The 72,089-nt window shown below is 43.6% G+C and overlaps 1 protein-coding gene across 2 annotated transcripts; it reads right to left on the bottom strand.

The window, feature by feature from the left end:
- Nucleotides 1–11,460: 11,460 nt before the first annotated feature.
- LOC142662042 (uncharacterized) lies at nt 11,461–47,936 on the bottom strand. 2 transcript variants are annotated; one of them, XM_075839998.1, is made up of 7 exons: nt 47,667–47,936; nt 33,660–33,823; nt 33,012–33,197; nt 32,809–32,932; nt 25,718–25,815; nt 25,443–25,551; nt 11,461–13,761 (listed from the first exon to the last, which is right to left on the bottom strand). In XM_075839998.1, the coding sequence occupies exons 2-7, from the start codon at nt 33,735–33,737 to the stop codon at nt 12,530–12,532; spliced, it is 1,827 nt and encodes a 608-aa protein (XP_075696113.1). In that variant the 5' UTR covers nt 33,738–33,823; nt 47,667–47,936; the 3' UTR covers nt 11,461–12,529. The 2 variants fall into 2 exon arrangements, with proteins under 2 accessions (XP_075696113.1, XP_075696027.1); XM_075839912.1 differs by having other exon boundaries at nt 11,461–13,764.
- Nucleotides 47,937–72,089: the final 24,153 nt, after the last annotated feature.

Genomic DNA, 72,089 nt, shown 5'->3' on the forward strand with positions numbered 1-72,089 from the left:
TTGGCAGCCAGATTGGGACAGGAGAGGGAAGAGATAGGGGACAATGAGGACTGTAGACTGTCTATGAGTTTCACAGTGTTAATGGCATGTAGATTTCTATATGTCTGATACGTAGGGATGACCTGAGGAGGCAGAGAATATTTGATAGTAAAGCAGAGAAGATTGTGGTCAGAAAGCGGGAGAGGAGAGTTAATAAAGTCAGAAACTGAGCAGAGCCGGAAGAAGACCAGGTCAAGTGAATGCCCGTCTTCATGTGTAGGAGAGTTAGTAAGTTGTGACAGACCGAGGGACGAGGTTAAAGATAGAAACTGGGAGGCAGATGAGGAGATTGGGTTATCAATGGGGATGTTGAAGTCACCCATGATGAGAGTGGGTGTTTCAGAGGATAGAAACTGTGGAAGCCAGGCAGCAAAATGATCCAGGAATTGGCGGGGTGAGCCCGGTGGGCGGTAGACAACTGCCACTCGGAGGGGAAAAGGGTGAAAGAGTCTGAGGGTGTGGACTTCAAAAGAGGGAAATGTGAGTGAGGGGACCGGGGGAATGACCTGGAAAGTGCAGTGTGGGGAAAGAAGTATACCTACTCCTCCACCCTGCCTGTTCTCAGTTCTGGGGGCATGAGAGAACTGGAGACCACCATAAGATAGAGCAGCAGGGGAAGCAGTGTCAGACAGGTGTAGCCATGTTTCTGTAAGAGCCAGAAGGTTGAGAGAGTTAGAAAGGAATAAGTCATGAATAAAGGTGAGTTTGTTGCACACGGACCCAGAGTTCCAGAGAGCACAGTTAAAAGAGACAGGAGAAGACATACAAGGAATGGCAAGAAGATTTGCAGGGTTTCTATGTGTGGCAGGTAAGTGGTTGAGCTTGGCAGAAGAAAAGGGAGGCCCAGGGTTGGGAGAGACGTCCCCTGCAGCTAATAGCAGGAGAATGGAGAGAGACAGCAGATGGTTCTGTGATTTATGAGTGTTTTTTATGTTGGGCAGTGGGATGAGATGGGTTAAGTTGACTGAGGAAAGTGAATAGTGAATGGGAGCTGTATATGGGCGAGGCAAGGAGAGAGGGACTGATGTAGACTGTTTTTGGGCAAGTCTTAAATGGGCGATAGGATTGAAAACCAAGTGCAGCTATAATGATGAGAGCGGTGGCAAACATGTTTGTTTACAGATAGTTAGAAATCTAATATTGAGAGCGTGGGCTAGTTTGTCTGGTTTGGTAATGCAGCTTACCTGTCACTGACCCTGTGCAACTGCCATGTATAACTGCCAGGACACTTTGACAGTATGACACTTAGACAGAGATGACTTCTGCCGTCGTGCCCCCTGCACGAGTGCCTTCCCCATATGCTACATCTAAATTTATAGGGGAGTAGATGCTCAGATCTAGGCCTAATTAAGCTCGTTCAGCTATTAATCAAATCAACTAGACACATGAGGTGAAAAGCTATGCAGAGATAAACAAACAAACTAGCAGGTCTGGATGATCATAAAACTTAACGACGATCAAACACTTTGACAAAACTTTGAGATAACATTAGACTATATAGCAAGACAGGAAAGCAGAGTACCATAAAATAAAAGTTTCAGCTTTTTGAAATGCAGCTACAGCAGGGATGAGGTTCATGCAGGAATGAAATGGATTATATACCATAAAATAAAAGTTTCAGCTTTTTGAAATGCAGCTACAGCAGGGATGAGGTTCATGCAGGAATGAAATGGATTATATACCATAAAATAAAAGTTTCAGCTTTTTGAAATGCAGCTACAGCAGGGATGAGGTTCATGTAGGAATGAAATGGATTATATACCATAAAATAAAAGTTTCAGCTTTTTGAAATGCAGGTACAGCAGGGATGAGGTTCATGCAGGAATGAAATGGATTATATACCATAAAATAAAAGTTTCAGCTTTTTGAAATGCAGCTACAGCAGGGATGAGGTTCATGCAGGAATGAAATGGATTATATACCATAAAATAAAAGTTTCAGCTTTTTGAAATGCAGGTACAGCAGGGATGAGGTTCATGCAGGAATGAAATGGATTATATACCTGTATGAAGAGAAGAGAGATGGATGTTAGATCTGTGCCATGTATAACTGCCAGGACACTTTGACAGTGTGACACTTAGACAGAGATGACTTCTGCCGTCGTGCCCCCCTGCAGATATGATGGTACATCATATGAGCGGCGCCTTTAAGCTTCCAAATTATTTCTATATATATATATATATATATATATTGTGCGGTCATAATGCATATAAATGGATAGCTATGGGCGCAGAAGGAACCTGTACATTAGCCGGACTCCAGTCCGCCACATGGGTATGGGAAGATAATTATTTTCCTTACAGTAACACACCCGAGTAAGGCTACATCGCTAGTACATGTTCCCTGGCAAGAAAAGTTTGGCCTATTACTCCCACTAGTAGGCACATAATATTGAAAAGCTTGCTGACTTATTTGACAATATTACAAAATATGTCTTTGATGCTTTACATATAACTAGAACATTTACCAGTCAGCTTATGTTAGTAACTAACCAGCATACTATAGTCCTGGACTATCTCATAACATCCCAAGGCGGTACGTTTCAGATAGTAGGTCCTGCCTGCTGCCATTATATAGTACCCTCTGGCCTGTTGCAAGTCAAGTATGATATCGTGCAGGCTAAGAAAGTAAAGGAAGAGTTAATAACTCTCAAGATAACTGGAATTCAGATTTGCTTAGTTCGCTAAACACAGCTAACTGATTTAAGGGAATAGGTGGTTCTGTTTTATGAAATATTAGATGTGGCTTTGTAGGTATTTATTATAGGAATACTTATTTATTTGATTCTCAAACTAATTTTTTATGCTGATGACGAAGTGTTGTAATGGTTATAAAAACCCAACGCAGATTAAAGTTCTATGTGTAGGAAAAAGAGAAACATTGGGAAATAAAATAACTTCTACATCCTTACTTCCAGTAACAGTTCACATGCCTCAATTCATCAAGGATGATGGATAAATATGCGCCTACTCTGATGGATGAAACCCTCAAGTCTTCATATGTGTTCATTGTGGTGTTGTTAGGAAATAATCAGATAATTAGGGATAGATTTGTGTGGCCGGGAACACCCCACTCTTAGGTAAATGACTTATAGATGATCTGTGGGAAAGGATCTCAAGGCAAGTTTGATGATCCCACTGTTTATATAACTACCCATTTAATCCGTGATATACCACAGTTTCGTCTGGAAGTATTTTTGGGTGTATGCTTATATGTACTTGGCATAATCTGATTGGTTAATGTGTGTTAAGTGAAACCATGAACCTATAAAAAAGGCTCCGTCCACAGCCATTTTAGATTTCTGTACATCAAACCATTGTATGTGCAATCTCTCTCGATTGGTCATTTTTGTAAATATGAATGAATCCTGGACAAATTCTGTTATGGAGAAAAGGAACTCAAGAGTGATGAGGATTAATCTTACAAGTCTTTTAGACATACGTATCACTCCCATTGAGCAAATTCCTGCTAATATTCCCAATAGATTTGTTAAATTAAAACTACGTGAGAATTATTGGATATACAAAATGGTGTGTTTACAACCTAGTGGACTTAATGACATCGCTATAATTGAATTAGATTAATTATTTTTTAAATAACTTGTTTAATTCTAACTATACATTTTTTATGAATAATTTCTCCTTTACTCACATAATTTTATATTGTTTTTATACTATAGTGACTTCCTTTGCCATTTTATTGTCAAATTACGATATACGTTTGCCTTTTTACTGCACAACATAATACATATTCTATTATTATATTATCAACAAATTGATACCAGATTGACTGTCTCACTGCTAAATGCCGTTTAACGCACCAGGACATCCTGTATTGCAGTGCTTTAAGGCACCGAGACGTACCGCTGCGTCTCGGCTAACAACTGTCACCCTGACAAAGGACAATGTGACAGAACTGTGCTATCAACTATTTAGGACAGTTAATCGACACAGTAAGACGGCAGGGGACCAATCACAGCAGTCTCCTGCCGGCAATCGCTGTGATTGGTCAGTCACAGCAGACTGACGAATCACAGCTCCTTGGGAACGTAACTGTATATGAAGAAGCTGGCTCAGAAGCTGTATTACAGCCGACACCCCACTGTAACCGCCAGGACCAGAGCTAGCCTCCAATCCGGCCAATTAACCCCCTAGATGGAGCGATGAAAAGGGATCGCTGCATCTATGTGGTTTCTAGTCTGTCGGCACCACTGATGTTTGCCATGGCCGCGGCCCGCCAGTGTCAGCTGTTTGTCACATCTGACATCCTATTCTAACGGCCAGAACTCTGATCTGGCCAATTAACAATCACTAGGTGGTTAGATCGCACCCGATAGTTGCTACTGACAATGATCGACACCCGCGGGGGTGCCGATGGATGCTATCGCAACCAGAGGCCTAACAATGGCCTCCGTATTGAAGCTTACTAGACCTCGCTGGAAGGCGAAGCCCAATATAAGGCTTGCTGTCAGTGAATAGCGGACACCTCTAATAAACTGCACTATGTAGGTAGTGCAGTATGTTAGAATAGCAAACAGGGCTTAATGCCTTCAAGTCCCCTAGTGGGACTTAAAAAAAAGTTAATAAAAATTATCTAAAAAAGTAAAAAAATAAAAGTTTAAAATTAAAAAAACCATAACTGCCTTTTTTCCCATAATAAGACTTTTATTATAGGGAAAACCGGAAAACATTTAAAAAAGTACACATATGTGGTATGACCGCGTCTGTAACGGCCCGTACTATAAAAATATCATGCTATTTTACCCACACGGTAAACACAGTAAAGAAAATTCAATAAAAAACAATTCCAGAATCGCTGTTTTTTGGTCACTACCCCTCCCAAAACAGAATAAAAAACGTGATCTAAAAATTGCATGTCCACCAAAATTCTACCAAAATGAAAAATCAGAATATGGCGACAAAAAAAACATTATTTGAAACAAAAGTGATTTTATTGGGCAGACACTGCAAAACATAAAAAAAACTATATACATATGGTATCGCCGTAATCGTATTGACCCGCAGAATAAAGTAAAATTGTCATTTATAGTGCACGGTGAACGCTGTAAAAAAAGAATAAAAAAACACTACTAGAATGTCTGGTTTTTGGCCTTCTTGCTTGCAAAGAAAAAAAAAAATCGCATGTACCCCAAAATGGTACCAATAAAAACTACAGATTGTCCCGCAACAAATAAGTCCTCACACAGATCCGGTGGAGAAAAAATAAAAACTTTCTGGCTCACAGAATATGGCGATGCAAAATGTGCAGTGTTCCAAAAGCGGATAAGAGTGGACACCATTTATCAGTGCGACACTGGCCACATATCTACAAATTATTATTTATTTAACGCATTATTATACCCCCTGTAGCGCCCATGGCCGCGGGCCATCGGGTTTACTCACCTCCCGACGCCCGCAGCCATGGATCTGTGAGCGCTGGCCTCCGTCTCCCTCCTAGGAGATGCCAGCGCTCACTTCCGCTCCGTCCGGCTGGGTCCCGTAGGGTGCGCGCGCACGCTCGCGCCCGCTCTTAAAGGGCCAGCGCGCGCACATGAAAACAATGTTCATTAACCCACATGATTTCCTGCCCTATAAGAATGCCCCAGCCCTTCTCATCCTTGCCTGAGCGTTGTTAGTCTTTCCCAGTCTGTCTCGCAAATGGTCCCTTAGTGTCTCCCATTCCTGCTGTTACCCGTGCCCTGTTACCGTCCCTGTATTCCGCATTGTTCCTGTGCCTACCCGTGTTCAAGTGCCATCTGCCACGTCAAGTGTCATCTGCCACGTCAAGTGTCATCCGCCACGTCAAGTGCCATCCGCCACGTCAAGTGTCATCCGCCACGTCAAGTGCCATCTGCCACGTCAAGTGCCATCTGCTCATCGGATACTGCCCGCCACGTCTGGTGCCACTTTCCGCACCTGCCTCCATCCGTGCTGAAGCCACAGCCACCGCCCGGACTATTTCAGGTAACTAAACATTACTGTCTGCCATCTTACTTTCACATAGACTGTGACCTGGTCAGCTGCCTCCCCGCTACGGCGGAGCGGCCTATTGGGTCCACAAACCGTGTCCGTGACACCCTCTTATTATGCCCTGATGTACTCCGCACAGCTTACATATACCCTGATGTACTCCCCACATCTTACATATACCCTGATGTAATCCTCACATCTTACATATACCCTGATGTACTCCACAGCATACATATACCCTGATGTACTCCACAGCTTACATATACCCTCATATACTCTGCACATCTTAGATATACCCTGATGTACTACACAGATTACATATGCCCCCACATTATAAACTGAAATACCAGCAAAACCCCAAACAGAACTACCACTAAGCAAAATCTACGCTCAAAAAGTCAAATGGCGTTCCCTCCCTTCTGAGCCCTACAGCGTGACCAAACAGCCGTTTACGTCCACATATATATCGTCGCCATACCCGGGAGAACCCGCTTAACAGTTTAAGAAATTTGTCTTCAGTGGCATGAACTTGGCACAACATATTGTGCACTAAAATGTCAAACCTGTGGAAAATTTCAATTTCCACATTGCACTATCCAGTGAGCATTCATTTCTAATAAAAAAAAACTGTGGGCTCAAAATGCTCACTACACCCCTTAAAAAATTCCTTGATGGGTGCAGTTTCCAAAATGGGGGTTTGTTTTACTATTTGACCCCAGAGCCATGCCATTGTGGGCCAATGCTGCGAAAGTCACCAAAATCGGTCTCAAATTCGCATTTGCGCTTTCATTCCTAAACCCTGTCATATGTCCAAGCAAATGATAAATGCCTTGAGAGGTGTAGTTTACAAAATGGGGTCACTTCTCAGGGTTTTCCACTCTACTCCGATACCTAAGGGAGCTCTGAAAATGCAACAAGGCGCCCGTACACCAGTCCAGCAAAATCTGTGCTCTAAAAGCCAAATGGCGCTCCATTTTCAGCTCTGCCATGTGCCCAAACAGCAGTTTAAGGTCACACATGGGGTATTGCCGTAATCGGGAGATATTAAGTAACTGTCATGATCTGTGGGTATGTGGACCCACTGGGCCATACCGCAATAGCAGCTCGCCAACAGGATACCAAGTCAATGTCTATAGTTCGAATAAGGGTACTTAAGACAGTAGCGATGGTGGGCTCAGATGGGACATTGGCAGCAGGCAGACACCAGGCACGGTGTAACACAGAAGGTGTAGTATACGGCACAACACGACTCCAACTCTCTATGGCACAGGAACAAGGTAGAATGGGATACAGGTATCAGGTACACTGGGAACTGGAAAACACTAAGGGACCATTTGCAAACACAACAACGCTCAGGCAATGAGGGCCCCTCTTATAGTCCAGGGTGAGTATGGGCTAATTACATATTTCATTCATGTGAGCGCGCTGGCCCTTTAAGGCCGGGCACGAGTGTGTGCTCACACCCTACGGGACACTGCAGAATGAAGCATAGGTGAGCGCTGGCATCTAAGGAGATGCGAGCCAGCGTTCACAGATCCATGGCTGCGGCCGTTGGGAGGTGAGTAATCCCAACGGCCCATGGCCATGGGTGTTACAGTATCCCCACTTCTTACGCCCCCTCTTCATGTAGCCCAGGAAGGGTAGAGCATTTCTCTCAAACACGCACTTCTCCAGCTTGGCATACAGGCGATTCTCCCTTAATCGCAGTAAACCTTGACAGACATGTCTCTGATGAGTCGTCGGGTCTGGAGAAAAAATTAAGATGTTATTGAGATACACCACAACACAGATATAGATGAGGTCACAGAAGATGTCATTAACAAACTCTTGGAACACCAGGGGGGGGAGAAATTACACAGACCAAAGGGCATCACCAGGTATTCATAGTGCCCGTCTCGGGTGTTAAATGCCGTCTTCCATTCATAACCCCAGCGCATCCGGTTTAGGTTGTAAGCCTCACGCAGTTCTAGCTTGGAAAAAATCTTGGCTCCTCGTATGCGGTCAAATAGTTCTTAAATCAGCGGCAACGGATATCTATATTTCACCGTGATCTGATTGAGGCACCGGTAGTTGATGCAAGGTCGAAGAGATCCGTATTTCTTTTTGATAAAGAAGAACCCGGCTCCGGCCTGGGAGGAGGACTTTCGTATGAAACCCTTCTCCAAATTTTCCTTAATATAAGTGGACATAGATGGAGTCTCTGGAAAGGAAAGAGGGTATACCCTTCCACGGGGAAGGGACACATCCGGAACGAGTTGAATAGGGAAATTATACGCCCGGTGTGGGGGCTGCGTCTCCGCCTCCCTCTTCCTGAAGAGACCTGCAAAATATGAATAGTGAGAAGGCAATCCTGGCAATGAGGCAGGGGGTGGCTGGGCCAGATGAATCTGCCCCAGGCAGTGGTTGAGGCACTTGGGGCCCCACTGGGAAAGTTATCCAGAATTCCAGTCCAGAACTGGGGCATGTAGTCGAAGCCAAGGCAGGCCCAGCAGCACAGGGTTGATGGCCTTGGGAAAGGAACAAAAACGAGGCTAGCTCTAAATGAAGGGCTCCCACTTGGAGCCTCAGAGGTTTGGTCTAAGATAAAAATTGGGTCGGGCAGAAGCAGTCCATTCATCGAGGTAACGATCAACGGCCTCTACAGGGGGGTTGTGGGCAACTGGAGAAGATCCACCAGGTCTCTCTGAATGAAGTTAGCTGCGGATCCAGAGTCCAGATAGGCAGAGACCCGGTGCATCTTTTCACCGAAAACTATGGTCACGGGGATGGACAATTTGGGAGCAAGTTCTTCTCTACCCTGAGTTGTCTCCCCAACCAACCCTAGGCTCTGGGGCTTTTGGGGGCACAGACGCACAAGATGGCCTCCAAGGCTGCAATAGAGACAGTCCTGAAGTGCGTCTGCGTTGTTTCTCCAGAATAGACAACTTGAGATGGTCCATCTTCATAGACTCCTCTGGTGGAACAGCTGATGAGGGCAACAGGAGTTGCTGAAATGTAGAAGAGGGAGTCCTCCTTCCTGACGAACCTCTTGGGACCGTTCTCGGATCCTCATGTCAATACGGGCGGCCAGAAGAATGAGGTCATCCAGGGTAGATGGCAGATCTAGGGCAGCAAGCTCATCCTTAATTGCAGGGGACATTCCCTGCCACAATGTAGCCACCAAGGCCTCGTTGTTCCAGGTTAGTTCGGCAGCCAGTGTGCAGAACTGAATGGCTTACTCGCCCACAGAGCTATCCTCCTGGCGAAGGGTCAGTGGCCAATGAAACTCTCCCGGGTTCCTCAAATATAGTACGGAAAGTCTGTACGAACCCCTGTAACTCATGGGTCTCTGACGTTCCCAAATATGGTTCGCGCACGCCAGGGTTTTGCCAGTGAGGGGAGAGATTGTAAAGGCGATCTTTGCATCATCAGAAGAGAAGGGCTCTCTATAGAATGTAAATCTGGCATTGGTTCAGAAACCCCCTGCAGGTCCTCGCATCTCCATCATAGCAATGAGGTAGTGGCAGACTAAATCAGGAGTTAGCACTGCCAGGTGTAGTAGGAGGAACAGCAGAGGTAACAGGAACAGGTGTCGGGAAGGCTGCAGCTTGTGTATCCAGCCGATGTTCACCGCCTGGAGGAGTTAGTCTTGTAGTGACCGGAGGACTAGCATATCTGACCGCATGGCTTGTAACATCGTCATGGTTTTGAATTGACCAGCAGGGTTCATGGCCTGAGTGTACTGTCACGATCTGTGGGTATGTGGACCCAATGGGCCGTACCGCCGTAGTGGGATAGCAGCTGGCCAACAGGATACCAAGTCAACGTCTATAGTTCGAAAAAAGGTACCTGTGGTAATTCAGACAGTAGCGATGGTAGGCTCGGATGGAAAATGGCAGCAGGCAGACACCAGGAGAGGTATAACACAGAAGGTGTAGTATACGGCACAACATGACCCCAACTCTCTATGGAGAAGGAACAAGGTAGAACGGGATACAGGTAGCAGATATGGGAACACTGGAAACTGGAAAACACTAAGGGACCATTTGCAAAGACTAACACAGGTAAATGCAACAACGCTCAGGCAATGAGGGAAGGTGCAGGGCCCTTCTTATAGTCCAGGGAGAGTATGGGCTAATTACATATTTAATTCATGTGCGAGCACTGGCCCTTTAAGGCCAGGCACAAGCATGCATGCGCACCCTATGGGTTACCACGGAATGAAGCGGAAATGAGCGCTGGCGTCTCCTGAGGAGATGCGGGCCAGCGCTCACAGATCCATGGCTGCGGCCGTCTGGAGGTGAGTAATCCTGGTGGCCCGGGTGTTACAGTAATAAATTGTGAGGTGTTTTTTTTTCCCCTATAACCCCTTGTGAAAAGAAAAAATTGAGAGCAAAATCTACATATATTTGGAAAAAATAGAGTTTACTTTTCACTGTCGAATTCCAATAAATTCAGCAATAAAACAGCGGGGTCAAAATACTCACTATGCCGCTAGATAAATTCCTTGAGGGGTGTAGTTTCTTAAATGGGGTCATTTATGCGGGCTTTGCACTGTATTGGCCCCTTAGGGGCTTTGCAAATGTGACATGGCACCGCAAACCATTCCAGCAAAATCTGCGCTTCAAAATCCAAATGGCACTCCTTCCCCTCTGAGCCCTGCCATGGGTAGCAAATTATTACTACATATGGGGTATTTGCATAATCGTGAGAAATTGCTTTACAAATGTTGGGGTGCTTTTTCACCTTTATTTCTTGTAAAAAACTACAAGTTTGTTCAGAAAAAAGGTAGATTTTAATTTTTAGATGAATTTCTTGAGGTGCGTAGTTTCCAAAATGGGGTCACGTTTGGGGGGGGGGGGGTTTCCACAGTTTTGGCACCACAAGTCCTCTTTAAACCTGACATGGTGCCTAAAATATATTCTAAAAAAAAGGAGGCCCCAAAATATACTAAAGTGCTACTTTGCTTCTGATGCCTGTGCTTCAGTCTATTAGGACATAAGGGCCACATGTGGGATATTTCTAAAAACTGCAGAATCTGGGCAATAAATAATGAGGTGCGTTTTTCTGGTAAAACCTTCTGTATTACAGAAAAAAAAATGTATTAAAAATGAATTTTGGCAAAAATGTGAACCGCATAAGGGGTTAAGAAACTCTCTAAATGCGGTTTTGAATCATTTGAGGGGTGCAGTTTTTAAAATGGGGTGATTTATGGGGACTTTCTAATATATAAAGTGGTCTCTAAAAAAATAGCGTTTTGAAATTTTCTGGAAAATGTGAGAAATTGCTGATAAAATTATAAGCCTTGTAATGTCCTAGAAAAATAAAAGGATTTTTAAAAAACAATGCTTACATAAGGTAGACATATGGTAAATGTTAACTAGTAACTATTTTGTGTGGTACTACTACTATCTGTCTTACAAGCAAATACATTTAAAATTTAGAAAAATGCTAAATTTTACAAATATCCTCTGAATTTTGGTGTTTTTCACAAATAAACACTGAATACACGACCAAATTTTACCACTAACATAAAAAGTGTCACGAGAAAAATATCTCAGAATCGCTTGGATACATAAAAAAAATACAAAAGGTATTACCACAGAAAGTGACACGTCAGATTTGAAAAAAGGGGTTAAGCATTCCCTTGAAAAGTGTTCAGACAAGGTGTTTCACTGTACATCAAACTTTTTATTATTATTCATTATTATAATCCTTTACTTCCAAGTATGATCATACATTATTTTTGATCTGGATGCTTTAATTTTTTTATTTATTGTCACATTCTTGTAAATCTTCCACAACATATTGTAATGGTCCACATATTCATTCTTTGTTACTGCCTCTAGTAATCTTATCCTCCATATCCACACATTTTCTCGACTTCTGCTTATTTTTTCCCTTAGTTCCGCTTTCCTCTCTAACTTTTCCCTTGTCTACACAAAGTTCTCCGCAAGTGGGCTTGATATTTAGCTTTTTTAGTTTGTCCCTCCTCTCTTGCCGTAGTTTCTTCCCTTAATGAAGCCTCCATGACAACGAGGATGCTCTGGTTGCCTCAGCGCTTTTCGTTGATCGGAGACTCGCCTCAGTAATGGATCTTTTGTTTCCCCAATCCATTTTCCCTTTTTTTTTTATTACTCCCTACCCTCTCCTACGTCTTGTTTTGCTCCACTGATCGATGCTTTTGTCCACCGCTTGCTGACTTGTGTTCTCATTTTCCGGCACAACGTTATTATGTGTACATATAGGAATTATATTTATAGTTATTTCTTTTGATTTTCATTTTATCCCTGCTTTATGTATCTATCTTTATGTATATTGACTTTGTGCTACATTGTGACTTCCTTTTGCGACACTAAATGAACACAATTTCCCTTATCTCCTGTCAAACTGCCTTTTTTTTTTTAAACAGTTGACACAATTTGACTACATTACATAAGTTGTGCTCACTTAACTAGTATGTTCATGGCCTTAGGAAGACACTAATGCAGTGTCAAATTGCGTAGCCATATCAAGTCTATTTATGGTTTAATTTGCTCTTATTAATTTTTATTCTTCCCTGTGTGGCTTTTCTGATGATCCCGAAGTTTGCCTTTAGTAATAAAACATTTTCCACATGCTGAACATGAATATGGTTTCTCCCCTGTGTGAATCCTCTTATGTACAACAAGACTTGATTTATCTGTAAAATACTTCCCACATTCTGAACATGAAAATGGCTTCTCTCCTGTGTGAATTCTCTCATGTTTAACAAGATATGTTTTTGATGTAAAACATTTCTCACAATCTAAACATGAAAATGGCTTCTCTCCTGTGTGAATTCTCTCATGTATAACAAGACTTTTTTTGTGTGTAAAACATTTCCCACATTCTGAACATGAATATGGCTTCTCTCCTGTGTGACTTCTCCAATGTGTAACAAGACTGGATTTTTGTGTAAAACATTTCCCACATTCTGAACATGAATATGGCTTCTCTCCAATATGAATTTTCTGATGTTTAACAAAATATGATTTATATGTAAAGCACTTTCCACATTCTGAACATGAATACAGCTTCTCTCCTGTGTGACTTCTCTCATGTGTAACAAGACTTGATTTTTTGGTGAAACATTTCCCACATTCTGAACATGAATACGGCTTCTCTCCTTTGTGACTTCTCTGATGAAAAACCATATATGATTTATCTGTAAAGCACTTTCCACATTCTGAACATGAATATGGCTTTTCCCCTGTGTGACGTCTCTCATGTATAGCAAGCTGTGATTTTCGTGGAAAACATTTCCCACATTCAGAACATGAATACGGCAACTCTCCTTTGTGACTTCTCTGATGTAAAACCATATATGATTTATCTGTAAAGCACTTTCCACATTCTGAACATGAATATGGCTTTTCCCCTGTGTGACGTCTCTCATGTATAGCAAGCTGTGATTTTCGTGGAAAACATTTCCCACATTCTGAACATGAATACGGCTTCTCTCGTGTATGAATTCTTCGCTTTGTAAAACGACCTGAGATTTTTGTGAACTGTTTACCATATTGAAAGCTTTTACCCCCTTTCTGAGCTGTACTTGTGGTAACAATCTGTGATTGGTCAGTAGACGGGTCCTCGTGATTAGGGGAATTATATGATCGATCTGTACTGTAAAGTCCTGGATGTACATTGAGGGTAATGATGTTTTCTCCTGAAGACTGCTGCATGCTATCTTCATCTTCTACTTTATAATTTAATGATAGCATGATGTTTCCCTCAAAGTTCTTACTGGAGTTTTCTGCTAGAATTAGGATAAATTTCAGTATCTTTTTTTTAAACCACAAAGTAGACAGATTTATAACATTCATATTAGGCTGAAAACACACACATGCAGTTTTCATGAAGTTATTTTTTTTATCAAAGCCAGAAGTGGATACAGCAGGAGGGAGAAGTATATGTAATTCCTTTTGAATCTACTCCAAGCTTTGGGAAAAAAAAAATAAACAAAAACCAAGAACTGCCACAAAAGCTACATGTGTGATTTCAGCCTTATATTTTATATTGTTTATCAAACTTATATATCACTGATAAAGTCCGGGTTTCCAGTCTATATCTAGTCACCACTTTTATTACATAAACCTTGACTTAATAAAACAAAAACATGTGAGCACAAGATTACCCGGCAATTAAGCCTGTCCTCTACCAACACATTTGGTCCTTCAATACCAATTGGTATTCACTATAATACAACAACAAAGCGACCCTCTGGTCCCTGGGACAACGTTTTAAATATGATAGTGTATATGGAGTAACATTAGCTGGTGCCCTTCAGTTGTGCCCCTCTGACGTGGATTTGCCGTTTTAGGGTCCCCTCTGTACTGTCCCAAAATGGCTTCTTAGGACTAAGAATCTGAGACACTCCCACGGTTCTCGGATTGGCCACAGCTGCTCATGTGAGCAGTTCTGTCCAATCCGTGAACAGAGGAAGTGACTTATACTTTGAGAAGCGCTATGGCCATTTTGAGACAACACAGAGGGGACTCTGCAATTGATCCACCGTTTTAGAGGGGCACAACTGAAGGGCACCAGGCAATATTACTCCATATACCCCATCACATTTATAATTTTTTCCTGATCCCGGAGGGTCACTTTAATATTTTTACTGACAATTTAACCTTAGCCAATGTCTACATTTAACAAGATAATGTGCCATAAGACAAACCACACTTCTCAGGCTGAATTTACGGACATGACAATAAGGTCTGTATATCCTAATGTCTGAGCAGTCACCTGATCTCAATTTTATCAAACACATTTATTATGTAATTAAATAGATAGTGAGGTTATTAATCAGAATTTGTTCTAAAAGGTTTCCAGTACATTGTTGAATTCATTCCACTAAGGCCAGCTTCACATGGCCGTGTTCAGACCGTATGTCGGTCGCATATCCTGGACCAAACACTGTTCAGGTAGCCGGGATTCTAGCATCATAGTTCTCTACAATGCCAGGTGTCCCTGCCTCCCTACAGTAATACTGTCCCATACTGCAATCCTGTTTTTAGTATGGTAGTCCCACGGAGAGGCATTGACTCGAAGCATCATGGATGACTTTGATGCTAGGAGTCTAGCCCCCTAAACTGTGTTTGGTATGGGAAATACGGCCGACATATGGTCCGAACACAGCCGTGTGAAGAATTCAGGGGAAAGAGGTTCTAAGGAGAAAGCGCCCCCCCCCCTCCCCCGATTTCAACTGTATCTGCGTCTTTAAAACACAGGGGAAAGAGGTTTCGATCAAAGTACTAAAAAGGTGGACCTAGTGAAGTGGTGCAGGTTATCATCACTGAAAGGTCTTTGTATGTACAACAATTAAATGTGAAAGCTTCCTAATAATAATGGATCTGAAAGATTCCCCGAATATTTAAAAAAAAACAAAAAAAACACTTCATTAAAGCCACTATAAAAGCTCAAAGGAAACCTACCAGAAGTTATGTTCCAAAAAAGCTATATAGTGTACAGTAGATTATAGTGGGGGTCTAAATTCTTGATATTGCAGCCTAAGGTTGTACAACGGAAATTTCCTAAAGACAACATGTCCCCTTGTGTGCAGAGTTGTCATGGATACCTTGTGTGTTTTCGACTACTTGCTCAATTCTTGTCCCCGGCCTCATATTAAATATAGCACTATAATGAGGATCTTTCTTCTCAGCTGTTATTATTAGGAGATTTGTAATGGCTGAAACGAATATATTACAAAGTACAAAGAATATTACCAAAATGTATATATTTTTTTCTATTCATGTTGACGAGGGCTGGGCAATTAATAAAAAGAAACACAACAAAATTGAAACTCAGCACAATTGACCGACGTCACCTTGCACATTTCATTCCCCCCCCCCCCCCATTTCAACTGTATCTGCGTCTTTAGGATACAGATACAGTTAAATCCAATGGTAGAGCAGGGAGTCGTAAGGTCCCTGCTCTACCATTCACTACTCGGCGCAGAAATGCGTGTTGCAGTGACGTCTTCGCGTCTCTCTGTGCCAAGCCACACAGACCGGAGGAGCAAAGGGCTCTCCTCCACACGTCGTTGGATCGGGGTTAGGGGAGTATGTTTTTATTAGGCACTATTGGGGCTATGTGGGGGCATTATACAGCGTGGGGGCAGCTATACGGCATTATACTATGAGGAGACCGCTATAGGGGATTTTATACTGTGTGGAGGGCAATTATGGGGGCATTATACTGTGTAAAGGGCAGTTAAAGGGGAATTATACTGTGTGGAGGGCAGCTATAGGAGCATTATACTGTGTGGAGGGTATTTATAAAGGCATTTTACTATGTGGGGGCAGTGTCAGGGGGGATATTATATACAATTGTAGTGTCAGGGGGATATTATATACAATAGTATACAGCAGGCTCAGGGGATAAATACTACTTCAATGGCATAGCATGCAAATAGGGGGCATGGCAAGTAAAAAGGGGTGTGGCCTGAATAATAGTTTATTAATCGTAATCGAGGTTACATGTTCAATTTATCGTGATTTTGATTTATGTCATAAATCGCCCAGCCCTAATGGTGACTATAACAAAATTCTGCTTAACCTCTTTCCAACATGCGCTGTATATATAAACTACCGGTCAAAAGTTGTAGAACACCTCAATTTTTCCAGTTTTTATTGATATTTACACAGTTTAATGTCATAAATCTACTTTGAAATGAAAGCATAGAACAAACAAGTTAAGATGAATAAAAATAATGGATTAGCTTTGTTTCAACAAATTAAATCTATATTTTTTACTCTTCAGAGTTGCCACCTCTAGCTGATATAACAGCTTTACACAATTGAGGAATTCTTTCTATAATTGCATTTAGATATTGTTCAGAAAACTCTTCCCAACATTGGTGCAAAAGTTCCCACTGACTTCGATGGGCGCGTCGGTGTGCGATAACGCACCAATATAGGACATGCAGTGAGTTTCACGAAACAGACTCTCGTTGCGTGAAAAATCACGCATGTGTGAATGGCCCCATTGAAATCAATGGGTCCGTGTGCTGTGCGTTGTTTCAACACACAGCACGCGGACGTGATTCACGCTCGTGTGAATGAGGCCTAATTCAGACAGGCAATGGAAGGTGTATCCAGCACTCGGTATAAAAGTTAATGGTTTATTCGGTCATTTTCAAACAGAAAGATTAAAACAAAAATCCCGGGATCACGCTTACGCGTTTCAGACCGCTTGTCCTTAGTCATAGCTTGGTGTTCCTCTCATGAGTTAACCTAGGTCAGGTAACATCCTGTGGGTGGGCTTTAGAAAATAACCGTTTCATGCATGGCTTTAGTTGTGTTGTGTAACATTAATATATATTCTTTCTAAAACATTATTACATACTTAGTACAAGACACAGTGAGTCCGACATGCATCACTAAGATTTTTTGACAGAAATTGTAAAAGTATTTTGAATAGTTAGAAAGACATATCAGACAATTCTGCCGAGTGCTCAGGTGTGTTAACACTGACGTAATCTAGGGGGAGTGAGAAGCCCGCTGCCTAGGTCTTTAATTGGAAAACTTGAATAAAAAATGTTATCAGTAATATATTCACCAATAGAATCCAATTGCTGAAATATTAAATTTTTGTCATTTATATAATTTTGTTTGAATAAAGCAATACATTTCTATTCATGTCTGTTGTGCATATTATTGCATCCATGGTGCTGAAGGACAGCTCATCTCAGAATAACTGAAAAGTGACACTGCTTGGTGCTGAAGGACAGCTCCCCTTAAAATAGACCAGCCTGCAGTCACTTGAAAGAACAAACGGGATATATGTTGTCTTATATTAGGGACTGATTTCATCATTTGTACAATGATATATTATTTTTCCACTTATATATTACATTGTCTTACATAGTGAACACCTCATTTTATTTTGAACATGGCTATTTATCACCTACGTATTATGTTATATTCCGGCATGAATACCACATATAAAAAGCTCATGTAGAATATGTGTGTTAGTCTAAACATATTTATAAACTCACTATATGGTAACATAAGTACCGGTTAGTGCTTAATTTACACCTGTTTGAACATTCAAAAGATTATTTTTTGCCTTAATAATTTGAATTAGTGTAAATTGAATTAAGTTCGATTCATAAATGTACATGAGATCGTTTCTGTAGTTCATTCCTTGTGGGAAGCGGATGTCCAATTTTAAAATCCATAATGCCTGTCTATTAAAAGGAGCTTTCTCCAATCTTCACCTCTTTTGGGATGATATACTCTTTCCAAACCAGAGAATTTTAGTGTGCTGATGTTGCGTTGGTGTAGTCCCATAAAATATTTAGCTGCTCCTGATACATTAGTTTTATTTGGATTTTTTATGTATGCCAGATATTCCGCGGCCCTTTTCTTTAGTGGTCTAATTGTGCAACCCACATATTGTACATTACATTTGTCGCAATGTAGAACATATACTACGTGGGTAGTGTAACAATTTATTAGAGATTTTATAGAGAAAGAGATGTTGTTAGATGAGGAAATTAAAATAGAAGTATTTGACATTATGGTACACATAGTACATCTTGTACCACCTCATTTGTATGAACCAGTGCATGTCAGCCATGTACTTTTATTTTGGGCAATTTTGAGATAAATTGCTGGAGGAAATCCACAATAGGAAATCGTATTTCCCCCAGCATTTTTCAAAAAATTGCCCAAAACACCAAGCTATGACTTAGGACCCTAGCGGTCTGAAACGCATAAGCGTGGTCCTGGGATTTTTGTTTTAATCTTTCTGTTTTAAAATAACCGAATAAACCATTAACTTTTATACCGAGTGCTAGATTCACCTTTTGTTCACTTCCATTGCTTTGTATACCTGCTGTCGACATAGGACCTTGTTGGGGGTGTTTTCAAGCACCTGCAGCATCTGGACAAAATAAACTTGTACCAACTAACGCATCGGAAACGCGGTGAGCAAACTTTCTGTAATATATTTCTCCTAATTGAGACAGGTTGGTCCGTGATATATGGAGCGTGTATCGGCCGTATTTCCCAGGCCGACCAAAATTCGGGGAGCTGGACATAGTTATCAATGCTGCTAGGAGTCCCTGCCTCTCTGCGGGAACACTGCCCTGTAATGATGCTTTCAGTACGGGACCAGGGACAGTATTCCCACGGAAAGGTAGGGACTCCTATGATTATAGATAACGGTGATGTTAGAAACCAGACTCCCTGAACTGTAGTTGGTCTGGGAAATATGGCCAATACACGGTCAGTATATCACAGACCGAACATGGACGTCTGAATAAGGCCACTTGTCTCCTATTTTTGGTGTGGATTGAGCACTGAAAATTCACTACAAATTACAATACAAGGTTATATTCAAACGAACGTGTGTAAAATCAGCCGTGAATAACTGATTTGCACCCATGCGGGACCCGTTTTCACAGATCCCTCATAGACTTGAGTCTATTGAGGGATCCATGAAAATGCACAAAAATAGGACATGTCCTATTTTTTTTTTACAGGCCCTTCACATGGTCCGTTAGAGCAACGACTATGTGAATAATCCCATAGAAATACATGCAGCCGTGTGAAAGCCATTAAAAAAAAAAGTCCTTCACACGGTCAATGGGTGCGTGAAAATCGCCCGCAGCACATGGAAGCACTTCCGCGTGTCGCGCATGATTCGCGCAACAGTAGATCAAGAAATGAAGGGAAAAATAAAACCACTTCCTTCATTTATTTTTCTAAACATCAAAACCGCGTGTCATAAGGATGGCATATGCATGAAAATCACGTAGCCACGCAGCAAACACTTATGACACATGGAACTGCAACGCGAAAAAAACGCAGCGTTTTTACATTTTTATGCTTTTTTTTTTAAACTAGTCAAACAATTCGTAAGCGGAAACGCAAGATAAATTGACATGTAGCATATTTTCAAATACGCACCGCAGGTCAATTTTTGTACAGACAATGCGACATGTAGATGAGATTTCTTGATCTCATTTACTTTGCTGGTACTGTATTACACTGCGGATTTGAAGCACGAAAATACCCATGACAAGTTTGCACGTAATAAGTATCGTGTGCATTTGGCCTAACAGAGTTTTTTTTAACTCGACCAAAGACCCCGTTCACACATGTTGGATTTGATACGTAATCTGATGACATGCCGATGATTCTGCATCCCATGCATATGAGGTTTCCGCATCCCAGTTCACATGCAGAACAATTTTAAACGAGTATTTTTGTCCGCACCATGAAAAGAAATCCACCACAGCAATAAGTAGCATGCTACTTATCCGAGGATAAGCAACTTTGAATGACAATAGGACTTAGGCCTTGTTCACAGTTTTTTACAGTCAGAAAAATCTGCCTCGAAATTCCTTTAGGCTTTCTCTGACTCCCATTGATATCAATAGGTCAGAGACGGAAATGCTCGAAGAACGGGCATGTCGCTTCTTTTTCCCGCCATAGTTTTTTTTCCGCTCACAATAAAAAACCACCTTCGCCTCCCGTTGAAATCAATGAGGCGATTTCGGCTGTTTTTTTTTGCCGCAGTTTCCGACGCAAAAAACTCGTTGTGAACAGGGCCTTATTCTCGTGCGGATCTGCTACATGCTTGGATTCATGCTTGAATGCCTTCAGGGAGCTACAGTGGCGCTATCTACGGGAAGGAGGGGGTGCTATCTACAAGAGGGCTGAGTGGCACTACCTACATGGTGGTGTCTGGCACTACCTACAAGGGGGTTGTGTGGCACTACCTACAAGAGGGTTGTGTGGCACTACCTACAGGGGGCTGTGTGGCACCATCTACAGGGGGCTGTGTGGCACCATCTACAGGGGGCTATGTGGCACCATCTACAGGGGGAATCTGTGAGTGGCGGGATGATGGTCATTTTACTGTGAGTGAGGGGGCTGATGCTCATTTTACTGTGAGCGGCAGGCTGATCGTCTTCAAGTGGTTTCCACCTCTGACCTACAAATTAATAGGAGGCAGAAAATACCTTTGGCGCTCGTTTGGAGTGTTTTTTTGCCTGCATCTTTTGCATTCGCTTCAACGGCTTAAAAAAAGAACACAAAAAAAAAAGTCAAATAACGCGGTCCTGAAGGAATTTTGAGACAGACTTTTGCCTTCCAAAAAACGCTGTGTGAACATACCCTACGAGTGTGGTGCTTGTTTTTAGCCGTTTTCGGTCTCTCAAAACAATTTTTGGTAGGGGCGTTTTTCCAGTGCTGTCTCGAGCCAGAAAAGGTGGGAAACTCTGTACTAGGCTACAGGATCACACTGGCCTACGCAAGGATTCAGTCGTGGAGCAGCTAAGATTGTCGTGGGAACGGGGCCTAGGTGAGTACAATTTTTTGGGGTTTGGGGGCACTATCTACAAGGGGGAGGTGGGGGGGCTGTATGGCATGATCTACAATGGGGAGGTGGGGGGCTGTATAGCACGGTCTACAAGGAGGAGGTGGGGGATTATGGCACTGTCTACGGGGAGGCTGTATGGAACAATCTGGAGGGAGAGACTATCTACAAGGGGGGGGGGGTGTGGCAGCCAGAAGAGGAGGGCACTACTAAGCGAACATTATACTGTGTAGGGGCACTACAGGGGGGATAATACGGTGTGTGGAACAATTAGAGGACAAAATACTGTGTCCTAGAAGGGGTTATAATATATTATTAAATATTGTTAATATACTGTATAGGGGCACTAAAGGGGCATTATACTGTGTGGGGGCACTATATACGGCATTATACCTTTTTATGGGGCAGTTTTCTTTATGATGGAGTGGGGTGCCGAAAGATAATTTCACACGGGGCGCCATCTATCCTAAGGCCAGCCCTGCTTGTAGGTTGCTTTGCTTTCATTCTTCTGTCCAGTTCATCCCAAATAAGCTCAATGGGCTTTAAGTCTGGAGACTGTGCAGGCCATTCCTATCGGCTTCTTCGGTAGTTCGGACATAACAAAGATCTCTGGAGGTAGAAGAAGGGTCTGCAGGGAAGCGGTTCCCGCAAACCAAAGTACAATTCCATCCCAGTTATAATGTAGGCTCAGAAGCGGAGCCCGCGCCATTACCGACGGGCGTCAGCTTTATATATCATAGCTGACACCTTGCCCTAATAGCCAGGACTGGAACTAGGCTCTAATCCGGCCGACTAACTCCTAGATGCCACAGACAATAGCAACCGTGGCATCTAGGGGGTTTTTAGCCTGATCGGCACCCCCTCAACGCGATGGCTAGGGTGCAGATCAATGGTATGGCAACCGGAGGCCTAACAACGGGCCCCTGGTCTGCAAAGTCCGGAAGACCTGTTAGGACCCACCTTTGGCAAGTCCTAATTGGCTTGCTGACAGTGTCACAATGTCAGCTGCAAAGCATTGCACTGCATAGGTACCATAATCGATCAGTGTTGTAGATCTTCCAGTCCCCTAGTGGGACAAAAAACAAATAAAAAGTAAAAAAATAAATTGACTTTTTTCCCCATAAGTCTTTTATTATTGTAAAGAAAAACAATAAAATATAACTATATTATATATATATATATATATATATATATATATATATATATATACACACACACACATACATACACACACACACACACACACACACACACACACACATTAATTGGCATCGCCAGTCAGTGACCAATCAGCATCATACACTTCTCATTGTTCCAGCCCAGCTTCTTTCACTGTACAATCACGCTGCCCAGCTGGAACAATGATTGGTCAGTGTCATACACTTCTCTTCACAACCCCCAGTTGGTAAAAAGTAAAAACACGCCCAGTTGTCTATTAAGAAAATAATTAGCATAAATGTAAAATTGCTCATAACTTGCTCAAAAATGATCGTTTTTCAAAATCCAAACCACTGCTGTTATCTACATTACAGCGCCAATCAACTTATGTAGGAGATAGGGCACTTATAATCTGGTGACAGAGTCTCTTTAATGTAATCTACAGAGCTCCTGGCTTGTAAGTGTCATACATTGTATGGGTATTGTAACGGGCAGGGCCGGCCTTAGGAAAGATGGCGCCCTATGCGAAATTATCGGCACCCCACCCCCAATCATAAAAAAAAATGCATAATGCCCCCCACTGTATAATGGCCTATATAGTGCTCCCACACAGTATAATGCCCCTTTAGTGCCCCCATACAGTATAATAATAATATTTGATAATATAATTATAACCCCTTCAAGGAGTAATTGTGCCCACACAGTATTATACCCCCTAAGTGCCACACACGGTGGAAACCACTTGAAGACCATCAGCCCACCAGTCACAGTAAAATGACCATCAGCCCGCCACTCACAGATTCCACCTGTAGAAAGTGCCACAAAGCCCCATTGTAGGTAGTGCCACATAGCCCCTGTAGGTAGTGTCGAACAGCCCATTGTAGGTGGTGCCACACAGCCCCCTTGGAGGTGGTGCCACACAGCCCCCTTGGAAGTAGTGGCACATAGCACCTGTAGATAGTGCCACACAGCCCCCAGTAGGTAGTGCCACACAGCACCAGGTAGGTAGTGCCACACAGCACCCTGGTAGGTAGTGCCACACAGCACCCTAGTAGATAGTGCCACACAGCACCCGGGTAGGTAGTGCCACACAGCCCACATGAAGGTAGTGCCGCACAGCCTACAACCCCTTGTAGATAGCACCCCCCTTCCTGTAAATAGCGCCAGCTCCCTAAAGGAGCAGAATCCCCGTGCCCGGGGATTTCCGCTCCTGGAGCACTCGGCTAAATATCTGTCCATATATGGACAGTGACATCAGGGGCAACTCCTGAAGCGGAATCCACGTCCACAGCGTTGCCGACGCTGTGACCAGGGATTCCACTCCAGGAGAAACCCGTCGTTTGTGTGCATTTATGGACAGTGACGTCACTTGCTTCTTGCTTCTTCTGGAGTGGAATCCCCGGTCACAGCGTCGGCAACGCTGTGGATGGGGATTCCACTTCAGGAGTTGCCCCTGATATCACTGTCCATATATGGACAGAGACCGCAAGCACTCCGTCCTGGAGTGGAATCCCCGGCCGACACGGGGATTCCGCTCCTTCAGAGAGCTACAGTGGCGCTAGTAGATAACAGAACAGGGAGATACTCGGCTATAGTGGCATCGCTACCGATGTAGAAGCCACAGCTAGCCCTCATGCCCGGTGTTGACGCTAGCAGCCGCTATGGCCGCTACAGCGGCAGTGACGCCACTGAGTGAAGAAGCACCCAGGCGGAAAGGAGACTGCTGAGTCGCCGGGCCCGGGAACTTCTGAAACAAGCAGGGGAAGGGAGCCAGCGCAGCACCCCCTTCCACCTGCTGGAGTAATGCGCTCTGTGCAATGGCACAGGTTGCACACCGATAAGGCCAGCCCTGGTAACGGGGGATCCTCTGCATAGACTATGAAAAAGATCTTAGTTACGATACCCAAAGAGACAATTGGAGGATGAGGGAGGGACGGACAGTTATATTACACATACAAGGAGAGAGAGTCATACCATAGGAAGACTTTGCATTTTGTTGGATTATATTTCACTATAGACTTTTATGTAACGTGGCCACAGCATTCTTGGACAAAAAAAAAATAAAATAAAAAAAAGATGGCACAAAAAATGTGCTGTAAGAAACCACTTGTGGTTGCAGAATAGCCGGTAATTTTCCCCATTGAATTCAAAGAGCATCTAAAACCCACAACAAACAGTCAAGTGTTGTAGCTTTTGTGGCAGAATCGCGATTACGCTGCAAAAAAAGCGACTTCGAAAAAAAACCCTCCTCATACTTACCTGACAATCAGCAGGCTGGCCTCCTGGTATGACGTTTCATCCCATGTGACCAATGCAGCCAATGACAGCGGTCACATGGGATGAAACTTCATCCCAGGAGGCCGCCTAGATGACGTCAGAGGGCCGGCATCCTGGGATGACATTTCATCCCATGTGAACGCTGCTGCAGTCAATCATAGGCTGCAGCAGACTCCTGGGATAAAACATCATCCCAGGAGGGCGGCATGCCAGTAGACCGGCTAATGCCGCAGTTTTCCGCAGCGAATATTCCGGCCGTAACACTGCACCACCATTTGGTGCGGCTTTTCACCCGGAATTCCCTGTGGCCAGGGCGGATACGCGGTGTACCTTTATGCAGTCTATCCACCCAGTGTGAACTTACAGTGTCAAAGCGAGCCCCTATAAGCACGGATTGCGGGGTTTAAGTGGTTAAACTGAGTTTTTTCAGATCCCGGCTGTTAGTGCAGCGGTGAATAGTAGCTGGTGCCCCCAAAAAAAGATACTGATCCTAGAGCATGACCGGATTCATAGAACACCTTGTAGAGAACTTCTATGTGCAATCACAGCTCCCTCAGGTCCTGCACTATGTATAACACATTGTCTGAAGTGTTACTGTAATGTAGAACCAAGGAGGAACCTAATCTTAAGAAACCTCCCAAATCACTTTCTAAATTTATTATTACATACCTGTGTTAACGCCTCCTGGAATTTCCTCCTCCACTTCACTCGGACACGGTTGATCGCCCCTCATCCACTCCTCTTCATCCTCCACTTTAATAGTAATCAGATCTTCCCCCTGATTTCACATATGTAACAATTCAGTACAATACAGCAGATAGTGCGAAGAATCTAACAGATCAACGTAAGAAACCACCATAATCTAAGACCACATCCATGACCGCAAGATCAAAAAATGCCACACCTCCCTATATAGATCAGGTATAGGGCTCATCTTCATCTACCTGATGATTCCATGCGATATTGCGATTTTCCTCTGGACAGTCCTGGGAATACAGTGGACTGGGACATCTCTCTGGTGGATTTCTCCTGCTGGATCCATCTGTAGAAAACACATAGTGACTGAATACACTACTACTGTATATCTGTCTATATATCAGACACTACTCTCTTCACCTTCAAGTCTAGGTTTATTTATCAGAACCAAAGTTACAATATTGTGCTCCTCGCCGCTTTGCCAAGGTCCTAGTGCCGCAGTCGTAATGGGGCCTACCAGAGTGAATGGTGGGGCACAGAAAAATTCTCAGGGCATTGCCCTAGCATGTGCTGGGGGTCAGAGCGTCTCCAAAATAGCTGGTCTTGTGTGGAGTTTCTGGTATACAGTGGTTTGTACCACCCAAAAGTACTCCAGAAGGAGGACAACTGGTAAACTGGCAACAGGGTTACTGATGTGTGTGGAGAGTGAAGGTTAGCCCGTCTGGTCAGACCCTACAAAAGAGCTACTGTAGCACAAATTGCTGGAAAAGCTACTGCTGGCTATGAAAGGTGTCAGAACACACAGAGCATGGCAGCTTACTAAGTATGTAGCCGCATACTGGTCAGAGTGCCCGTGCTGATCCGTCCACTGCTGAAAGTGCCTACAATGAGCACATGAGCTACAGATCTGGAGCATAGAAGAAAGCGGCCCAGTCTGATAAATCACATTTGACATCATGTGGACAGCTGGGTGCGTGTGCGTCACTTACCTGGGGAAGAGATGGCACCAGAATGAACTATGGGAAGAAGACAAGCCGGCGGAGGCAGTGTGATGCTCTGGGCAACGTTCTGCTGGGAAACCTTGTGTTTTGGCATTTATGAAGACGGTACTATCACACATACCACCTACCTAAACATTGTTGCAGACGAAGTACACCCCTTCATGGCAGCGGTATTCCCTAATGGCAGTGCCCTCTTTAACCCCTGGCTGCTAGAACCCAGTTTTGACCTTTATCACAGTGCCTTATTTTTCTAATCTGACATGTGTCACTTTATGTGATAACTAGCAATAAAGCTCATCGTGTGAAAATATACAAGATCTAGAAAAGTCTGCCACCTGTATGCAATCACTGTCCACTGGGTATGCCACCATCCTGTCCCCTGCAAGCCATCACTGTCCCCTGGGTATGCCATCACTCTCCCCTATATGTGACCATTCTGTCCCCTGATTATGCCCTCAATGTCCCCTGGGTACGCCATCCCTGTCCCCTAGGTATTCCATCACTGTCCACTGTATGCCATTGCAGTCCCTGGGTATACCACCACTCTGTTGCCTGTATGCCATCACAAACCCCTGTGTATCACTCTACCCACTGTATGCCACCACTCTGTCCCCTGGGTATGCCATCACTGTCCCCAGTGTGTCAACACTCTACCCCCTGTATGCCCATTGTACAAGAAATACAATGGGCTCTAGAAAACTCTTGTTGGTCAATTCTTTCATTTTGTAGGATAATAATCCTCCCATGGCAGGAGACGTGGACCCTTTACGCGTGTTACTTCATAGTTATTTATTTTAATGAATTTTTTTTTTGCTCCCCCCATATATATTTATACTGACTGTATCCATACACTGCCCTCCAAGTAGCGATAAGACCTCCCTACTCAATACCCGTCTAATGGCACAACGTAACCCGCTCTACGCCCACGCTGGGTTTTCACGCCTTTGAATAGTTTCTTCAGGTTGTTCTTGCTGTCCGTTTCTGGGTGGTCTTTGTGCCTTTCGATTGTGGAGACGTGTCCTTCTTTCGGAGCTCATGTTTTGTGCTTCTACAATATTCACATTACACGTGCGTTGAGATTCAGCTCCAATTTGTTGTGGTGACATTTCATTATGATGATCAGACAAACACTGAAGCTCAGCATTTCTTTCCCATGCAGTTCGTTGTGGTCACCTTGCTCTGTTATATTTGACCTTTGGCATTCGGTTACTATGGTTACATGACATCCATAGGCTGACTGAATAGGAATAATGCTGGAATTATCCACTTGTATTATGTTGCTGTCTATCTCTAAGTGTTGTGGTCATGCTCATAGCAGCCAATCAGAGCTAATTTTTTCTTTAATTAAACTGCTGTGGTAAAATGAAAGCTGTGCTGTGATTGGTTGTTATGGGCAACAAATAGTTTTTGTTTTAGACAGTTTGGATAAATCTGCTCACTAAAACAACACATTTAATAGGAGAACCGGTTTGCAGCATTTTCACAAACTAAACCAACAACACCCTCAGGTAGGGTATAAAATATTCTTCTATACTTTCCCTCTTTTTTTATTACCAAAAACCTATTTAAAAAAAAAAACAACATTGCCTCCAAAGTCATATTGAAATTAGCTGAGAAGTGTCACACGCTGCCCGTTCTCTGAGGAGAAGACCCACACGCTGCCCGTTCTCTGAGGAGAGGAGCCACACGCTGCCCGTTCTCTGAGGAGAGGAGCCACACGCTGCCCGTTCTCTGAGGAGAGGAGCCACACGCTGCCCGTTCTCTGAGGAGTCAGACTGAGAGGCTGGAGGGGGGGGTCACTTCAAATCTGCATAGTTGGGAATGGGATCTGTATCTGCAGCTTGCATCCCCAACTATGTCTTTAACTGCCTGTATCTCCGGTTCTATAGCACCTAGAACTGTGATGCTCCAAAGCGAAGATTTATCTTTAAACGACACCACAACCATGGTTCTATAGAGCCAAAGATAGTGCCCCTAGGGGGTGAAGTGATCCCTCCAGCCTCTCAGCCCGACTCCTCCTCAGGTAACAGGCAGTGTGGGACTCCTCGTCCTCAGGTAACAGGCAGTGTGGGACTCCTCGTCCTCAGGTAACAGGCAGTGTGGGACTCCTCGTCCTCCTCAGGTAACAGGCAGTGTGGGACTCCTCCTCAGGTAACAGGCAGTGTGGGACTCCTCGTCCTCCTCAGGTAACAGGCAGTGTGGGACTCCTCCTCAGGTAACAGGCAGTGTGGGACTCCTCCTCCTCCTCAGGTAACAGGTAGTGTGGGACTCCTCCTCCTCCTCAGGTAACAGGCAGTGTGGGACTCCTCCTCCTCCTCAGGTAACAGGCAGTGTGGGACTCCTCCTCCTCCTCAGGTAACAGGCAGTGTGGGACTACTCCTCCTCCTCAGGTAACAGGCAGTGTGGGACTACTCCTCCTCCTCAGGTAACAGGCAGTGTGGGACTACTCCTCAGGTAACAGGCAGTGTGGGACTACTCCTCCTCCTCCTCCTCCTCCTCAGGTAACAGGCAGTGTGGGACTCTTCTCAGTGAATTTCCAAATTACTTTGGAGACTATTTTTTTTTATATAGGTAAACAGACACTTATTATTAACATAAAAGAGAGAAAGATAAGAAGGATATTTCATACCCTACCTGGGGGTCCTTTGGGTCTAGTGGTGAAATTGCTGGTGACTGGTTCCCCATAGAATAGTCCATGCAGCGAGATGAGAGTCCGGCTTCAGCAGTTAGGCCGTGACCAGGCCTCAGTAGGAACAATAGACCCCAAATGTGGGTATTCACACGGCCAATTTTTTAATGAAAAAAAATGGAACGCTCCCTATTTTGGGCCGTTCTCTCGGCCGCACCGCTCCCGTAGAACTCTACTCGGCCCCATAAAGCACAGCTGCCACTTGGATGTGATGTGATTTTTTTGCTCCCTGTAGGAGCGGAATCCCTAATCCCCGGCTGTGGCCAGGAATGCTGAGAGTTGTAGTTTCACAGCAGTTGGAGAGCCAAAAGTTCCTGATCCCTGCTCACAGGGGTGAAAGCAAAGTTAAGGTAATACTTGAAGATTTAATTTATATATTTTTTTGCAAATATTTAATCCTTTTTCTTTTTCACTAGTGCAGTGTAAAAGAATGGAGAGAAGTGTATGACGCTGATTGGTCAGCGTCATACACTCCTCTGTACAACACCCACTTGGTCTAAAGTAAAAACACGCCCACTTGGTCATTAAGAAACTTAGCATAAAGCTAAAAAAAAATCAAATAAAAAAAAACACTCAAAGTGGTAAAAATAGATCGTTTTTCTAAATAAAAAGCACTGCTGTCATCTACATTATAGCTCCCATCTCCTTATGTAGGAGATAGGGCACTTATAATGTGGTGACAGAGCCTCTTTAAGGTGCCAAAACATAAGAAATATCCCTCAATAAAGACCCCATTTTGGAAACAACACCCACAAGGAATTCATCTTGGGGTGTAATGGGCATATTGACCCCACAGGTGTTTGATAGAGTTTATCAGAATTGGGCTGTGAAAATGAAAAATTACATGTTTTCAATTAGATGTATTTTTAGCTAAAAATTTCTACAAGAAATAAACAAGAAAAAGCCCTACATTTATAAAGCAATTTCTCTCGAATACGGCAATATCCCATAGGTGGGTCATAAACTGTTGTTTGGACACACGGCAGGGCTCAGAAGGGAAGAAGCGCAATTTGGCTTTTGGAGCGCAGATTTAGCTGGATTGGTTTGCAGAAGCATTTGTAGTGCCCCTGAGGTACCAAAAGAGTAAAAAAAAAAAAAGTAGCGAAGAAGTGACCTACATTGTGGAAATTACACCTCAACAGAGAATTAATCTAGAGGTGTGGTGAGGGAGTAGGTTTACCCCACAGATGTAAATGTGTACCATGGATGTTTCCGTAGATATGCTAGTTCAGTGCCATATATGTTGTGCCCAGCTTGTGCCACTGTGAAAAGACAGCTCTCTAATTATTATTCTGTGTTTCCTGGTTGTATAATCACCCTACATGTGGCCCTAATCTTTTGCCTGGACATTCGACAGGGCTCACCATACACATTTGAGGCCTAATTTCGTGAATTACAAAGTATTGTTCACAATTTCAGAGGCTCTGAAGTTAAATAATAAAATAATCCCCCCAATTTGGAAACTACACCCACAAGACATTTATCGCTACATACAGCATTATGTGTTTTCCAAAAATGTGTGCGCTGTGGGTGTTGCAATGTGAAAAGTGGCAGTTTTCTACTGATATGCCACGTTTTTGCCCAATATTTTGTGCCCAGTTTGTGCCACTGGAAACAAATACGGTACCTCATAAATTGTTCAGCAAGTTCTTCCGGGTATTGCAATGCCATATATGTGGATGTAAACTGCTGTTTGGGCACACTGTAGGGCTCAGAAGGGAGGCAGCACCATTTGAATCTTGGAGCGTAGATTTTGCTTGGTGGTAGTTCTGTTTGGGGTATTACTGGTGTTTCAGGTTATAATGTGGGGGCATATGTAACCTGTGCGGTATGCATCAGGGCATTATAAGGTGGTATGATAATGGGGTAAATAATAATCCATAGATGTGTGGTACGCTGTGAAGTAATTGTAGCGTCCACGGCCATGGACCGTCAGGATTACTCATTCCCCGAAGGCCACAGCCATGGCTCTGTGAGCGATGGCCCGCATCTCCTCCCCAGGAGATGCCAGCGCTCACTTACGCTCCGTTCTGCTGTGTCCCATATGGTACGCGCACATGCTCGTGCCCGGTCTTAAAGGGCCAGCGCGCGCACATGAAAATAATCATTAATTAACCCATGATCACCCTGGACTATAAAAAGGACTCTGCCCTTTTCTCATTGCTTGAGCGTTGTGTTTACTCGTGTTAGTCTTGCAAATGGTCCCTTAGTGTTATCCTGTTCCCAGTGTTCCCGTACCTGCTACCTGCATCCCGTGCTACCGTTGTTCCTGTGCCTTAGAAAGTTGGAGTCGTGTTGTGCCATCGGACATGCCTGCTGCGTTACACCACTCCTGGTGTTTGCTGCCAAGGTCCCATTTGAGTCTAGCCGTTACTACTATCTGAACTGCTACAGGTACCCTTGTGCTTGGACTATATAGACATTGACTTGGTACACTGTTTGGCCTGCTGCTATCCCGCTACGGAGGTACGGCCCAGTGGGTCCACATACCCACCGATCGTGACAGTAATCCTCTATACACAGGTCAGGGTCGCACTTTCTTATCCCCCCTTTTAGAACACACTCTGCACCTTTTTTGGGACCTTCCCCTCCTTGCAATTCAGGAAATTTTGCTGGGAAAGTGTTGCCCTGGTATAATACGGACGCCCTCGCTTCCAGCAGATGTGACTGGGCCCTCCACTTCTTGGGTTCCCAAATATTAGGGCTTTGATAACCACTGAAACAGAATAAATGTTCCCCTCTGGCCTGCACATCAGGATGTTTTTTCATCTCTACCTTATTAGAGCCATAAAACTTTTTCAAAGAAGTAGCCATATGAGGGCTTGTTTTTTGTAGGACGGGCTGTAGTTGTTATTGGCACCATTTCAGGATGCATGCAACTTTTTATTTAATTTTTTAGAAGAAGAAGAGGAGGTAACCAAAAAACAGCTATCCTGAAATTGTTTTTTATTCTTTTTATCTGCGTTCACCGTGCGCTGTAAATGGCATGTTAATTTTATTCTGCAAGTCAGTACGATAACAGCGATACCAACTTTATATAGTTTTCATTGTCACCATATTCTAAGAGCTACAACTTTTTTATTTTTGCGTAAACGAAGATGCATTTTGCGGGACACCCCCTTCCCCGCAATTACATCACAAGGAGAAAAGGGCGATGGGCTACAAACCACTTAGATATCACAGTCGCCACTGATCACGACATATAAGGGGTTAAACAGCCGGGAGTGGAGCTAGCCCTAATCCGACCCTATGAGTGTCAGCTGTAACATACAAATGACACCCGCTTGCTATGGCGCGGGCTGAGTTTTTAAGCCCGCACCATCACTGCAACGTAACTGTACTGCGGTTTGCAGGTACCAACTTCAGACAGCTCCGATTATATACAGGGTATGACGGGAAAGGGTTAGGCAGGATATTGCGCCCTGAAACAATGCAAAATCTCAATGGCTCAGAGATGTTTTGGCGGCATGAAAGGGACCTATACAATACTAGGCAGGTGGTATTAATGTTATGGCTGATCGATGTGTATATATAGAATTTCACTGCATTCAAACAGGTGGACAAATGTATATGCCCTGAACATGAAAGTATTAAGGCTTCAACTTGGCCGCCAGTACCAGCCTGTGCCCACAGTAATGGACAACCTTACCTTGTGATGTGTGCGGCCAGTAGTTTTCCATCATGACCTCCTCGTACAGATCCTTGTGTCCTTCTAGATACTCCCACTCCTCCATGGAGAAATAGACAGTGACATCCTGACACCTTATAGGAACCTGACACACACACACAATGATACAGTCATAACCCAGACACCTCGAGTGCTGTTACTGTATAATTTCCCAGCAGTGTCACCTCTCCAGTCAGCAGCTCCGTCATCTTGTAGATCAGTTCTAAGATCTTCTTCTTATTGTTCTTCTCATGTATCCGGGAGTGAGGGGGTGGCTCTGTGATGGAGCTCTGACTACTGCTCCATCCTCCGGACTCATGGATGATGGGAGTCGTACAGTCACCTGATGTCTTCTTCACTATTGTGTACTCCTGTGTATGGAGAGAGACACATAGAGAACTGAACACTGTATTCCCCCCCTCAGTAGAATGAGGTAGATTGTGACCCCGCTGTATAGAGCTCTAGTGACCCCACATCTGTAATACTGGCGACCTCACCTACAAAAAGACATTGAGAAAATAGAACGAGGCCAAAATTAAAAAAGGAAATAATGTTGGGGGTGACTAGATGGACCATGTGCTCTCCTCCTACCGTCATCTTCTATGTTTCTATATAGAGGTCATCCTGATCCTCCTGGTCATTCTCATTGCTCTACAACATTACTATTGCTGCATTGGTGACATGACACATAACTCACCATATTGGTGGCTGATCTTCAGCTTCTTGACGTCACTTGGAAGGTCTGGACGCTGTTATACAGGACACTGGATTCTTCCTATTATGTATTGTCCCTTCCCTATGTGTGACTTGTTCTATAATGTAGAAAAGTTTACCTCTCCGCTCAACAGGTAGATGATCTCCAAGGTGAAGTCTAATATTCTTCTGCTCATCTCATTTCTTTCCTTGTCCATCCTTGGTGGGTCATTCAGGAGAAGGAAAGTTGTGGAGGAGAAGATGAGAAAACTGGAGGATCTGGAGGATCTAGTACTGCAGACGTCTTTATGAAGAAAGGAGAAGATGGAAATCATACAGGGGACATCATGTGTGACATACAGAACCTCACTTATTGATCATTGAGAGAAACATCTTCTCAGAGCCGCTACCACATGGAATAAAGGGGTATTCCCAACACAGACATTTCTCCCCAGGATATACCAGAAATGTCTGATAGATGCGGCTCCACCTCTGGCCGTGCTCGGCTGTTTTTGGACCTCCTATACAAGTGAATGGAGAGAGTCGTGCACATGTGTGAACATCTCATCACCTCACCAAGTGGGTCGGGGGACCCCCTGTACTCCACATAGAAGGACCCCCACATAGACATTCATGGCAAATCTCTTAGGTGAGAATTTGCAGCTTAGAAGAGTAAAATGAAGACATTTCCCCAGGCCAAGACAATGAAGACCTGACAACCTGACACATGGTGGATACTGTGGAGACATTGCTGACATCTCACAAGACGTGGTGCACACTATGCAGTCAGTGTTTGATATGAACTGTGAGGTTCTGCAGCAGCTGAGGTGACATTATATATAAAGGGTACATATATTGTGATATCTTATTGTTATAGCGCAGGTGAAGCGGAGCAGAGTGACCCATTGTTTTGTGGGATAAGATTCAGTATAAACTTGTATGCTACTCATTTAACCCCTTCCTGTACACAACATTTACAGTTCATGAGTTGTTCAAATGCCATAGGGAAGACCGGATACCCTGCTGCAAAGGCTGGGGACCTGAGAGAACTACGATTACAACTATTTAACCTCTTCGATACTGCGGTCAATAGCGACTGAGGCACCTAAGTGTTCGGGAGAGGGCTCCTCTGTAAGATCATCCTCACATCAATGATTTTTTAAACTATAAATAATTGTAAATCGCCCCAAAAATAACTACCGGACTTATAAATGATGATATTTTACAACGTCTTTCAGCATGTAGTTTAACCCCTTCGCCCTCAGCGACGTACCATTCCGTCATGCTAAGTGCATTGTTCACGCTCAGCGACGGAATAGTAAGTCGCGGGAGGAACGGCCATCTTTCCAACTCATACAGGAGCTGTAACAGCTGCGGTCTCGTACAGCAGTTGCCGCAGCTCCTTCAGCAGGGACCGATCGCTGTGTCCCCGCTGATTAACCCCTTGGAAGCCGCGTTCAATAGCGATCGCAGCTTCTTAGGGGTTAAACTAACATTGTCGGCCTACTACACGATAGCGGCTATGGCAACCGGATGCCTAACAATGACGACCGGCTATGCCATCTATGGAAGCCTAGTGGGTCCTGACTAAGTCAGGACCCACTATGCTTGCTGTCAATGAGTAGCTGACAGCTCTAATACACTGCACTACGCATGTAGTGCAGTGTATTAGAATAGCGATCAGGGCCTCCTGCCCTCAAGTACACTAGTGGGACAAAGTAATAAAGTTAAAAAAAGTTAACAAAAAGTTGTGTAAAAACTTATGAAGTTTCTACAGAGAGGTTATCCTACAACACTGCTACGTGATGAACTTCAGAGAACATCATCATCAGATACAGTCTTATCTACCAGACATCCACAAACCCGATTACCATTTGTTCATACGTATCACCCCATTATGCCTAAATTACAACAGGTCATCAGAAAACACTGGCCGTTATTACATACAGCTTATCCTCAAATAGAGGCTCTCACACACCCAGCAATGATGTGTTTGAAAAGACCGTCCAATATTCGCGATCACCTGATTAGGGCTGATATAGGTAGTTCTACAAAGGTGACAAGACAAACTTTTTTTCAAACCCAACGTAAAGGCACATTCCCTTGCTTACATTGCTCCAATATCATTAGAGGTGATACTCTCCAACATCCACACTGCAATAAAACATTCCCGATAAAGGGATACTACACATGCGATTCTAATTTTGTAGTTTATCTCATTAAATGTCCATGCAGTCTGGTGTATGTGGGTGAAACAACCCAACACATAAGAGACTGCCTATCCAGCCACAAGTCTACCATTCGTTGTCAAAAAACTTGGCTACCTTTACCTGATCACTTCGCTAAAATGAACTACCATCTATCACAATTGCGATTCCAAGTGATAGAACAGGTACCTAAACCAAGAAGAGGTGGCAACCATATACATTAATTAAAAGAGAGAGAATCATTCTGGATTCATACCCTTGAAACACTAGCACCCAAGGGTTTAAATAGGGAATATGACCTGTTATGTTAATCATTGATATCATTTTATTTTCTCCTATATCCACTTTTTTCAGGCCCGCTAAGAAAAATACGAATTACTGTGCGACCAGATACAGGTACTGTCAGGGATCATTACTATGTATATTGTTTGCAAACACATTATTACTTTATATAAACTAAAAATCAATATATTACACAAAGATTTGTAAATGAAACAAGATGGAGTCTGTATGAGAAACACGCCTATGGAGACACCGCCCCTGGAATGCAAGAGGAGTGTACAGAAGAACTTACAGCTGAGGAGCCAATGGGGCTTAAGCACGTCCCACATCTCTAGCAAGGGAACTTTTGTGTTTCTTTGTTCAAATAAAGTTAGTTCACTTCCTACTTGACTGAGATAACAGGGGAAAAGGAAGTTTTACCCTGACAGTACCATAAAACCGGTTTTCATTTTCCATCACCCTTTATTCTGTAATTTTTCCTATTTATCCTTTTTCCTCTATATTCTATACTGTTTTCCTGGTCCCCAATTTTCTTTTCTTGATTTCTTGTTTTTCCTTTTTCTCTCTTTCTTTGTCTGTATATATACCATGACCTTTACTGACACCTTCCAGTATATTTAGATCATACTTTATATTCATTTCTGTCCAGGTTATTTACATTATTATGCCCATCTGCCTTGCCGATATTTTGACCTTACGTTGCGTTCCACAGCACCATGGCAATGGCCAGCGTGCGTTTCAACTACTCACACCATACAATTACACAACGCCGTGTGCGCATGCGCAGTAGATCGCACAATCCAAGGTACTCCCACTTCCTGTTATAAGTCCAAGGGACGCGTGACACGGAAGCAGACACACAAGCAGAGCGTCTGGCAGATGCCTCAATACACAACTCCACGAGTCTACACAGGTAACAGTACCTCCTTGTAATCATATATCTTTCCTCCCGTTTTCTGCACTTTGTTCACACCACCGGTATCTTGTGGTATGGTCCCGAGGGGTATTTTGACAATACCCCTCCATCTATTAAAATGTACTGTTTATCTATTTACCATTAGTCAACGTATTCCTTCAGTGAATGTTATTTATAGACAATATCACTAAAGGCGAGCATGTAGTTTAATATATTTCTGTCACTGGCAATATCTCTGCTATTTTACAGTTTGTTTAATGTATACATATCCTTGGTTGCTTGAGATAACTTGCATGTCTATATTTTTCTCTATTTTTTTTTTTGCAATTTAAATATAGTTCCATCATGTATGTCCTTGTATGTACTACATGTTCTTCATACATTTAGCAAATTTTGTCTTCTTGTATAAATCTTTTTTCTTGTTTGTATATTTGTATGCAACAATACTTATACTCTGTATTCTTTTCTTTTGTATATTAGTTTAAGCGATTATGATAAAGGCCTGGTTTGGCCGAAACATCAAACTATAAAAATCGCCAATACAAAAATTACCAATATCTTGTGAAGATTTACTTCAGTGAAGATAAAACTGATGAAAACAAAATAATAAACGAATCTTACGTGTTTATACGCTTGAGTGCTTGGGTAATCTTCTTGATGACAATCTAAAGTAGACATATGGGAAATGTGAACTAGTAACTATTTTTGATGGTATAAACATCTGTTTTACAAGCAGAACTGACAGCTGACACTCCAGTCTTGCCGGTCAGCGGACCATTGCCGCTGATTTTGGCAATTAACCCCATAAATGTGGCGACAGACTGCGTTCGCCACATTTAAAAGGTTTGATGCACATCGGCAGCCCACACGAAGTGATTGTGGGGGCTGCCGATGCTTGTCGAGGCAATCGGAGGCCAGACAATGACCTCCGGGTTGCCATGTACGGAAGCCTCGGAGGAGCAGCGTCCGGACGGTCCTCCGAGGCTTCCTGTCAGTGTGACGGTCACGTCACAATGGCAGTTGGAATACATTACACTACGTAGGCAGTGTAATGTACTCTAGCAGCGATCATAGCTGCAAGTCTAAACGTCCCCTAGTGGGACAAGTGAAAAAAAGTAAAAAAAAAGTAATACATTTTTTTTTTTTTTAAAGTGTAAAAATAAAAACGTTAGATAAACAAACACTGCTTTTTTTTCCTATACTATAACTGTCATTATAGGAAAAAAATGAACACGTTAAAAAAAGTACACATATGTGGTATCGCCGCATTCGTAACGACCCAAACTATAATGTTATTTTTCCTGCACGATGGACACCCCAAAAAAAAAAAAACTACACAAAAATCGCTATTTTTTGGTCACCACCCCTCCCAAAATCGAGAATAAAAAGTGATCAAAAAGTCGCATGTACCCGAAAATAGTACCGATAAAAACTACAACCCGTCCCACAAAAAACAAGCCCTTCACAGCTTTTTTGAAAGCTCTCAGAATATGGTGACACAGAAAAAATTATTTCATAAAAAAAGTGATTTTATTGCGCAAACGCTGCAAAACAAAAAGAAAAACCATATATATATGGTATCGTTGTAATCGTACCGACCCGCAGAATAAAGTAAAATTGTCATTCATAGCACACGGTGAACGCTGCAAAGAATAAACTAAAAAACATTGTCAGAATTGCTTGTTTATGGTCACCCGGCTTGCAAAAAAAATGGAATAAAAAAAAATCTAATGTACCCAAAAATGGTACCAATGAAAAGTACAGATTGTACCGCAACAAATACGCCCTCACACAGCTCCGGTGGTGAAAAAATAAAAAAGTTCTGGCTCTCAGAATATGGCGATGCAAAATGTGCAGAGTGTTCCAAAATCGGATAAGATCGTGCGCCATTTATCAGTGCGACACCGGCCACACATCTATGAATTATTATTTATTTACCGCATTATTATACCCTCTTATAATGCCCTGATGTTCTCCGCACAGATTACATATGCCCCCACATTATGAACTGAAATACCAGCAAAACCCAAAACAGAACAACTACCAAGCAAAATCTGCACTCCAAAAGCAAAATGGCGCTCCCTCACTTCTGAGCCCTGCAGCGTGCCCAAAAGGCAGTTTTCCCCGACATATATGGCATCGCCATACCCTAGAGAGCGCGCTTAACGTTTTATGAGGTATTTGACTTCAGTGGCACAAACTGGGCACGACATTATGCACTAAAATGGCATTTCAGTGGAAAATTGCAATATTCATACCATCCGCTGTGCATTAACCCCTATGCGCACTATGACTTAATAGCACGTCATGGTGCGGGGGTGATGTATGGAGCGGGCTCACATGCTGAGCCCGCTCCATACGCTGCGGGTGTCAGCTGTGTATTACAGCTGACACCCAGGACTAACAGACAGGAACAGCGATCGTGCGGTTACAGAAGCCTGTAAAAATAACAATATATTGAAATACATTAGTATTGCAGTATATTGTACCAGTGATCCAATGATCGCTGGTACAAGTCCCCTGAGGGGACTAATAAAATCTGTAGAAGAATTAAAGTTATTAGTAGTGAGAAAGAAAAAAAAGTTTAAAATTAAAAAAAAACAGACACCTTTTCCCATTTTTCCTCTAAAGTAATGTAAAAAAATAAACAAAATTGGTATCGCTACGTCCGTAAAAATCCGAACTATTACAATATACCATTATTTAACTCGCACGGTGAACACCGTAAAAAACTTAAATAACTGAAACCGCCAAAATCGCTGTAGTTTTAACCGCACAGCGAAACCTGTAAAAACGAAAACCCCAAAAAATGTAATCAGATTTTTTTCAGTTTCCCAGTACATTCTACAATTCCTCCCGCAAGAAATAAGCCCTCACATCACTCTACTGACGGAAAAAGAAAAAAAGTCATGGTTCTTGGAAGGCGGGGAGTGAAAAACGAAAAGAAAGCAAAAAATGGATCAGTCCTGAAAGGGTTAATTCATTTCTAATGAGAAAAAAAAAACTTTTGACCACATGTGGGGTATTTCCGTACTCAGGAGAAATTGCTTTGCAAAAATTGGTCGTTTTTTTTCCTTTATCCCTTGTGAAAATTCAACATTTTAGTGGAAAAAAATCTTGATATTCATTTTCACAGCCTAATTCTAATAAATTCTGCAAAAGACCCGTGGGGTCTAAATGTTCACTATACCCCTAGAAAAACTCCTTGACGGGTGTTTCCAAAATGGGGTAACTTGGGGGGTTTCCACCGGTTTGGTCCCTCCGGAGCGTTGCAAACGCGGCATGGCACCAAAATCCAAATGGCGCTCCTTCCCTTCTGAGCTCTGCTGTGGGTCCAATCAGCAGTTTATAACCACATATGGGATATTGCCGTAATCGGGAGACATTGCTTTACAAATGTTGGGGTGCATTTTCGTTATTATTCCGTGTAAATATTAAAAATTTCTATGTTTTTTCAGAAAAAAAAAGTAGATTTTCATTTTTACAGACGAATTCTAATAAATTTAGCGAAAAACCAGTGTGGTCAAAATGTAACTATACCCCTAAATAAATTCCTTGTGGGTGTAGTTTCCAGAATGGGGTAACTTTTGGGGTGTTTCCACTGTTTTGGCACCACAAGACCTCTTCAAACCTGACAAGGTGCTTAAAATATATTCTAAAAAAAAAAAAGGAGGCCCAAAATCCATTGGGTGTTCCTTCGCTTCTGAGGCCTGTGTTTCAGTCCATTACCACACTAGGGCCACATGTGGGATATTTCTAAAAACTGCAGAATCTGGACAACAAATATTGAGTTGCATTTCTCTGGTAAAACCTTCTGCGTTACAAAAAAAAAAAAATGTATTAAAAATTAATTTCGCAAAAAAAATCAAGTTTGTAAATTTCACCTCTACATTGCTTTAATTCCTGTGAAATGCCTAAAGGGTTAAAACACTTTGTGAATGCTGAGTCGAATACCTTGAGGGGTGCAGTTTTCAAAATGGGGTGTTTCTGGGGATTTTCTAATATATAAGGCCCTCAAAGCCACTTCAGAACTGAACTGGTCCCTGAAAAAATGGCATTTTGTAATTTTCTTTGAAATATGAGAAATTGCTGCTAAAATTCTAAGCCTTGTAACGTCCTAGAAAAATAAAAGGACGTTCAAAAAACGAGGCAAACATAAAGTAGACATATGAGAAATGTTAACTAGTAACTATTTTGCGTGCTATTACTACCTGTTTTACAAACAGATACGTTTAAATTTAGAAAAATGCTAATTTTTTTTCTAAATTTTGGTGTTTTTCAGAAATAAATACCAAAATTATCGACCAAATTTTTTCCACTAACATAAAGTACAACATGTCACGAGAAAATCTCAGAATTGCTTGGATAGGTAAAAGCATTCCAACGTTATTACCACATAAAGTAACATGTCAGATTTGAAAAGAATTGTCTGCGTCTTGAAGACCAAAACAGGCTGGGTCCTGAAGGTGCCATGGTTCGGCTTCAACTGCAAAGGGGAGAAATTTCCTCAACCTGTTGCTGGAAAATTTTATGGGCCTGTTTGTGGAAGACCCGACTAGAGGTGAAACTGTTGGATCTGATCATTTCTATTAGTGCAGAGCTTGTTGGGAATGTCAATGTTCGTGAAAACTTCGGTAACATTCATCACAATCTAATATATATTTTCAAAAGTTTGTTTGAAGCCTGATTTTTCATTGCTTTGAAAGAAGTCCATGTGACCGTAGCAGCCTGTGATTGGCTGCAGCGGTCACATGGGATGAAACGACATTGCGGGAGGCCGGACTGGTGGAAGAAGCAGGAGTTCTGGGTAAGTCAACTTTTAATACTTTTAACTCCAGCGGTAGTCACTGTCCCAGGAGCTGAAAGAGTTACTGCCGATCAGTTAACTCTTTCAGCACCCTGGATATTGACTATCTCCTGACGCCTCCTAGCAACGCTCCCGTAATTACGGGTGCACACACGTAGCCACCCATAATTACGGGAGCCCCATAGACTTCGGCTTCATGCCCACTTCAGTCTTTTTCTTCAGGGTGCTAGCCGTTTTTCAGACAGCTAGCACCCTGACCCATTCATTTCAATGGGGCCATGCACACTTCAGTTTTTTTGACTGTCCCGTTGCTCCGTTCCGACAAAAGTAGAGCATGTCCTACTTTGGTCCGAGAGTGACGGTGAGGCCCATGCAAGTCAATCGGGCCGTCAAAATAACTGAAGGCACACGGAAGGCATCCGTGTGCCGTCCGTGTGTGACGGAGCCGTTGCCTAGCAACAGCCGGGCGAGCATAGGTACACATACAGATACTGCACTAATCGGCAGCCCCTTCTCTCTATCAGCACTGATAGAGAGAAGAGGCTGCTAATCAGTGCTGGAACGCAGTGATATTAAGAAAAATAAGTTCCTAAGTACCCCGGCCGTTGTCTTGGCGACGCATCCCCCTTCTGACATCCAGTCCGACCTCCCTGGATGACGCGGCAGTCCATTTGACCGCTGCAGCCTGTGATTGGCTGCAGCGGTCACATGGTCTGAAACGTCATCTCAGGAGGCCGGATTTGAGGAAGCAGCACGCAAGCAGGGAGTTCTGGGTAAGTAGTAACTTTTTTTATTTAGTGCAGGTTTTTTCAATAAACCATTAATCTATATTGTGAGAGCCGCGCATGGTATTCCCTGTCCAGCGGCAGAGTGCTGAAAGAGTTAGAGGGCTGCACTGATCGGCAGTAAGTCTTTCAGAACCGTGGACAGTGAGTACCGCTGGACAGGGAATAGCATGTGCGGCACTCATAATATCGTGTACATAGTGTGAACGGGTTTCAGTTTCCTCTCGGAAACTGAAACACGGAAGTGTACACGGAGTACACACGGGAAGCACACGAGTCTGTGAAAGACGGCCGTGAAAACTGTGATGGAAGTGTGCATGAGGCCTTATATGGGCCTGCCCGTGCCGTAATTACGGCCTGAAATAGGACATGTTCTATTTGAAGAAAAAGACTGAAGTGGGCATGAAGCCTAAGTCTATGGGGCTCCCGTAATTACGGGTGGCTACGTGTGTGCACCCGTAATTAGGGGAGCGTTGCTAGGCGACGTCCTGGGATAGTCACTGTCCAGGGTACTGAAAGAGTTAACTGATCGGCAGTAACTCTTTCAGCACCCGGTACAGTGACTACCGCTGGAGTTAAAAGTTAACTTACCCAGAACTCCTGCTTCTTCCTCCAGTCCGGCCTCCTGGGATGACGTTTCATCCCATGTGACCGCTGCAGCCAATCACTAGCCAATCACAGGCTGCAGCGGTCACATGGACTGCTTATAAACCAATTAAAATTCGGTCTTCAAACAAACTTTCGAAAATATATATTAGATTCTAGGCACCATGTCAGGTTTGAAGGGGTCTTGTGGTGCAAAAACAGTAAATACCCCCAAAAGTTACCCCATTTTGGAAACTACACCCCTCAAGGAATTTATCTAGGGGTATAGGTAGCATTTTTAACCCACAGTTATTTTGCTAAATTTATTTGGATTAGTATGTGAAGATGAAAATCTACTTTTTTTCTGAAAAAAAGTATACATTTTAAATTTTTACAAGGAATAAAAGAGAAGAAAAAAAAACAACATATGTAAAGCATTTTCTCCTGATTATAGCAATACCCCATATGTGGTAGTAAACTGCTGTTTGGACCCACAGCAGGGCTCAGAAGGGAAGGAGCACCATTTGGATTTTGTATTTCTGATTTTGCTGGAATAGTTTTCAGTGCCGTGTCACGTTTGCAATGCACTGGAGGGACCAAAATAGTGGAAACCCCCGAAAAGTGACCCCATTTTGGAAACTAAACCCCTCAAGGAATTTTTCCAGGGGTAAAGTTAGCATTTTGACCCAACAATTGTTTTGCTGAATTCATTGGAATTAGTCTGTAAAGGTAAAAATCTACTTTTTTTCTGAAAAAACTTAGCCATTTTTATTTTTTACAAGGAATAAAGGAGAAAAAGTACCCCAACAGTTGTAAAACAATTTCTCCCGATTACGTAAATATGCCATATGTGGTAATAAACTGCTGTTTGTACCCACAGCGGGGCTTAGCAGGGAAAGAGCGCTATTTGGCTTTTGAAGCTCAAATTTAGCTGAAATGCTTTTCGGGTGCCATGTCGAATTTGCAAAGCCCCTGAGAGGCCAAAACAGTGGAAACCACACAAAAGTGACCCCATTTGGGAAACGACACCACTTAAGGAATCTATCTAGGGGTATAGTGAGCATTTATACCCCATAGGTCTTTTGCAGAATTTATTAGAATTAGGCCGTGAAAATGAATATCAACATTATTTCCACTAAAATGTTGATTTTTTTTCAATTTCCCAAAGGAAAAGGGGGAAAATGCACCCCAACATTCATAAAGCAATTTCTCCCGAGTACGACAATACCTACCCGAGACTTATACCTTTCAGAGCACCCCTAGTGGAATAAGGTAAGACCTTGCCAGGGGGTCTGCAACCCCGGGAGAAGTGCTTTTCCTCAGGACAATCCTTCCATCCGGAGGACAGGAAACCTGACTGGGAGTGTAGAGAGGTGTGTCGCTTTTTATATCCTCAGGTTTCCTGTCCAGCGGATGGGACGTCTCTCCAGGGGTGCTGTCGTAGGTGAAAGGGTAAATCTTTTTTCGTTAGAAAGTAATTAACTCTTTCCGGACTGATCCATTTTTTTCTTTTTCTTTTTCGTTTTTCCCTCCCCACTTTCCAAGGGCCATAACTTTTTTATTTTTCCGTCAATAGAGTGGTGGGAGGGCTTATTTTTTTGCGGAATGAGTTGTAGTTTTTATTGGTACATACAACTTTTTGCGCACTTTCTTAAATTTTTGTTAGAGCCAAGGTGACCAAAAATGCTATTTTGTCGTTTTAAATTCTTAATTTTTCACTGCGTTCACCATGCGAGTTAAATAATGGTATATTGTAATAGTTTGGACTTTTACAGACACAGTGATACCAATTTTGTGTATTTGTTTAATTTTTTTACATTACTTTAGAGAAAAAAAAATGGAAAAAGTTTTTTTGGGGGATTTTAAATATTTAGTTAATTTTTTTCACTAATAATAACTATTTACTTTTGTTTTTACACATTTTATTAGTCCCCCTAGGGGACTTGAACCAGCAATCAGTAGATGGCTGGTACAATACACTTCAATATTAATGTATTAATAAGTAATGTCATTTTTACAGGCTACTGTAACAGCGCGGTCGCGGTTCCTGTCCGTTAGTCTCGGGTGTCAGCTGTAATACACAGCTGACACCGGCAGCGTATGGCGCAGGCTCAGCGCGTGAGCCCGCTCCATACATTACGCCAGGCACCATGACGTGCTATTAAGTTGTGGTGAGCGAAGGGGTTAATGCACAGAGGATGGTGCAGAGTGAAAATTAAAATTTTCCTCTGATATGCCATTTTGGTGCACTATATGGTATGCCCAGTTTGTGCCACTGAAGACAAATACCTCATAAAATATTAACCAGGTTCTCCCGGGTATGGCGATGCCATATCTGTGGACGTAAACTGATGTTTGGGCACGCTGTAGGGCGGGAGGGAGCGGCACTCGGTGTTTGGAGCGCAGATTTAGCTTGGTCGTAGTTCCGTTTGGCACATTTTGCATCGCCATATTCTGAGAGCCAGAACTTCTTTATTTTTTCTTCACCGGAGCGGTGCGGCGGCTTATTTGTTGCGGGACAATCTGTACTTTTCATTGATACCATTTTGGGGTACATGCAATGTTTTTTATCACTTTTTATTCTATTTTTTGGCAAGCAAGGTGAACAAACACCAACAATTTTGACAAGGTTTTTTCTTCTTTTTTTTTTTTACGGCGTTCACCCTGGGCTATAAATAACCATTTTACTTTATTCTGCGGGTCGGTAAGATTACGGCGATACCATATGTACATACGTTTTTTTATGTTTTGCAGCATTTGCACAATAAAATCACTTATTTATAAAATAAATTATTTTTTGTGTCACCGTATTCTGAGAGCCATAACTTTTTTATTTTTCAGTTAAAAAAACGGTGTAAGCGCTTGTTTTTTGCGGGACGGGATGTAGTTTTTATTGGTACTATTTTGGCGTACATGCGACTTTTTGATCACTTTTTATCCTATATTGTGGGAAGGGTGGTGACCCAAAAATAGTGATTCTAGCATTTTTTTTTGCGGTGTTCACCGTGCGGGAATAATAATATCATAGTGTTATAGTTGGGGTCGTTACGAACGCGGTGATACCAAGTATGTGTACTTTTTTTTTTTAACGTGTTCATTTTTTTCCTATAATAAAAGTCTTATTATAGGAAAAAAAAGCATTTTTTGTTTATGTAGCTTATAACTTTTACACGGTTTTAAAACATTTTTATTATCTTTTTTTACTTGTCCCACTAGGGGACAGTTAGACTTGCCGCTCTAATCGCTGCTAGAACACATTAGACTACCTACGTAGTGTAAGGGCCTGTTCACATCAGAATTCACTTTCCGTTGAGGGGTTCCGTCTGAGGTTTCGGTTGTGGAACCCCGCATCGGAAACCTCCGACGGAACCCCTCCATGGAAAGCGAACGCTGATATGAACAGGCCCTAATGTGTTCTAACGGTCATAGTGACGCGACAGTCACTCTGACAGGAAGCCTAGGAGGACCAGCCTCCGGTTGGTCCTCCTAGGCTTCCGTGCATGGCAACCCGGAGGCCATTGTTTGGCCTCCGGTTGCCGTGACAAGGATCGCCAGCCCCCACAAATGCATGTGGGGGCTGCCGATCTGCTTTAAACCTCTTAAATCCGTTGATCGCAATTGACCGCCGAATCAAAGGGATTAATTGACAAAATCAGCTGCGATGGGCCGCTGATCGGCAACACTGAGAGCAGGGCAGACACCCTGCACAGATAAGCACCGCGCGGCGGTTAACTGTTAATGCGCGGACGTAACTGCACGCCCAGGTGCGCGAACTTACTGCTCACCTGGACGTGCATTTATGCCAAGGCACGGGAAGGGGTTAAGACAGGAGAGAGACTGTCTAATGTAAATAGAGGAGAGAGAGAGAAACACTGCATATGAGACAGTGTCTCTCCTCTCTGTATGGAAGACAGGAGAGAGATGTCGAATGTAAATAAAGAAGAGAAACGCTGAGACCGTCTCTCTCCTCGGTTTACATTAGACAGCCTCTATCGCAGTCTCCGGGGTCTTCCTCCTTGTCCTTCATACTTACCTGGCTGCAGTATGTCATACGAGCGCTGCGGCCCCTTCAAAGCAGCTGATCGGTGGGGGGTCCCGAAAGTCGGACGCCGACCCATCAGCTATTGATGACCTATCCGGAGGATATGCCATCAATTTTTAAGCTTAATCACGATATATTAGTATTACAGTGTATTGTACAGTTGACCTAAACATGTCATTATAGGGGTCACCTGGACACAGAGCAGCCGGAAGAGCAGGGACGTGTTGCTATGGTAACACTCGGAGAGTCGAGTATCGGCCTTGCTGTATTTTTCTAGTAGAAATTCCAGCGGAATATTATGCCAGATTTCCTTGTGTGTTGTGGGTCGTATTCGCTACGTGTGAACATCCCCTTAATCTGCACGGTGACCGACATTAACAAAAAATGTATAAAAGTTAATGAATAAGTTGTATGTACCTAATAATATGTCATTACAAAATACCACTCGTCCCACAAAACATCCGACCACTACAAAGACCAGAAACAACACCTTACCGCTCCCTGAAGTTCATGCAGTACTTACCCCAAAGAGGCCGGCACTGAAGGGGTTAAATCCTTGCTCAGTCTTGGTTTAGGAGTTCAGTGGGCGGGGTCGATCAATGATTGACAGATCTCTATATACATTCATACAGGGGTGACTGATAACAGAGAGAACACCCGACCGGCGCTGCTCGCTACCTCTTCACGGCAATAGCTGAAGGACCTGTGATTGTATCAAGATCACGTGACCGCTGCATCTGGGGCGGAGCTTAGAAGTGGAAACAATGAGCGAGGGATGAAGGACCTGTGATGATGATCACGTGACATAAGGGGGGGGGTCATGAGGATCACGTGACATAAGGCGACATGAGGATCACGTGACATAAGGCGTCATGAGGATCACGTGACATAAGGGGTCATGAGGATCACGTGACATAAGGGGTCATGAGGATCACGTGACATAAAGGGTTCATGAGGATCACGTGACATATGGGGGGTCATGAGGATCACGTGACCGGCGCAGGAGTGGTCGGAGCTAAGCAGTGCAAAATATAATACAAAATATAATAGCTTGTGGCAAAAGGCCCTATGATGACGTCACAACCATGTGACCGGGACAGGAGAGGCGGGGCTTATCAGTGGAGAGGAGAAGAGGTGGATATAGGACCTCTGACGATGATCACGTGACTTGAAATGATACATTCAGTGTTTTCTTCTATAGGTTGTCTGCAATTGTGTGAGCCTGGAGCCTGAGAAATGTTGGGAGTTGTAGTCCATTCCTCTTATACCCCTCCCTCTAGTCTCCTCTGATATCATATAACAGCCTGGACATGTTGGGAGTTGTAGTTCTCTCTTATACTCCTTCCTGTAATGTCCTCTGACATCACATAATAGACTAGACATGCTAAGAGTTGTAGTCCCCTTTTATATCCCTCCCTGTAATGTCCTCTGATATCACATAATAACAATCTGGACATGCTGGGAGTTGTAGTTTACTCGTAGGGTATGTGCACACGACCTCTTTTCAAACGTAATGGAGGCGTTTTACGCCTGAAAAGACGGCTCCAATATGTCGGCAAACATCTGCCCATTGCCTGCAATGGGTCTTACGATGTGCAGACGAGCTGTCTTTTTACGCGTCACTGTCAAAAGACGGCGCGTAAAATTACGGCCGCGTCAAAGAAGTGCAGGACACTTCTTGGGACGTAATTGGAGCCGTTTTTGGAGCCGTTTTTCATTGACAACCAGCTCCAATTACATCTGTAAAAAATGCAACGAAAAACGCGTGCACTTGTAAAAACGTCTGAAATTCAGGAGCTGTTTTCTCCTGGAAACAGCTCGTAATTTCAGACGTATTTGGCGTTGTCGTGTGCACATATCCTTATACCTCCTCCCTGTAATGTCCTCTGATATGCCATAATAAGGGTATGTTCACACGCCGAGCCAAACACGTCTGAAAATACAGAGCTGTTTTCAAGGGAAAACAGGTCCTGATTTTCAGACGTTTTTTGAGCAACTCGCGTTTTTTGCGGTGTTTTTGCTGCCTTTTGTACGGTCGTTTTTGGAGCTTTTTTCAATAATGTCTATGGGAAAACTGCTCCAAAAACGTCCCAAGAAGTGTCCTGCACTTCTTTTGACGAATCGTCATTTTACGTGCCCTATTTTGACAGCGACGCGTAAAATGACAGCTCGTCTGCACAGAACATCGTAAGACCCATTGCAAGCAATGGGCAGATGTTTGCCGACATATTGGAGCCGTCTTTTCAGGCGTAATTCGAGGCTTAAAACACCTCCATTATATCTGAAAAAAGGTTGTGTGCACATACCCTAACAGTCTGGACATACTGGGAGTTGTAGTCCTATTCTCTAACTCCTCCCTGGGCATGCTGGGAGTTGTAGTTCTCTCTTATACCGTCTCCCTGTAATGTCCTCTGATATCTCAATAGTCTGGACATGCTGGGAGTTCTAGTCCTCTTATACTTCCTCTCTGTAATGTTCTCTGATATCCATAATGTCGTGGAAATCCATCGCTCAAAATATATTAGACTGAAATTTATACGAGTCCAAACAGACTCTCAAGGCCAGACCCCATTAGTCAGAATCCTAATTAGGATATTTCACCGATATATATCGAGAGAGGAGAAGAAAACACACAGACACGCTGATATGTTCAAAATGCTCCTCTGAAGGATTTATTACCAAACTCAAACTGTTAGGCTATGTTCACACGGAGTATTTTGGGGGAGGAATATCTGCCTCAAAGCTCCAAACGGAATTTTGAGGCAGATATTCCTCCCCCAAAATACTCCGTGTGAATAGCAATGATCGCGCCGTTTTTCGCCCGCGGCCATTGAGCGCCGCGGGCAGAAAACACGCTTTCTCCTGCCTCCCATTGAAGTCAATGGGAGGTCGGAGGCGGAAGCGCCCGAAGATAGGGCATGTCGCTTCTTTTTCCCGCGAGGCAGTTTTACTGCTCGCGGGAAAAAGACGCCGACGCCTCCCATTGAAATCAATGGGAGGCGTTCTCGGGCCGTTTCTGCCGAGTTTTGCGACGCGGTTTCCGCGTCAAAAAACTCGGCAAAAGACCCCGTGTGAACATAGCCTTAAACTGAAATTCAGAAGGGGTGTAGGCTTGAGGTAAACCAATCAGAGACAATGTAACAATATTTGTTATTCAGTAAAAAGCATACAATAAGATACATCCCAGATACATCATTATAATTCTTCACACATTACGTTTGCAGGTGTCTTATCTCTCTTTGGCAGAATGTTCTCGTGGAGATGGGGGAGACCTTCCCTCACGCATATTTTCCACCCTCCCATCTCCCTCCCTGTCCATTCTCTACCAACTTCGCATGGGAACCAAGGTCAAAGATAAAACATACGAAATCAACATTACTTGTATTAAAGGAACAATGACTTTTCTATTCACTACAAAAGAACCAAGATGGGAACTCCAGACAAGATGGGAACTCCGGACAAGATGGGGACTCCAGACAAGATGGCTGCTGCACGAAACTAAATCATTTAAACATTATCATCACTTTCACATAATAGGTATGTGTAGATCAGCAGCACAGGATAAATTTTCAAGAGGGTGCGCGTCTCCTGGGTCACAGTCCGAGTGACCCCTCAATCAAGATAAAAAAGAAATGGAGACAGCACTACCAAATTTTCAAAGTGAAGATCCTTTTATTCCACGGTGCAACGTTTCAGCTCAATACGAGCCTTTCTCAAGCATTTAACTTTCACATAATACATATCTTAGTAATTCGGCCTCCTGCTTGATAATTCACAATGTAATTTCATACAGAGAATATAAGCAAATAAACCATCCTTCACAGTAGATATAGCGACATAAGGTACGGTATAACATCATAAAATATACAACATATCACCCAGTAACGTTCATCATGTGAAGAATGTCAGGCTGATCAACGGAGCAAATAAACCATCCTTCACAATAATAACTGCCTGCGCATGCTGGAAGTTGTAGTTCTCTCTTATACCTCCCCTGTAATGTCCTCTGATATCCCATAATAACAGTGCACATGCTGGGAGTTGTAGTTCTCTCCTCTTATACCTCCTCCCTGTAATGTCCTCTGATATCTCATAATAACAGCCTGGACATGCTGGGAGTTGTAGTCGTCCCCTCTTATACCTACTCCCTGTAATGTCCTCTGATATCGCATAATAACAGCCTGGACATGCTGGGAGTTGTAGTTCTCTTCTCTTATACCTCCTCCCTGAAATGTCCTCTGATATCACATAATAACAGCCTGGACATGCTGGGAGTTGTAGTTCTCTTATACCTCCTCCCTGTAATGTCTTCTGATATCCCATAATAACAGCCTGCACATGGTGGCGCTGAAGCGTTGGGGGATTATAAGAAACAGCATGGGGTCTTTTCTTAATGTTATATGTATCGTATAAAGCCTAGAAACCTCTGAGTGACATTCTTGAAGAACAAGGCCGGGTTCACACGTAGCATAAATACTGCAGATTTTCCGCAACGTATTTATTTGTGGAAAATCCTCAGCATAAGGCTATGTTCACGCAGCATTTTTCTTGCATTGCAGTCCCGTGTGGCATCTGTGTATGGTGCGCGTCTGCGTTTTTTACGCGCGTATGTCATGCGTTTTATACGTCTGCAAAAACAACTAAAGGAGGCATTTTTTGCCTCTTATAATTTCTTTAGCAACTGGTGCGTGAATCACAGACGGCACATGGATGATGTCCGTGTGCTGTCCGTTGTTTTCACGCACCCATTGACTTCAATGGACTGCGTGATGCGCAAAAATGCACAAAAATAGGACCTCCAGTAACTTTCACGCAGCGGACACGCTGCATGAAAAACAACGCATGTCTGAATAGCCCCATCGAATTACATAGGTCCGTGCGATGGCCGTTGTTTTAATGTCCGTAACACGGATGTAAAATACGCTTGCGTGAATCAGGCCTTATACAGTAGCAGCTGAGTGGATGAGATTTGTACAAATCTCATCCACGCGTTGCGTAAAAAAACAGCCGCAAAACCCGTTCAGAAATTGATCTGCTGCGCGGTTTTTCAATCATGTCAACTTATGCTGCGGAATCGCTGCGTTTTGTGTTGCAGGTTTTCCGCATTGAATTAAATGGGGATGCAAAACCAGCAACAAATAGCACATTTTCTGATTTTTGCGGCGAAAAAGCTGCGAATCTGCCGCGAAAATCGCAATTCAGAAAAAAATATATATACTTACCCAGAATTCTCTGCATCTAGCCACACATCCAGGGATGACGTTTCATTCCATGTGACTGCTGCAGCCAATGACAGGCTTCAGCGATCACATGGGATTAAATGTCACCCCAGGAGGCCGGGCTGCAGGACGTCAGAGGGACACGTCGCCATTGCTACGGGTAAGTATTACCTTTTCTTTTTTTACCTGTTATTTTCCACAGCCAAAATTCCGGACGAAAAACTGCACCTTAATATGGTGCGGTTTTTCGGCCGGAATTCTCTGCGGCAACCAGAGCGGATACTCTATGTGCTTTTACACAGCGTATTTGCCCTGTGTGAACATACCTTTAAGGCCTCATTTACACGAACGTGATATACGTCCGTGCGACGCACGTGCTTTTCACGCGGGTCGCACGGACCTATACAAGTCTACGGGGGCATTCAGACAGTCCGTGAGTTTTGCTCAGCGTGAGTGCGCTGAAAAAAACTCACGACATGTTCTAAATTTCTGCGTTTTTCACGCATCACGCACCCATTGAAGTCAATGGGTGCGTGAAAACCAAGAAGGTCGCACGGAAGCACTTCCGTGCGAACTGCGTGATTCGCGCAAGAGCTGTCAAACTCTGAATGTAAACAGAAAAGCACCACGTGCTTTTCTGTTTACAAACATCCGAACGGAGTGTCTTAGACATGAGCGAACCGAACTTTACCGGGTTCGGCCGAACTCGTTTTGACCGAACCTTGCAGGAGACAGTCACTGTGCAGGGTGCTGAAAGAGTTAAACTGGTTCAGCACCCTGGACAGTGACTTCCGATTCCAATATACGTGAACGTGTAAAAAAAAAAAAAGTTCTGACTTACCGATAACTCCTGGCTTCTTCCTCCAGTCTGACCTCCCGGGATGACAATTCAGTCCAAGTGACAGCTGCAGCCAAGCACAGGCTGCAGCCAATCACAGGCTGCAGTGGTCACATGGACTGCCGCGTCATCCAGGGAGGCCGGATGTCAAGAGAGGGACGCGTCACCAAGGCAACGGCCGGGAGACCGGACTGGAGGAAGCAGGAAGTTCTTGGTAAGTATGAACGTCTTTTTTTTTATTCACAGGTTACTCCATATGGTGATCGGAATTCACTGTCGAGGGTGCTGAAAGAGTTACTGCGGATCAGTTAACTCTTTCAGCACCATGTACAGTGACTGACGTCGACTAGCCTCATCTCTATGATGGCGGCTGACGAAAATCACGCAGCCGCGCATCATACCTTTACTGATAGTGTGCATTCACACTTGACAGAATGTATTCCTAGAGACTAAAGTGTAAGTTGTGCAAGGGTTCCGTTGTTTTGACGGAATGAATAGCTTACCTGACTACGGTATTCATTCCGTCAAAACGACGGAACCCTTGAACAACTGAGACAAACGGAAACTAATGGCATCGGATCCGTCACCATTGAAATCAATGGTTTCCGTTTGTTTCAGTCAGGGTCTCATTCTGACGGGAAGCTCCGACGGAACGTCAGAACGGGACCCTGATGCAAATGTGAACGAAGCCTAAGAGACAGAACTCCGGGGGTTTTCTTCGAATTCCTCTGGATCATTGGGTAGTGGCTTGTGACGATGATCGCCAATCTCAGGTCACGTCACAGGGGTGAACTACACTACTGAGTTTATTAATTTACCACATAAATCCACGCCCACCTACTCTAGATGACAGGATTATGCTAAATTACTCACATAGGTTTCCAACACCCCAATAATCTATACCACAGTATGCTACCACCACCTATACTTATCTAGGCAATAGGGGCCTACGTCTCTATGTTCCCTTACACCAGTTACAATAACAGATTATCTAAATGGAACATAAAATACAGGTAACGTTCTTCACCTTCGGAAGATTAAGTTCTGTAGGACTACAAGGCAGAGACTTATTAATATTTCAAATTTAATACACAATAGTGCAGTGCAATACAAAAAATAGTTGTAAGATTAACCCCTTCCCGCACCTTGACGTAACTGCACGTCAATGTGTGCCGTAATTTCGCGCACCTTGACGTGCAGTTACGTCTGTATTTGACAGTTAACCGCCATGGCACTACACCGCAGCGGCGGTTAACTGTGCAGGGTGTCTGCCCTGCATTCCCCGTTGCCGATCAGCGGCCCATCGCCGCTGATTTCGGCAGTTAACCCCTTAATTGCGGCGTTCGATTTGAACGCCACAATTAAGGTGTTTAGCGCCGATCGGCAGCCCCCATGTGAAATCACAGGGGCTAGCGATCATACCCATGGCAACCGGACGCCAGACAATGGCTTCCGGGTTGCCATGTACAGAAGCCTATGAGGACCACCCGGAGGGCGGTCGTCGTAGACTTCCTGTCAGTGTGACTGTCACGTCACAATGACAGTTGGAATGCATTACACTACGTGTGTAGTGTAATGTATTCCAGCAGCGATCAGAGCTGCAAGTCTAAGTGTCCCCTAGTGGGACAAGTAAAAAAAGTAAAAGAAAGAATAAAAATGTTTTAAAAAAAGTGTAAAAATAAAAGTTATAAGTGACATAAACATGAACTGCTTTTTTTCCTATAATAATTCTTTTATTATAGGAAAAAAAATTAACACGTAAAAAAAAAGTACACATATTTGGTATCACCGCGTTCGTAACGACCCCAACTAAAATACTAGAATGTTATTTTTCCCGCACGGTGAACACCGCAAAAAAAATAAATGAAAAACTATGCCAGAATCACTATTTTTTGGTCACCACCCCTCCCAAAATATACAATAAAAAGTGATCAAAAAGTCGCATGTACGCCAAAATTGTACCGATACAAACTAAAACCGGTCCCGCAAAAAACAAGCCCTTACACAGCTTTTTTGACTGAAAAATAAAAAAGTTACGGCTCTCAGAATATGGTGACACAGAAAATAAATTATTTTAAGTTATTTTATTGCACAAACGCTGCAAAACATAAAAAAACCTATATACATATGGTATCGCCGTAATCGTACCGACCCGCAGAATAAAATATAATGGTCATTTATAGCCCAGGGTGAACGCTGTAAAAAAGAAATAAAAATCATTGTCAGAATTGATGGTTTTTGGTGACTTTGCTTGCCGAAAAATGGAATAAAAAGTGATCAACAAAATCGCATGTACCCCAAAATGGTACGAATGAAAATTACAGATTGTCCCGCAACAAATAAGCCCTCACGCAGCTTCGGTGGTGAAAAAATAAAAAAAGTTCCGGCTCTCAGATTATGGCGATGCAAAATGTGCAGAGCGTTCCAAAAGCGGATAAGATTGGGCGCCATTTATAAGTGCAACACCGGCCATATATCTGCGGATTATTATTTATTTACCCCATTATTATACCCTCTTATTATGCCCTGATGTACTCTGCCCAACCTACACATGCCCCCACATTATAAACTGAAATACCAGCAAAACGCCAGAGCTTCTACCAAGCAAAATCTGCGCTCCAAAAGCCAAATAGCGTCCCTCCCTTCTGAGCCCTACAGTCTGCCCAAACAGCAGTTTATGTCCACCGATACGGCATCGCCATACCCGGGAGAACCCGGTTAATATTTTATTTGTGGTATTTGTGGCACAAACTGGGCACAACATATAGTGCACTAAAATGCCACATCAGTGGAAAATTTTAATTTTCACTTTCCACCATCGGCTGCGCATTAAACCCTTCGCGCACCATGCTCACTATACCCCTAGATAGATTCATTAAGTGGTGTAGTTTCCCAAATGGGGCTACTTTTGGGGGGCTTCCACTGTTTCGGTCTCTCAGTGGCTTTGCAAATTCGACATGACACCCAAAAACTATTCCAGCTAAATTTGAGCTCGAAAAGCCAAATGGTGCCCCTTCCCTTCTAAGCCCCGGTGTGGGTCCAAACAGCAGTTTATTACCACATATGGGGTATTTACGTAATCAGGAGAAATTGTTTTACAAATGTTGTGGTGCTTTTTCTCCTTTATTCCTTGTAAAAATTCAAAATTTCTAAGTTCTTACAGAAAAAAAGTAGATTTTTACCTTTACAGACTAATTCCAATGACTTCAGCAAAACAACTATGGGGTAAAAATGCTAACTTTACCCCTAGAAAAATTCCTTGAGGGGGTGTAGTTTCCAAAATCGGGTCACTATTGGGGGGTTTCCACGGTTTTCATCCCTCCAGTGCATTGCAAACGCGACACGGCACTGAAAACTATTCCAGCAAAATCCAAATGGTGCTCCTTCTCTTCTGAGGCCTGCTGTGGGTCCAAACAGCAGTTTATTACCACATATGGAGTATTGCTATAATCGTAAGAAATTGCTTTACATATGTTGGGGTGTTTTTTCTACTTTATTCCTTGTAAAAATGTAAAATTTTTACATTTTTTCACAAAAAAAGTAGATTTTCATCTTCACATACTAATTCAAATAAATTTAGCAAAAAAACTGTGGGTTCAAAATGCTAACTATACCCCTAGATAAATTCCTTGAGGGGTGTAGTTTCCAAAATGGGGTCACTTTTGGGGGGTCTTTACTGTTTTGGTACCACAAGACCTATTCAAACCTGACATGGTGCCTAAAATATATTCTAAAAAAAGGAGGCCCCAAAATCCACTAGGTGCTCCTTTGCTTCTGAGGCCTGTGTTTCAGTCCATTACCGCACTAGGAACACATGTGGGATATTTCTAAAAACTGCAGAATCTGGGAAATAAATATTGAGTTGCATTTCTTGGGTAAAACGTATTACAAATGAATTTTCGAAAAAAAAAATGATATTTGTAAATTTCACCTCTACTTTGCTTTAATTCCTGTGAAACGCCTAAAGGGTTAAAACACTTTCTAATTAATATTTCAAATTTAATACACAATAGTGCAGTGCAATACAAAAAATAGTTGTAAGATTAACCCCTTCCCGCACCTTGACGTAACTGCACGTCAATGTGTGCAGTAAGTTCGCGCACCTTGACGTGCAGTTACGTCTGTATTTGACAGTTACCACAATGCTGTTTTGAATACTTTGAGGGGTGCAGTTTTCAAAATGGGGTGATTTATGGGGACTTTCTAATAAGGCCCTCAAAGTCACTTCAGAGCTGAACTGGTCCTTGAAAAAATAGGCTTTTGAAATTTTCTTGAAAATATGAGAAATTGCTGCTAAAGTTCTAACCCTTGTAACGTCCTAGAAGAATAAAAGAATGTTCAAAAAACGATGCAAACATAAAGTAGACCTATGGGAAATATAAACTAGTAAGTATTTTGTGTGGTATTACTATCTGTTTTACAAGTAGATGCATTTAAATTTAGAAAAATGCAAATTTTTGCTAATTTTCTCTAAATCTTGGTGTTTTTTACAAATAAATATTGAATTTATCGACCAAATTTTTTTCCCTAACATAAAGTACAATATGTCACGAGACAACAATCTCAGAATCACTTGGATAGGCAAAAGCATTTCGGAGTTATTACCACATAAAGGGACACATGTCCGATTTGAAAAATCGGCTTCTTCCTGAAGGCCAAAACAGGCTCAGTCCTGAAGGGGTTAAAAGATGAAAAAATATACATACAGTTACAATGCATTCAGTTTATAAAAATAAATGGGATAAAAGAAACAGAACAAAACCTTACTGACAGCACTCATATCCTGGCTGTGGGGAAAGCTGAAAATATGGGAGGCCACTCCAAACGATCCCCAATGACTGACACTGACCCTCTCTTCTCCTGGCATTTTAAACCCAATTTTTCCCTCCAGTCCACTGGCTGGTGATGTCACTGAGAGGAGGCTGTTCATATAATAATGAAGCCATTACACAGTTGTAATTCTATAGAGAAACATAAAAATGGGCATGTGTTCTTGCAGGAATCCCCTAAAAATATAATATTACCTGCATTCAGGTCATATCAAACACCACTGTAATAGGCCCATGTTTTTAGCCAAAAGCCAATTCCAGGAAGTGCCTCTGGGTGTAGGGATGTGAATTTGACATATATATGAGGGCTATTTCCCCTGATCATAACTAGCTATGTGGGTCACTACAAATATCAATTATGATGGGGTTTGCCTTGATGCATCATATTTTCTTTAAAGAGGCTCTGTCACCAGATTCTCAATCCCTATCTCCTATTGCATGTGCTCGGCGCTGCAATGTAGATAACAGTAACGTTTTTGTTTTGTTTTTAAAACTTTCATTTTTGGCCAAGTTATGAGCTATTTTATATATATGCAAATGAGCTTTGAAATGGACAACTGGGCGTGTTTTTTTTCGTATGTCCAACTGGGCGTGTATTGTGTTTTTAACTGGGCGTGTTTACTTGTTTTACTAACTGGGCGTTGTGAATAGAAGTGTATGATGCTCACGAATCAGTGACCAATCAGCATCATGCACTCCTCTCCATTCATTTACACAGCACATAGTGTTCTTACTAGAACGATGTGCAGCCACATACACAAGTGTCCTGATAATGAATACACATGACCTCCAGCCTGGACGTCATGTGTATTCAGAATCCTGACACTTCTGAATCTTTTCTGTGAGATTTCCAGCAAGGGAAACGAAATCTCGTTTACCTCGGAATCTCGCGAGATTACGCGTGGCTTGCTGGAATCTCACAGAAAAGATTCAGAAGTGTCAGGATTCTGAAAAATAAAACCACCTCCTTCATTTCATTTTCTAAACCTCAAAACCGCGTGTCATAAGGATGCCATATGTGCGAAAATCACGCAGCCACGCACCAAACACTGATAACATACGTAACTGCAACAGGCAAAAAACGCAGTGTTTTTTGCACATGCAAAACGCACACGTTCGTATAAATAAGGCCTAAAACAGAAGCTTTTTGGAGTAAAGCTTGGCAACATTTTTAAAAGGTGCACGCATCTTAATACATTTGCCCCATTTTAGTCTATCTTAGGCTGGATTCACACAAGTATGTTCGGTCCGTAAAGGACGGAACGTATTTCGGCTGCAAATGCCGGACCAAACACACTGCAGGGAGCCGGGCTCCTAGCATCATAGTTATGTACGACGCTAGGAGTCCCTGCCTCGCTGCAAGACAACTGTCCCGTACTGTAATCATGTTTTCAGTACAGGACAGTAGTTCCACGCAGAGGCAGGGACTCCTAGCGTCATACATAACTATGATGCTAGAAGCCCGGCTCCCTGCACTGTGTTCGGTCCGTGACTTGCGGCAGAAATACGTTCCGTCATTTACGGACCGAACATGCTCGTGTGAATCCAGCCATAGAGTCAGAGAAGCAAGGTGTGGATTTGTGCTGCAATATGCACCATTTTCTGTCGTAAGAATTAGTAAATCTGTCAGACAGATGGTAGCCCAAGCCCTTTACAATTAACCCCAACCTAATTTTCAAATGAAGTGAGATGAGAAAATTCGCAAATTTTAGCACCAATACGGAGTGCGTCATTTCTACTCCAGAAAGCTGATGGAAATCATTAGATAAATTCCCCCTAGGATCATTGGTAAACCTCCATATTTCATGAACCTCTGGAGCACAACCTGGCTAGTCCTCACTCCAACATCTACCTCTGGCCCAGGATTGCCACCATTTTTTTGCCATAAAATAACAACCAGGGCAAATAAGAGCAGTGGTTTTCGTGTGTAGCTTAAGGCCGGATTCACACGAGCGTATGCGCGCGCAAAAAACGCAGCGTTTTGTACGCGCAAAAAACGCAGCGTTTTGCACGCGCAAAAAACGCAGCGTTTTGCGCGCAAAAGGTCCTCAAAAGCTCCGTGTGTCATGAGCATATGATGCGTGGCTACGTGATTTTCGCGCAGCCGCCATCATTATGACACTCTGTTTTTATGTTTGTAAACAGAAAAGCACGTGGTGCTTTTCTGTTTTCATTCATAGTTTTGACTACTATAGCGTGCATCACGCGCAGCACATGGAAGTGCGTCTGTGTGCGGTTTTCACGCACACATTGACATCAATGGGTGCGTGATGCGCGAAAAACGGGCAAATATAGGACATGTCGTGAGTTTTACACAGCGGACATATGCTGCGTGAAAATCACTGACCGTCTGAACGGCCCCATTGACTAACATAGGTCCGTGCGACGCGTGTGAAAATCACGCGCTTAGCACGGACGTATTATACGTTCGTCTGAATAAGCCCTTACAGAAAGTGTGATTTGAAGGCGGGAGCCTGAAGAGGAGCCACAGGGGAATGGAGAAGAAGTGAAGGGTGATTATTTATTAAATAAACCTGGAAAATAATAAATATACACTGGAACACTGAGGTACTACAAGTACAAGCATAGCCTAGAAAATAATAAATACACACAGGAACATTGAGGCACTACAAATCCCAGTATAGCCTAGAAAAGAATAAACACATATTGGAACACTGAGGTACTACAAGTCCCAGCATAACCTAAAACAGAATAAATACAAACTGGATCACTTGGGTACTACAAGTCCCAGGATAGCCCAGTAAATAGTAAATGCACACTGAGGCACTACAAATCCCAGTATAACCTAGAAATGAATAAATATACTGGAACATTAAGACACTACAAGTCCCAGCATAGAATAGAAAGGAATACATACACACTGGAACATTGAGGCACTACAAGTCCCAGCATAGCCTAGAATAGAATAAATACACACTGGAACATTGAGGCACTAGAAGTCTGGTCATGCATTTTCCGAGATCTCTTTTAAAATTGTGCGGTTGTGTATTTGGATGACATTTTTTTTTCTCCGCTGATCTAAACACTCATCGCAAACAAGCATGAATGGGTCTTGCAGTGTCTCATGGAGAAGCATCTTTATGCCAAGCTGGAGGTGTCAGTATGAAAGAAACAGTTTAGCTTTCCAAGGTTATATAATTTCAGATAAAGGCCTTCAAATAGATCCAACAAAATTGTCCACAGTACTAAAGTGGCCTCGTCCCTAAGGACTCAAAGCCATAAAGTGATTTTTAGGATTTGACAATTATTGTTGGCAATTCATTCCTCATTTTTCTTCTCTAGTGGCTCCCATCTCAGCTCTTACTAAAAAGAATGTTAATGCTAAACCCGACTACGCTCGTGTCTCATTCCCCTGATGACGCAATGTTAGGGGCGAAACATGTCGGGGGGGATGGACTATGAGCGCTTTTGTTGTTTTTAGTAAGCTCTGTGCCAGGTGCAAATAATAATATACATTAATATACAAGTGATGCTTGAAAGTTTGTGAACCCTTCAGAATTTTCTATATTTCTGCATAAATGTGACCTAAAATTTACATTAGATTTTCACACAAGTCCTAAAAGTAGATAAAGAGAACCAAATCAAACAAATGAGTCAAAAATATTAGACTTGGTCATTTATTTATTCAGGAAAATGATCTAATATCACATATCTGTGAATGGAAAAAGTATGTGAACCTTTAGGATTGGAAGATAATTTGAAAGTGAAATTTTAATTTTTTCACAAGTCAGAAAATATTATAAATTAGATTCTAAATTATAATATTTCCATGTGTTGGCCACTAGAAGGGGCAGTTCCCAAAATTGCAGAATGGTCACTCTGGTAAAGCAACCTCATTTTGCAGCAAAGTTGGGATGGACACACTCTCCTCTAGTGTCCTCACTCAATCCCCCCTCCCCTCTTCTGGCTATTTCCAGGCGGGGAGGGGCTTGAATGTCTTCAAACTGCATACACTGTGCACCGCCATTTTCTGAGCGACTTCTTAGATACATGGCCTTTGTCTGATCCTGTCAGATGGGACCTGTATCTAAGCTCACCACCATACCTCCCAACTTTCAAGTATCACAAAGAGGGACAATTTTTTTTTCTATTAAGCCACGCCTCTAATCCCACCTAATCCCCGCCCATACACACCCGATTCAGCTCACACAGTATTATGCTCCCATAGTGCCTCCTACACAGTATAATACCAAATAGCTGCCCCTACACAGTATAATGCCCTCTAGCTGCCACCATACAGTATAATGCCCCATAGATGCACCCATACAGTATAAAGCCAACACAGATGGCCCCATACAGTATAATGCCCACACATATTCTCCCATGCAGTATAATGCCCATACAGATGCTCCCATGCAGTATAATGGCCAAACAAATTTCCCCATACAGCATAAAGCCCCCATAGCTTGCCCCATACAGCATAATGCCCCATAGCTGCCCCCATACAGTATAATGCCCCCTTAGCTGCCCCTAGCTCCAGTGCCCTTGCAGATAGGGACACAGTGCCCATTTAGGTAGTGCCACAGTATATTGCCCTCTTGCTGCCCCCATACAGTATAGTGCCCCCATACAGTATAAGGCCCCCATACAGTATAAGGCCAACACAAATGCCCCCATACAGTATAATGCCAACATAAATTCTCACATGCTGTATAATGCCCACACAGAGCCCCACATGCAGTATAATGGCCAAACAAATTCCCCCATACAACATAATGCCCCATAGCTGCCCCATGCAGCATAATGCCCCCATAGCTGCTCTATACAGTAAAATGCCCATACAGATGCCCCCATACAGTATAATGCCCCCATAGCTGCACCATACAGTATAATGCCCCATACAGTATAAAGCCTCATAGCTGCCCAATACAGCTTAAAGCCCCCCTACAACATAATGCCTCAATAGCCTCCCCATACAGTATAATGACCCCATAGCTGCTTCATACAGTATAATGCCCCCCTAGCTGCCCTTATACAGTATAATACCCCCAAAGCTGCCCCTAGTGCCAGTGCCCATATATAAAGTGCCAGTGCCCTCTCGATAGTGCCACAGTGCCCATGTAGATAGTGCCCCTATATAGTGCCACCAGGGGCGTAACTAGGAAAGACTGGGTCCCATAGCAAACTTTTGACTGGGGCCCCCCCTCCCCTGGGTGTCACACAACCCCCCCTTGTAGATAGTGCCTTTTTTACAGCCCCCCCTGTAGATAACGCCATACAGCCCCCCCTCTGTAGATAGCGCCATACATCCCCCTGTAGAGAACGCCATACAGCCCCCCTGCAGAGAACGCCATACAGCCCCCCCCCCTGTAGAGAACGCCATACAGCCCCCCCCTGTAGGGTACGCCATACAGCTCCCCCTGTAGGGAACGCCATACAGCCACCCCCCCCCCTGTAGGGAACGCCATACACCCCCCCCCTGTAGAGAACGCCATACAGCCCCCCCCTGTAGGGAACGCCATACAGCTCCCCCCTGTAGAGAACGCCATACAGCCACCCCCCCTGTAGGGAACGCCATACAGCGTTCCCCCCCCTGTAGGGAACGCCATACAGCGTCCCCCCTCCCAAAAAAATGCGACCTACAGTGTGTCCTACAAAATACATGTATCCCCTCTCCACAGTATAGGGGATACATGAGTGATCGCTGGCAGCGATAGGGAGAACGGGGGACTGAAAGTCCCCTAAACTTCTCCATGACTAACCTCTGACTTCCGGCGTCTGCGCAGCTCAATAAAGATGAAAGGAGCGCTGGTCACGCATGCGCACAAGCACGACCGGCGCTCCATTAATTTCCACGGAGCTGCCGACACAGACCCCGGAAGTCCGAGGTTTGTGATGGAGAACGTCAGGGGACTTTCAGTCCCCCGTTCTCCCTATCGCTGCCAGCGATCACACATGTATCCCCTGTTCTGTGGAGATCCTGTGGAGAGGGGATACATGTCCTGTGGAGAGGGGATACATGTCCTGTGGAGAGGGGATACATGTCTTTTGCTCTATTTTGCGCCTTCAGGACCAGACACCGTTTAGCCATTTTTAGCACGTGTTAGTTAAATGGCTATAACTTTTTTATTTGTTGGGCTAACGACGTGATTTTTCCGTAGACAATGCAGGTTTCATTTTTTTATCGTTTTTATACACACCTTTTTTGCGATTTTAGAATTTTTATTCATAAAGTTTGAAAATAATAGTAAAAAAATAAGCTTTTTTACATTTCAGCTATTTTTTTTTTGGTAATAACATAGTTTTACCCTAAAATAGACCTTTTATTTGTGATCGTCATTGTCTACCGTAAATTTTTATATATTACATGTCTATATTAGGGTAATTGGGTCAGCGCTAGCGTTACAACAATGATTGGCGGGGGGGGGGACGTTTTTTTTTTGGGGTGGGTAGTTTATGTGTATTTATTATTTAAAATTTTTTTGCACTTGACTTTATTATTTTTTTATTACTATGGTCTGTCCCCCAAAGGTCAAAGAAGACCTTTGGGGATCTTTATATACTTTTTTTTCTTTCTTTTACACCATCTTTTCCACTGTAACTGGAGCTGCACAGCAGCCCCAGTTAGGGTATGTGCACACACACTAATTACGTCCGTAATTGACGGACGTATTTCGGCCGCAAGTACCGGACCGAGCACACTGCAGGGAGCCGGGCTCCTAGCATCATACTTATGTACGATGCTAGGAGTCCCTGCCTCTCTGCAGGACAACTGTCCCGTACTGTAATCGTGTTTTCAGTACGGGACAGTAGTTCCACGGAGAGGCAGGGACTCCTAGCATCGTACATAAGTATGATGCTAGGAGCCCGGCTCCCTGCACTGAGTTCGGTCCACTACTTGCGGCCGAAATACGTCCGTCAATTACGGACGTAATTAGTGTGTGTGCACATACCCTTACAGGGGGAATCAACCCTCTCATAGTGACGATTGTCACTAATAGGGCTGTGCTGGGTCTAGTAAGACCCAGCAGTAGCCTGCCACTAACAGCACCCGGCGATCATGTGACCAGTCACATGATCACCGGGAGGAATAGCGCCGCTGCTGCTGTCTCTATTCCTATACACAGCGCGCATTCAGCGCTGTGTACAAGTGATCAGAGAAGACAGAAGCAGCGAAAGCTGCTTCTATCCTCTCCTCAGGGTCCCCGGCAGTCACTGACAGCCGGAGACCCGACATTCAGCTGCCCGATCGCGCGGGCAGCAAGTTAAAACCCGAGCCGTAGAAAGTCTATGGCTCGGGTTTTAAGGACCCTGACCGCTGGCCGTAAAAATACAGCCAGCGGTCGGGAACCAGTTAATGGCAGAGCGGGGAGATACCTCCCTGCTCTGCCGTAGTGTTCAGTGGTGTCCCACTGTAGCAGCCATAGCGTCTGCTAGCGGAGCCTCCGGCCATGGTGGGGGCCCGTGCCGGCGGGTGACACGGGCCCCCTCATGCCGCGGGCCCCGTAGCAGCCGCTACTGCTGCTATGGCGGTAGTTACGCCACTGAGTGCCATCGTTTCCATGTTGATAGTGCCCCCCCCTGTAGATAGTGCTACCCCCACCCTGTAGACAGCGCCATTGAGACTCCCTCTAGAAGCGGATTCCCCAGCCAGAGCATAGGCCGGGGATTCCGCTCCTAGAGGGAAACCCTGATGTTACTGTCCATATATGGACAGTGACGTCAGTGGATACTCCTTGAGCGAATCCCCTTTGCCGACTCTGGCCGGGGATTCCGCTCCAGGAGGAGCCACTGACGTCAATGTCCGGATCATCGGCAATGGGGATTCCACTCAAGGACTAGCCACTAATTCTGAAGCAGGAAACTATCAGCTCCCTGCTTCAGAATTAGTTCAGAGCGGAGGGAGCTCCTCCGCTTGCCGAAGACTCCCCGGCATCGTTACCAACAGGCCCTAAGGCTTCTTTCACAATAGCATTAATATACGTTTACCTCTCTTCCGTCAGAGGAAGAGAGTATCGATACGTTAAACGGAAAGCAACGGTTCCATTAGAATTACCATTGCTTTCAATGGTAATTCTTTTGTATCAGTTGCTTTCCGTTTCTCTCCGTTCGCTACCGTTCGCTAATTTTCCGTTTTTTTTTTAAAGGAAACAAAAGTGCAGTCTTCAGAACTTTTATTTCCGTTCAAAAGAACGGAAACGTAGCGAACGGAGACAAACGAAAAGCAACTGATACAAAAGAATTACCATTGAAAGCAATGGTAATTCTAATGGAACCATTGCTTTCCATATAACGTATCGATCCTCTCTTTCTCTGACGGAAGAGAGGTAAAAGTATATTAACCCCTTAAGGACGCAGCCTAGTTTGGGCCTTAAGGCTCAGAGCCCATTTTTCAAATCTGACATATTTCACTTTATGTGGTAATAACGTCGGAATGCTTAAACCTATCCAAGCGATTCCGAGAATGTTTTCTCGTGACACGTTGGGCTTCATGTTCGTGGTAAAATTTGGTCGATATATTCAGTCTTTATTTGAGAAAAATTGCAAAATTTAGAGAAAATTTAGAAAAAATAGCATTTTTCAGAATTTAAATGCATCTGCTTGAAAAACAGACGGTTATACCACCCAAAATAGTTACTAGTTCACATTTCCCATATGTCTACTTTAGATTGGCATCGTTTTTTGAACATTATTTTATTTTTCTTGGACGTTACAAGGCTTAGAACATAAACAGCAATTTCCCTTTTTTTAAGAAAATTTCAAAAGCCTTTTTTTTAAGGTACCTGTTCAGTTCTGAAGTGGCTTTGAGGGGCCTATGTATTAGAAACCCCCATAAAGCACCCCATTTTAAAAACTAGACCCCTCAAAGTATTCAAAACAGCATTTAGAAAGTTTTTTAACCCTTCAGGCATTTCACAGGAATTAAAGCAAAGTGGAGGTGAAATTTGCAAATTTCGTTTTTCTTTCTGAATTTCAATTTTATTCTATTTTTTTCTGTAACAAAGAAGGTTTTACCAGAGAAACACAACTAAATATGTATTGTACAGATTCTTCAGTTTTTAGAAATGTCCCACATGTGGCTCTAGTGCGCTCGTGGACTAAAACACAAGCCCCAGAAGCAAAGAAGCACCTAGTGCATTTTGGTGGTGCTTTTTTATTAGCATATATTTTAGGCAGCATGCTAGGTTTGGAGAGGTGTTGAGGTGCCAAAACAGTAGGAATCCCCCAAAACTGACCCCATTTTGGAAACTGCACCCCTCAAGGAATTAATTTATGGTTATTGTTACCATTTTGACCCCGTAGTTTTTTCACAGCGCGTATTTGAATTGGGCTGTGAAATTAAAAGAATGACAATTTTTCCAATAAGATGTCATTTTTGATCAGAATTTCTTATTTTCACAGGGAACAAAATGCCCCATTTTGTTGCCCAATTTGTCCTGAGTGCGGCAATACCCCATTTGTGGTGATAAACTTCTGTTTGGGCCCATGGGAGGCCTCAGAAGGAAAGGAGCGCTATGTGTTCTTTGGAGTCCAGATTTTGCTGGATTGGTTTTCGGGTGCCATGTCGCATTTGCAGAGCCTCAGAGGTATCAAAGCAATGGAAACCCACCAAAAGTGACCCCATTTTGGAAACAAAACCCCTCAAGGAATTTATTTATGGGTGTTGTGACCATTTAGACCCCACAGTTTTTTCACAGAACTTATTTGAATTGGGCTGTGAATTTAAAAAAAAAAACTTTTTTCCAATAAGATGTAGTTTTGGCTCAAAATGTCTTATTTTCACAACGAATAAAATACCCCATTTTGTTGCCAAATTTGTCCTGAGTGCGGCAATACCCTATTTGTGGCCATAAACTTCCGTTTGGGCCCATGGGAGGTATTAGAAGGAAAGGAGCGCTATGTGTTCTTTGGAGCCCAGATTTTGCTGGATTGGTTTTCGGGTGCCATGTCGCATTTGCAGAGCCCCAAAGGTATCAAAGCAATGGAAACCCACCAGAAGTGACCCTATTTTGGAAACTACACCCCTGAAGGAATTTATTTATGGGTGTTGTGACCATTTAGACTCCACAGTTTTTTCACAGAATTTATTTGAATTGGGCTGTGAATTCAAAAAAATGTAATTTTTTCCCATGAGAGGTAGTTTTGGCTCAAAATTTCTTATTTTCACAAGGAATAAAATACCCCAATTTGTTGCCCAATTTGTCCTGAGTGCGGCAATACCCCATTTGTGGTGATAAACTGCCGTTTGGGCCCATGGGAGGCCTCAGAAGGAAAGGAGCGCTATGTGTTCTTTGGAGCCCAGATTTTGCTGGATTGGTTTTCGGGTGCCATGTCGCATTTGCAGAGCCCCAAAGGTATCAAAGCAATGGAAACCCACCAGAAGTCACCCCATTTTGGAAACTACACCCCTCAAAGAATTTATTTATGGGTGTTGTGACCATTTAGACCCCACAGTTTTTTCACAGAATTTATTTGAATTGGGCTGTGAATTAAAAAATGTTTTATTTTTTCCAATAAGAGGTAGTTTTGGCTCAAAATTTCTTATTTTCACAAGGAATAAAATACCGCATTTTGTTGCCCAATTTGTCCTGAGTGTGGCAATACCCTATTTGTGGTGATAAACTGCCGTTTGGGCCCATGGGAGGGCTCAGAAGGAAAGGACCACCATGTGGCCTACTGGGAATTTTCTGGTGCTAAGTCGTGTGTGCAGAAGCCACTGAGGTATCAGTACAGTTGAAACCCCCGAGAAGTGACCCCATTTTAAAAACGACACCCCTTAAGGAATTCATCTAGAGGTGTAGTGAGCATTTTGACCCCACAGGTATTGTGTAAAAGATAATGCGCAGCAGATGGTGCAGAGTGAGATTTGCAATTATCTATATATATGCCATGTCAGTGTCCGATATATTGTGCCCAGCATGTGCCACCGGAGACATACACCCCATAAACTGTAATGTGGGCTCTCCCGGGTACGGCAATACCCTACATGTGGCTGTTATTAGCTGCCTGGGCACACGGCAGGGCTCAGAAGGAAAGGACCACCATTTGGCCTACTGGAGCTTTTCTGGTGCTAAGTCTTGTACGCAGAAGCCCCTAAGGTACCAGTACAGTTGAAACCCCCAAGAAGTGACCCTGTTTTAAAATCTACACCCCTTAAGGCATTCATCTAGAGGTGTAGTGAGCATTTTGACCCCACAGGTATTGTGTAAAAGATAATGTGCAGCAGTTGGTGCAGAGTGAAATTTGCAATTTTCTATACATATATGCCAATTCAGTGTCCGATATATTGTGCCCAGCATGCGCCACCGGAGATATACACCTCATAAACTGTAATGTTGGCTCTCCCGGGTACGGCAATACCCTACATGTGGCTGTTATCAACTGCCTGGGCACACAGCAGGGCTCAGAGGGGAAAGATGAGGAGGGGTAAGCTGTGCGAAGTGGATCAGAGCGAGTAAAACTGGGGTAAATTAAAAATAAAGGGATGGATGATAAATTTTAAAACACTCTTTCATACAGAGCTCTGGTTTTTCGGGACACGCGTCACATTGATATATTGTGTCCTTCCTTATCCCCCTCTTATAGCAGACTCTGCACCTCTTTTGACTTTTTCCCTTCTTGCCAGTTTGGGGAACTTCTCCTAAAAAGTGTTGCCTTGGTACGATGCGTGTGGCCCCGCTTCCAGAAGTACTGTAGGGCTTCAGGACTTGATCTGACAAGTCCACCCGTCCCATGTACCTATTGTAGTCCAGGATGCAGTCTGGTTTGGGGGTCCCTGTACTGGTACCTCGTGTGCAGGGCCGCCATCAGGAATTTCAGGGCCCCCTACAGCTACATTTTCTGGGCCCCCCTACCGTGGCACCGCCTGTTAACGGTACTCCGTCCAGTACTATATCATGGTACCCAGGGCCGCCATCAGGGGGGGTATTAGGGGTACTGATGTGAGAGGCCCGGCCAAACCTAATTGAAAGGGGGGCCCGGCAAACTGCCGCGACTTGCCTTTGGTAGAAAAAAAACAGGCCCCTGCAATGGGGCCCGTTTTTTTCACCAAAAGAATGTCATGAGCTGCGGGCCCCCCTTTCAATTAGGTTTGGCCGGGCTTCTCACATCAGTACCCCTAATACCCCCCCTGATGGCGGCCCTGGGTAGCATGGGGGCCGTCAAACACCGCCGCCCGTGCGACCGATCACGCGCACCACGCAAACTCCCGCGCATGCGCACCGGCGACCGCCTGGAAGCGCGCACCGAATTTTGAGGCAGATTTTGACCTGCCCACACTATCTTGCCGCGTTTTTTGCCTGCGGCGATTGAGGACAGCAGACAGAAAACGCAGCGAAAAATGCATTTTCTGCCTCCCATTGATTTCGATGGGAGGTCAGAGGCAGAACCGCGGCAAGAAAGGACGTGCTGCTTTTTCTTTTTTCCGCGACTGGCTCCCATTGATTTCAGATTAAATCAATGGGAGGCGGTTTTGGAAGTTTTTTGGTGCTGATTCTGACGCAGTGTCCGAGTCAATATCAAGGCCCAAAAACTCTGTGAACTGGGCCTTATTGTTAGGGCTTATTCAGACGATCGTGTAATACGTCCGTGCAACGTGTGTGATTTTCACGCGCCTTGCACGGACCTATGTTACTCTATGGGGCCGTGCAGACTGTCAGTGATTTTCACGCAGCTTGAGTCCGTGTGTCCGCTGCGTAAAACTCACGACATGTCCGATATTTGTGCATTGTTCGCGCATCACGCACCCATTGAAGTCAATGGGTGGGTGAAAATCACGCCCAGCACTTCCGCAGCCGTATAAACTATGAATGAAAACAGAAAAGCACCACGTGCTACAAACATACAAACAGAGTGTCATAATGATGGCGGCTGCGCGAAAATCACGCAGCCGCGCATCATACGCTGCTGACACACGGAGCTGTTATGGACCTTTTGCAAGCGCAAAACGCCACGTTTTTGCGCGCGCAAAAAGCACACGCTTGTGTAAATCCGGCCTTAGGGTAGGAACACACTAGGCATGAACACTGCGGATTTTATGCAACACATTTTATTGTGGAAAATCCGCAGCGTATCACAGTCGCAGCAGAGGGGATGAGATATGAACAAATCTCATCCACACGCTGCAAAAATAATGGACCTGCAGTGTGGCTTTTTGGCTTTTTAAGTCGCATGTCAATGTATTCTGTGGAATCGCTGCTCCTCTGTTGCAGAAATGCTGCGGTTCTGCCGCAAAAATCACAAATGAGAAAAAAAAAAAAAGCCACTTTTTTAAATTTATAAAAAAGTTTAGACTTGCCCCGGCCGTAGTCCTGGTGACGCGATCCTCTATTCTTAGCGTAGCCCCGCCTCCTGTCATGACGTTTCATCCCATGTGACTGCTGCAGCGGTCACATGGTCTACAGCGTCATCCCAGGAGGCGGGGCTACGTTCAGAAGAGAGAGATGCGTCACTTAAACTACGGCCGGGGTAAGTCTAAACTTTTTTTTCCCTGCAGGATTCCCGCAGCGGACACGCCTCACGAAACCTGCGCCACTATTTGGTGCGGTTTTTCTGGCGGAATTCCCTGCGGCTCCCGGGATAAGCGGTGTAGTTTTACTCAGCATATCCGCCTAGTGTGTCCCTTATGATGTCGCTCCTGGAGCTGCTGCCGGTCTCTAAATAGGCAGTTGGTCCAGTAGAATTTGGAATTATTTTTTTTTGTGAACCAGCTTAAAAAAATACAAAACTTTTGTGTTAGGGCCTGTTCACATCACCGTTCGCTTCCGCTCCGGGGTTCCTTCTGAGGTTTCTGTCGGGTGAACCCCGCAACGGAAAGTGAAAGTGATAGCACAGCTTCCGTTTCCATCACCATTAGCGCAGTCGACTGCGCTATTAATTCCGTCCGAAAACCAGCCGGAATGGTGACGAACGGAAACCATTAGCGATGTTTCCGTCACCATTGAGATCAATGGTGACTGAAACGGAAGCTGTGCTGTCACTTTCACTTTCCGTTGCGGGGTTCACCCGACAGAAACCTCAGACGGAACCCCGGAGCGGTGGTTCGTCACCATTCCGGCTGGTTTTCGGACGGAATTAATAGCGCAGTCGACTGCGCTAAT

The sequence above is a fragment of the Rhinoderma darwinii genome, chromosome 1 (genome assembly GCF_050947455.1).
Source record: "Rhinoderma darwinii isolate aRhiDar2 chromosome 1, aRhiDar2.hap1, whole genome shotgun sequence".
In the NCBI taxonomy this organism is placed as follows: Eukaryota; Metazoa; Chordata; class Amphibia; order Anura; family Rhinodermatidae; genus Rhinoderma; species Rhinoderma darwinii.

Excerpts from the sequence above, each read along its gene's own strand:
- LOC142662042 (XM_075839912.1), bottom strand. The coding sequence starts at position 33,737 with ATGGACAAGGAAAGAAATGAGATGAGCAGAAGAATATTAGACTTCACC. Across the intron at positions 33,198-33,659 it reads TCTACCTGTTGAGCGGAGAG|GAGTACACAATAGTGAAGAA; the intron begins GTAAACTTTTCT and ends CTCCATACACAG. Across the intron at positions 25,552-25,717 it reads ATATCGCATGGAATCATCAG|GGGGAAGATCTGATTACTAT; the intron begins GTAGATGAAGAT and ends ATGTGAAATCAG.